Source organism: Sus scrofa, chromosome 4 (assembly GCF_000003025.6).
Source record: "Sus scrofa isolate TJ Tabasco breed Duroc chromosome 4, Sscrofa11.1, whole genome shotgun sequence".
Lineage (NCBI taxonomy): Eukaryota > Metazoa > Chordata > Mammalia > Artiodactyla > Suidae > Sus > Sus scrofa.
In genome coordinates, this window is record NC_010446.5 from 90,713,472 (window position 1) to 90,785,375 (window position 71,904).

At 43.8% G+C, this 71,904-nt stretch overlaps 2 protein-coding genes and 1 long non-coding RNA gene across 3 annotated transcripts; 2 read left to right on the top strand and 1 right to left on the bottom strand.

The window, feature by feature from the left end:
* Nucleotides 7,184-9,204, bottom strand: DUSP23 (dual specificity phosphatase 23). Its single transcript, XM_021089591.1, has 2 exons — nucleotides 8,156-9,204; nucleotides 7,184-7,622 (listed from the first exon to the last, which is right to left on the bottom strand). The coding sequence occupies exons 1-2, from the start codon at nucleotides 8,420-8,422 to the stop codon at nucleotides 7,437-7,439; spliced, it is 453 nt and encodes a 150-aa protein (XP_020945250.1). The 5' UTR covers nucleotides 8,423-9,204; the 3' UTR covers nucleotides 7,184-7,436.
* LOC110260311 lies at nucleotides 8,881-60,173 on the top strand. The gene is made up of 4 exons (XR_002343382.1): nucleotides 8,881-9,215; nucleotides 9,357-9,453; nucleotides 34,087-34,216; nucleotides 59,465-60,173. It is a non-coding gene; the product is annotated as an uncharacterized LOC110260311 (long non-coding RNA).
* CRP (C-reactive protein) lies at nucleotides 69,270-71,580 on the top strand. The gene is made up of 2 exons (XM_003355107.4): nucleotides 69,270-69,534; nucleotides 69,779-71,580. The coding sequence occupies exons 1-2, from the start codon at nucleotides 69,471-69,473 to the stop codon at nucleotides 70,390-70,392; spliced, it is 678 nt and encodes a 225-aa protein (XP_003355155.1). The 5' UTR covers nucleotides 69,270-69,470; the 3' UTR covers nucleotides 70,393-71,580.

Sequence of the window (71,904 nt, forward strand, 5' to 3'; positions counted from 1 at the left end):
CCACAGCAATGCAGGATCTGAGTCGTGTCTGCGACCTACACCACAAATCACGGCAATGCCGGATCTTTAACCCACTGAACAAGGCCAGGGATTGAACCTGCGTCCTCATGGATGCTAGTCAGATTTGTTTCTGCTGAGCCACAGCAGGAACTCCGGGCATGGGTATTTTTAATAACATCCAAGATGCGTGTGTCCTTTTAAGCTATCTGACCTTCACATCTCATTGAAGATCCAGCTTTTTGAATTTTACCAGATATGCGCCTCTTATCTCTTCAGTTGCTCCAGCATTGCTTAAGTATTTATGTATTGCACCTTTTTAAATTGTATGTATCCATCTCACGTGCATGCTGAGGGGTGTACATGTGTCATATATCCCCCACTAGATCATACATCCCCTAGATTTCTTCTTCTCTCCCTACTTGTGCATCTACGTGCAGATACGCAGGCAAGTGACAACATGTTGGGTGATCAGCTGCCACATGCTTATAGAGCATCCAGGTGCCAGACATTGTGATGGATGCTACAGGTATGGGCACGGTCCTCAGAATCTAGTAGGAAAGAGAGAAATGAAACAACTGAGTGAATCATTATAGGTGAGCGGAGGGCTACAAAGTAGAAGGACAGATGCTTTGGGAATATGTGTGAATAGATGTGATGTGGGGGGGTTGAGGGGGGGTGCTTTTGGAAATGATGCTAAACTGAGACCAGAAGTGGAGTTGGAATTTGGGAGCTAGGCAGGGTTGGGGAACCCATTAGCTCAGACAAAGGGAATAGTGCGTGCCCAGATTGTCATGCAAGAAAGCATAAAGCATCTGGCGGCAGGCAGGAAAGGGTTAATTCAGCTGGCAGTCTTGCCCCAACCTTATACATTCCTAAGGTCTTCAGGACTGCCCGCTTGACCACCTCCTGCAAGATGACCTCTGAGCTCTTGGAATATCTTACCTGATAAGAATGCTTTGTATACCTCAGATCTGGGCCAACCACATCAGCCCCACCTCTGTGGGGGCTGGAGATCAAGGAGCTGAGATCAGTCATGCCTGTGTTGCCTACATGATACATGACCGACCCCCCACCAAAAACCCTGGACACCAAGGCTCAGGTGAACCACCCTGGCTGGCAGTATTTCTTATGTGTGGTCACACATTGCTGCTGAGAGAAATAAGCGATTAAGAGCAATTCTGGGGAGTTCTCAATGTGGCACAGTGAAAAACCCGACTAGTACCCATGAGGATGCGGGTTTGATCCCTTGCCTTGCTCAGTGAGTGGGTTAATGATCCTGCGTTGCTGTGAACTGTGGTGTAGATTGAAGATACGGTTCGGTTCCCACATTGCTATGGCTGTGGCATAGGCCGGCAGCTGAAGGTCTGATTTGACCTCTAGCCTGGGAACTTCCATAAACCTGTACAAAAAAAAAAAAAAGCATACCTGGAACCCTGCCCTGGCTTCTTCTGGACTCTGCCCCACACGCCTTTCTCCTTTGCTGATAGCAATTTATATCTTTCACTAAGTAATCCACCATAGAAAGGATAACAGCTTTCCTTTGAGTCCTTCTAGCAGATCACCAAACCCAAGGATGGTCTTGGGGAGCCCCCACACAGGGAGAGCAGAGAGAACAAGGGCTATGAGGGAGCAGAATGCATGAGGTGAGGAAGGAGATGGAGAAAGAGTCTGGATTCCTCGGGGCCTTATAGGTCATGGTCAAGAATGACATGGTCCTGTCTGCGGGCTTAATTCCAATGTGATTATTTAACTCTATTCCATGGCCTTAGGCTGCATTGAGCCCTGACTAGACCTCACAAAAAGTTCCTATAGAAAAGATGCCAGTTGGAGTTCCCGTTGTGGCTCGGCAATTAACAAACCCGACTGGCAGCCATGAGGACACAGGTTTGATCCCTGGCCTTGCTCAGTGGGTTAAGGATCCAGTGCTACTCTGAGCTGTGGTGTAGGTTGCAGACGCGGCTTGGATCCCGTGTTGCTGTGGCTGTGGCATAAGCTGGCGGCTACAGCTCTGATTGGACCCTTAGCCTGGGAACCTCCATATGCCATAGGTGCTGCCCTAAAAAGAGAGAAAGACAAAAAAAGAGAAAGAGAACATGTCAGTCAGTGAATTTACTTGGGGTGGGGCTGGGGAGCCCAAGCACACATAAAACTCACTGGAGGAGATGTGCAGTGTCACTTATCCAGATGGCTGTACTCCTTAGTTCTCGTATGGTCTGCCTTGACATTGGAGCAGAGCTGCTATTCAATATATATTGATAAAGGAGTAACCGTGGTGTGTTTATTATAAAAGCTTGAGGGGAAAAAAAAAAAATCCCAGAACTGTTTTCCGTATTGAATCCCACATAATGAAAACTCAGAGGTGACATCACCAATCTGTTTCATGATTGCATATCCATGGTGACAGAGTAAATCAAGGGAAAAAGAGGGTGAGAGAGTGGTTGAAGCAATTGAAGCACTTTGTTGGCACAAAGGACTCCGTTATCAAGGTTGCAAATAAGTCATCAACTTCAGGCATGGACGTGCACCAAAGTGTTTCTTAAATTTCTGCTTGCTTGGTCAAGCGTGCTGCTTTCTCAAGAGTATGCCTTGAATCCATAATAGCCGGAGAAAAATTTTAAAGTAATGGAAGAAGTGCTTATGTAATGCATTTCCAAATCAACAGGGGACTATATTTTTGATGGTGCAGGAGGCTTGAGGCAGAAGCCCGTTCGGGGTGATGGCTGTGCTGGTGGCCCTGTGCCTCTGATGGCCTGAAGAGCCAAGGGCCTCGATTCTGAGGATGACAAAGTGCTGCTGTGTAATTTCTAATTATAGTGAAGTTTCTTCTCTCCATTCCCAAGAGAGAAGGTGGTTTATACTTCAACAAACCCAGGTTTGAACCCTGTTCTAGCTGTGTGACTTTGGGGGTGTTACTTCAGCCCTCTGGGCTGCAGTGTACTCACCTCTGCAGTGGTTGTTATAAGTGGTTGTTTATAGGGTTGTTTTGAAGACTCAGTGAGATAATGCCTATAAAGCACTTGGCATAGCGCCTGGCATGCACTAAGGGCTCAAACGACAACACAACCAGAAAGGATATGAAGGTTTTTACTAAATCCTCAGACAGAAAGACATTTTCGAGGGCTCGATGCTGGTACCTCGTGCCCCAAGACTCATGCTGGGCAAGGACATCCATGTGCTCTGAAGCGGATAAGAGTGGATGGGACAGAAGTGCCTAAGGAATCAGCCCTAGGGCTGCATTTTATTTTATCTTATTTATGTATTTAGGGCCACACCCATGGCATATGGAGGTTCCCAGGCTAGGGGTCGAATCAGAGCTGTAGCCACCAGCCTACACCACATCTACAACAACTCGGGATCCACCACAGCACATGGCAATGTGGGATCTTTAACCCACTGAGCAAGGCCAGGGATCAAACCTGTGTCCTCATGGATGCTAGTCAGATTCGTTTCCACTGAGCCATGACAGGAACTCCTCGGGCTGCATTTTAAACAGCACTCAGGTGCTGCTGGCCTCAGTGTCAGATGCAGGGCTGTTCTTTGGCTTCCTAAGAGGATAAAGAGAGTGAATGCTGGAGGCTGTGCTGCGAAGATGGCCCTTGGGGTCAAGCTCTGATCATGAAGACAGACGCCCCCTCACACACTCTGTGTAACTGGGACCAGGAGAAGGTCTTGGCAGGTGGGATGTCTGGTTGAAGGAGCAAGAACCTGGAGGTTTGATTCCAGCTCCTTGCTACAAGTGTGGGAAGCTCTTCACCTGCCAGCGTGAGGTTTGGGCAAGTTACTGGTCCCTAAACCTTGGTTCCTTCATCTACACAAAGGGGAAAATATCTGGTTTGCAGAGGGACTGCAGGGATAAATTGATACAGTGCAATGTGTGTGATACACCTGCTACATGGCAGGCACTTCATAAACGATGATGATTATAATGATATATGTAAGCAAAGTACAGTCATGACAAAATGTGAAATGCATTAGTGGTAATTGATATTGTTCTGTGATGAAGCAATCCTCTGAGATTAAATTAGTTTCTTTCTTAGGAAGAACAGCAAGATACAGACAGCAGCTTTGATAAGAAGCTTGGCAGATGAATGTGCTTCATTCTGGGAAACGGTTTATGGTTTGGATCGAATCCCTGCCCCTGGTGACATGTTCATCACTGCCCCAAGAAGACCTGATGCAGGGGATGGGGGTGTGTGTGCAGGGGATGGGGAATATAAGGGGGACCATCAGTGACAAGTCACCCTATAGAATGTCATGAGCGGCTGTAAGGGGTGGAGGGCAGCCGCAGTGGGTATGCAGGACGGAGGCCTCTCTTTGCAGCAGGGAGCTGTGTCTGGGACACGTGGTCTGGGAGGCTGTCATGGTACCTGGAGACCAGAGAGCTCACAGACCCCAGTCTGGGTGTGCTGCAGGGGAAGTGGACGTGGGGTAGGCCAGGGAGGAGCAGCCTCAGAGGTTTCCTCCTATCCTGACTCCAGTAGCTTCTGCATCAGAACAGTTTTCTGAGAGAGGAACCCGAGGTGACAGGTGCAGAACCCAAGTCCTATGGAGGGATGCATTCCACACAGAAAAGCCTCCACTCAGCAGGGAAGGCAGATCCCACGCCAGAGAATAAACGTGAATGACACTTTACCAACATCGGGGTGGCGAGACCGATAGTACAGCTACGCCCACCAGTGACTAGTTGAGAATAATGCCCTCCTGGGTATAGAGAGTTAAGGGTGTCTATCACCTCTTGGAAGCCCAGCCTGGGGAAGGGAGGGAACGGGGACGGGTGCCAGACAAGGCTTGAAAAGGTGACAGTGTTTGATGGTGTGCGATGGGCCCTCTCTGCCCACGGGAGAGTGCCCCACAGGAGAAATCCCCAAACATGTTCCACTTCGACTCCCAGAGGAAATGAGAGCCTGTGGCTGCATCTGGTGCCTGCTGGTCTGATGCAGCAATCCTCAGCGGGGCCTGATTTTGTCTTCCTAGGGGACACTGGGCAACGTCTGGAGACCCTTTCAGTTGTCATATTGAGGGAGGCATCCAGTGGACAGAAGTCAGGGATCCTGCTGACCACCTTACAGAGTAGCGCTGGGGTTGAGCAAGCTGGGTCTGATGTGACACAGAGGTTCCCTGTCAGTGGAGGTGGCTTGTTCCTCTCACTTGTCACCCCAGCATGGGGTAGAATGGGCTAGTCTGCAATCCCTCATTGGTGGCCAAATACTGAAGAGGGGGTGGTGGGGAGGCAGAAAATCGGGGGGTAGGAATGAGCCCAAAGGGAGCCTCAGGCTAACCTCCCAAGGTAGATGGAAGGATAAGGGCAGGGTTTTTCACTTCCAGTCAACTCTTATTTAAAAACTGATTTCCTTAAGCACATAATTATATGTTTATTTCCCTGAGGAACTCTTGAGGCAGAGACCAAAATTATGGGGATGGAGGCAGCACGCAGGGCTTTAATGGGGTTAGAAAAATGTTCTCTCTCCTTTGAAGGAGGCTTGGGAGGAAGGGAAGGGCAGAGGACATGGAGGGATGGAGCGAGATAGGAATGGAGGGGCAGAAAGCGTGAGGATTGGTTCTGTGACCCCAGCAGGCCGGCATCAGAGTAGAGACGTGAACTCTGGCGTGCAGCTTCATGCCTCATCCCTCTCTCCCCCAGTCCTGGCAATGGAAGGGAAAAGATCCTGGAAGATCCTGCCCCACCACCTTCTTGTACACACATGCAAACATAATCATATACGCCTTTGGAAGATGTTCTGATTTGCTTCAAGAAATAGAATGGTCCATGCTGCTGGGGGAGGAGCAGGTGGGTGAGCAGGGCAGAGACTCTGATGAGAGAAGGGCAAGGACCTTAGTACCTCTTCTCTTCTGTGATTTTTCATTCCTCTGTTTTAGCCTGAATGCCTGGAATGGTGGGTTCTTCTCTTTAAGAGATGTCCTCACTGGGGTAGGCTGGATGGGGACCAAGGGAATAGAATGAAGAACTGATTACTCAGATTTGATACACAGAGAAAAGGGGGTGGGCGGTGGCGAGGGTACCTTCCACCTTTCTCGCGCTCTTAGATTGGCAAGATTCCTTTCGTGTTAAGAGTGCATGGGGGTTGAGCTGGCTGGACAGCAGTTGGAAGGAAGATGCAGTGAGGAGCGGGTGGCCTGGGGCTTGTGGTGACCTAGGCTACAGAGGATGGGGTCTCCAGGGCAACCCTTGCCTCCTCCCTCCGTGTCTCCACTGGACCTGGAATGCATGTCTGTCACAGGGCTTATACAATGTGCTTGGACTGTTTTGTGACCGCCTCCTCTAGGAGGCTGTGACTTATGTCTCGCTTAGCTGGAGAACCTCAGGCTGAGCGAGACAGCCCGGTACTCAGGCACTCAGGTCACATGTCATGATGAATTCCGACCTTATCCAGCCTGGCCTGCATCGTAAAAAAACGGACAGGAATTCAGGTAGCAGTTATAGCAAAGAGAGTCCATTTGGCTAGTCTATCCCATTCGTCTTGTCTCTCAGAGCCCCGAGAGATAGATGTGTGTGTGTGATGTGGTCATGGTGATGGTGGAATGGCATCAGATGGGGAGGCAAAGCTAACATCTGAGAAACATGGCCAAGATTCGTAGCCCTGAACGTCTTCATTTAATCATCAACTATCCCCTGTGTATCTTCCCAGAGAGGCTGGGTCCTGGCACCGCTCAGCCTGTGGCTTGTGGCTGTGGGGCAGCACACTGTGCTGGAGGTCATAGGTGAGCCTGGAAGCCCACGGCTGGGGAGAGGCGCCCAGCCCCTGGAAGATGAAGATAGGGATTATCTGTGAGCAATGCATCCTCCTGGCCTTCTCTTAGAGGGTGAAAGGGATGGTGCATGTGGGGTATGTGGGCCTGGACTGAGGGGCTGGGTCCAGAGCGGTCCTTCTGGCCTGCAAGCATCAGAGACCAGAGTGCCAAGATCTGTTTCCTTTTCATTGACCAGCATTTGCCTACCTCCCAACCAAGAAACATCAAATATCATCAAAGAGCAGATGCACAAGAGTTTCAGCATCTTAAGAGACTGAAAATGTGTCTTCTTGTGCTGGCCCACTTTCCAGAAGTGTGACCGTCGGCCATTCTGAGCCTTTGTCACCTCATCCAAAGAACAGGGATGGCCCTTCTGCCTTTCCTGTCCCACAGGGCTATTGTGAGGCTCAAAAAAGTTGCTGTGTGGAAGCACTTTGTAAAGTGCTATGCCATGTGAGCTGGTTCTTTATTTATTCAAGGCAGCAGCAGAGGAATCCCCAACATCCATGCAGCTCCAGCCATCCCTCCTACCAGGACCTGCCTGCCGGGAAGGAAGAACAACTTTAGTCTCTTGACCCAGCTGGACACTGGAGGGATTAGCACTTTTAGTCCACGTGAATGTCTCTGGCCCCATCTAACGCACAGGTCAGGGCCATGGGGGCCCCGCAGAATGGAGCTGAGGTCCCTTATTTAGTTCGCTGGTAGAACTGGAAGACTGCCTTCTCCTGCTCGTAGGTCTCGATGGAGCCGGGTCGGAGGCGCCGGATCTCAGCGATGGCGTCTCCTGCAGCCAGGCGCCGCTCCTTGACCAGGTAACAGGCCAGCATGGTGCCAGTGCGGCCAAAGCCCAGGGCACAGTGCACTCCCACCGCCTGTGAAGGGGGAGCTGGAGGAAGTGGAGGCCGATGTCCTCCCACCACTTTCCTGCCCCTCACTTGTAAAATACAGCCAGGTTTTAAAGATGTGGGATAGCAAAGAATGAAAAATCTGGTTAAGAATTTATTTTATATTGATTACACGTTGAAATGATAATATTTCGGACTTAACTGGGTTAAATTATATGATCAAAATGAATTTCTTCTGCTTCTTGTTTAACTTTTTAAAAAATGCAGCTCCACTATATGTGGGCAGAACCTTACTCTGGAGACTGCTCACCCAGCTCCTGACTTCAACCCCCGTCTCTTCCAAGCCTGTCAACTCACGTTATGGGGTTCTTCGTTTTCTATACTCATCTCCTTTTCTCCATTTACCCCTCCCTCCTCCGCGTTTGTCTAGGTTGCACCTGTTTTCTGTCCCCGTCAGCCGGTCTTCCTCCAGTCTCTTTCCGCGACCTCCCCTGCTTTGCCCGTGTCCTCGCTGACCCCTCCCAGGCCCCTCCCTCCCTGCGCTGACCCCGCCCACTGACCTCTCCCCGGGCATTGGCCTCGTCCACGATCTGCACGAAGCGGTCAATCTGCTCTGGGCCTGGCGGGCAGAAGTCTGGAATGCGCAGTCGGTGCAGGGTGAGGCCGGGGCAGCTGTCGTGGTGCGGAGGCCCGCGTTCCGTCAGTGACACCAAGTGCCGTACACCCTGGTCCAGCAGGAACTGGTAGTGCGCGGGGAGCCGGGGCAGCGCCAGCCCCGCCAGCCGGCCGGGGAGCACCCACGAGAAGTTGGGGGGCTGCACGACCATGGCTAGGAGAGGGCACAAGACAGCTGATCATAGGGGGCGAGGCCGGCCGGTCCCGCTCCGCCCTCCCCCCCTTCCGGTCCGTGGGCCTGGTAACTCTCCGCCTACCAAACACTGGCGCCTCCTGGGACCACGTGGTCTCCAGGACTCGACCTAGGGTGCGCCCTGCTCCGCCGCGGGGGATTGGTGGAGCCACTTGAGGGGCGGGGCTAGGGCGCTGAACGCTGAGCTCGGAAGACTGAGAGGAGCGATCCGGTCTGGCCCCAAGCAGGACACCAGTTGATTGGCTGGATGATCAATAATGGGCGGGATTACTGCTGCGGTGCGCTTGGAGATTGGTGGACCATGCAAACAGCCAAGCAGGAAAACCTAGAGAGAATTCAGAATTGTTTGCTGTGGAGTAAGGAGCCCGGGGTCAGGCTCTGCTGCTCCCTGGCGGTGGAAGGGCGTTATTGCATCACTGACCAGCTTCCCTGCTGCCCAAGGGCCTGTCCTTGTCTTACTGTCTTCAAGATTGGATGCCCAAGGGTTTATGAGATGGCAAATCTACATCCGCTTTGGGGGGAGGAACCTCCTCTTCAGTGACTCTGACAAGTCGTTATTGGTGATTTTATGAACTCGTCTAGTAAGCGGGAATCTGTACAGGGAACTGTTCTCATTTTCCATTGCTGGAATTGGTTTTTAAAAATGAGAGTTGCAGCCATCTGGTACTCTGAAGTCTTACCCGGGATAGTAATTATTTAAAATAATAATAACAACATGAGAACCAATAAACTGAGCATTTACCGTGTGCCAGGTATTATTCTAAGTACTTTACATATTATTTAATTACATATTTAATTTGACATATATTACGACTTATTTAATTAACATATATTAACTTATTCATTTAGTCAATAATCTTTTGAGGTAGGTAAGCAAATTAACTCTCTTACAGATGAGAAAACTGAAGCTCTGGAGAAGTCCAGGAACTTGACCAGGAGATGACTAGTGGCGGATTTGAAACCGAGCAGCCTGGCTCCAGAATCAAAATGGTATTGTATTCTAAAGTTAAATGGAAGATTACTGCCTCTTTACATAACCCTCTTCAAACCCCTTAGCCGGGTTTCAGGATTTCTTAGTTTCTCTTCACAGCTCCTGATTTCCAGGTGCTCTGAATCACTCTTCCTTGGGGAAGCTTGAGTTTATCTGTCATTCATAAAAGGTGGAGAACTAGATGTGAACACAATGTCTTAGCTGTGATCCGACTGGTTCATATCCTCATTTGAACAATGTGCTCCTAGTGATGCAGACTAATTATAATTATGAAAATAGTTAACTTTTGTGAATTTATTTGCTTATGTACCAGGCCCTATGCCAGGTACTTTCTGGAAGACCCTCAGAGGGGAAGGTATTTTTGTATCCCTTTTGCACATGAGTCATCTAAGGCTCAGAGAAGTTGGTTACCTTGGCCAAGCACACATAGCTAGTGAGCCGCTGGACTGGTTGAGCCACGGTCTCTGTCATTCGAAGCCCCGGCTCCTTAGCCATGAAGATGGACTTCCCTCCCTCTGTCCCCACCTCCCCCTGAGACACACATTTGGTTCCAGCAAAATGAAAAGGAATTTTTCTTCCCCCAAAGGTTGAAGCCTGCTCTGACCCTGTGGAAAATGCACTTACCCTTTACCCAGACGACTCTGAAGCTTTACCGCACCTACTCTCCCCACGTTCCAGGAGCTGTCAAATCAACCCTTTCCTCCCCTTCCTGACAATCACAGCCCTGATTAAGTCCTTCCTGTCTGCACTCCCATTTCCTACACAACTCCCTGTGACTCTTTCTCGCCTATCCCAAGTTATTCCTTTCCCCTCTTCCTACTGTGCCTTTCAGCCTCCAGTTGTACCCCCAACCCCCTGCAACTTCTCTTAATCCCTCACTCGGGGGTTTCTGGTTGCATGGCCCCTGGAGACAAGACCCCAGCCCTTGCTCCTTTCAGGGTGACCCTTTCTCAGTTCCTTTGCCTGGCTCTCCTTTCTTGGCTCCCTCCACTGTCAGAGAAAAACCTCCACATCTCTCCCCACCCACTCTATGCCCTTTGCCGGCCTCCTTGAAACCCAGCTCACAGCCCATCCTCAGAGGGAAGATGTTTCTGGAGGAGACAGAGCTTCCCGGTGAGCCTTTGCAGGGGTCGAAGTCCATCCATCCACCCACCTGGGCTTCTTTTGTAGGAATTCCTCCCCTGTCTCTGCTGCTTGGCCTCTGGCTTCCAGTTTTGGTCCCAGGTCCCCGCCTTGGTCTGTGTCTCACTGACAAGGATACTATTGAGCTTCTGTCTTGGGCCCAGGAAACCTCACATTGAAAGAAAAACTCTGAGTTTCCATCGTGGCTCAGCGGAAACGAATCTGACCAGCATTCTTGAAGATGCTGGTTTGATTCCTGGCCTTGCTCAGTGGGTTAAGGATTCAGTGTTGCCATGGGCTGTGCGTGTAGGTTGTAGATGCAGCTTGGATCTGGTGTTGCTGTGGCTGTGGTGAAGGCCAGTGGCTACAGCTCCGATTCAGCCCCTAGCCTGGGAACCTCCATATGCCATGGATCTGGCCCTAAAAAGACCAAAAAAAAAAAAAAAAAAAAAGAAAGAAAGAAAGAAAGAAAGAAAGAAAAACTCCTTTCTGATGGCTTCCTGCCTAGGACCCCTGCAACTTAACAGTGTCACCTCTTCATTCGTGGCTCCCAGCCCCCTGCAATACTGAGCTTCCTTTCCTTTCTCTTCTGTAAAATGTTACCTGACCTTTAGGAAGATTTAGCCTTTCTGTATTCCCATTGCACCTTATATAAATACGCACTCCCAGGATAGCAGTTATTTTATTGGATTGGGGTTATTTGTATCAGAGCCAGGATGGCATCGTTTCATCTTTGAATTTCACATGTCTTATACAAAGCCTGATACATGGCACTCAAAAATGTTAAATAGGAGTTCCCTTGTGGTGCAGCAGGTTAAGGATCTGGTGTTGTCATTGCAGTGGCTTAGATCACTGCTATGGTACAGGTTTGATCCCTGGCCTGGGAACTTCCACATGCCATGGGTGCGACCAAAAAAAAATGTTAAATAGGAGTTCCTATTGTGGCTCAGTGGATTAAGAACCCAAAGTAGTGTCCATGAGGATGCAGGTTTGATCCCTGCCCTCGCTCAGTTGGTTAAGGATCTGTCGTTGCCATGAGTTGCAGCATAAGTCACAGATGTCGCTTGGATCTGCTATGGTATAGGCCGGCAACTGCAGCTCCTATTCGACCCATAGCCTGGGAACTTCCATGTGCTGCAGGGACAGCCCTAAAAAGAAAAGGAAAAAGTCAAATAAATGAAAAATAAATAAGTCGAATGCATAGGCAAGAGGGTTAAGGTACATTTCTGGGGGTGCAGGCCAGGCTCCAGGACTATGTGACAGTGTGTGTTTGTGTTTTTTTTTTTTTTTCACCTGCAAAATGAGTTTATTCAGGAATAGTAGAGAATTGCAATTCACAACAAGCAAACTGGCACACCATAGGCAAATCTGGAGAACGGAGGAGAGGGGCTTGCTTCTACGGAGGAAAGGAGGGAGTGAGGAGAGCTGTGATGGTTCTTCATTGGCTGCAGGTGGTGGACAGCTTGTTGGTGGGTCAAGAGGGAACCTTTCTTCCTGCTGGGGTGTTTGTCTTTTTAATTGCATGAGTTTGAGGACTGTTTGAGTGCTGTGTAGCACCTTCTTGAGGTGTGCTTTTCTTTCTTTCTTACTTTGGTCTTTTTAGGGCCACACCTGCGGCATGTGGAGGTTCCCAGGCTAGGGGTTGAATCGGAGCTGTTGCCACTGGCATACACCACAGCCACAGCAACACCAGATCCGAGCCACATCTGTGACCTACACCACAGCTCATGGTGACGCTGGATTCCTAACCCACTGAGTGAGGCCAGGGATTGAACCCGAGGCCTCTTGGATACTAGTTGGGTTCGTTAACCGCTGAGCCACAACAGGAACTCCTTAAGGTGTTATGTTTTACATGTCTGTGCTTTTAAGGAGAGAAAGAATGTGTCAGTACAATCCTGGCAAAGTCTAATTACTGTTTTGTAAAAGGGGATAAATACGTCTTGCTGTTTGCAGAGCTCTGCTCCGGTTTTTGTGTGTGTGTGTGGTCGATCGGGTGTGTATGTGAGTGTGTTGAGGGGGACGCTTTTCTGGAAAACAATCTGTTGACACTGATGTTGGGCTGACTAATAAGCTTCATTTCCCTGACTTCGGGGAATTTACAACATACTTGGGGGGATTTAGACTCACAAGTAATTGTTCTCCTAACATATGATAAAGTACTAAATTACTCATCAAAGACAATCAGATAATATATATTGAAAGTTCCCTGTGCGGTAAAAATAATAAGCACAAAAATGTCAGTAGGGGAAAGATAACCCTGGATTGGAACCACTAGAAAGTGAAGACGGGTTCCTTCCATTTTCTTCTCTGTCCCTTGTGAAATACTGGAAGTGGCTTTTTTTCAAAGTTCAACAGAACGGTATGAGGGCATGCTAGCTCCCCCTTCTCCAGCAGATAAGAAAGTTTTGACCTAGCTCTCTTTCATGTTGAGACCCCAGGTCCCTGGGGGCTCGATGTCAGTGGCAGTGAGAGGTGAAGCTGGAGTCAGAGAATTCCTTCTTCGAAGTAGGTCCCTGGGTCCCACCAGGCAGAGGATTGCTTGGGTTTGGGTTCCTGACTTGGACTGCAGTCAGGGCTCTCCGTGTCTTAAGTGTTCTGATTGTCTTTTGTCTTAACACATCTCATACCCGGGACCCAGAGATCTGGAAATTGGATTTAAGGAGGGATGGTGTGGTACCCAGCCTTGGAGATGCCCCCAGTGAACCATCTCCTGTCTTGTGTGATCCTTTTCCACACAGATGGGGCTGGTCTTGGTCATCAGTAGGATATTGTGAAAATGAGGATGACTTCTTAAGTCATAAAAGACATTATGGGTTTTGACTCGCTCTTTCATGGGAGAAGCCAGCCACCATGTTGTGAGGACACTCAAGGAGTCTTAGGAGAGATCCGTGTGGGGAAGAACTGAGGCTTATACAGTCATCGTGTAGGGAAACCAGCTATTTTGAAAGTGGATCTTCTGGCTCCCTCAAGATTTTAAATGACCGACATCTTGACAGTAACCTCATGGATTCCTTGAGCCAGAGTCACCCAGAAGCCTCTCTTGAATTCCTTACCCACAGAAACTGTGAGATAATAAATATTATTTTAAGCCATCGAATTTTGGGGTAATTTTTTATGCAGCAATAGGAACCCGATACAGATGGGAATATTCAGAAGGAAGGAAGAGAAGTAATTTCAAATAAACTTAAGAAATAAAATCAAGTTTGGGAGTTCCTGTTGTGGCCCAGCAGTAATGAACCCAATTAGTATACATGAGGACATGGGTTTGATCCCTGGGCTCGCTCAGTGGGTTAAAGATCCAGCATTGCTGTGAGCTGTGGTATAGGTTGCAGACACAGCTCAGATCTGGCATTGCTGGGTCTGTGGTGTAGGCCAGCAGCTGCAGCTGTCATTTGACCCCTGGCCTGGGGACTTCCATGTGCCATGGGTGTGGCCTAAAAATTGAGTTTGTGTTTCAAAGAAAGGTTATACTCTAAACAATTGCGGTCTAAGTGTGTGTGTGTATATGTGGGGATGGGTCTGCACTTGGAAACCCATGCCATGCAGAGGAACCAAGTAGAATAGTTTGGTTATGGGTTTTGTTTGTGTAAGGTATTGGAAATGTGGAGTTTTTTTTTGTTGTTGTTGTTGTTTGTCTTTTTGCCTTTTCTTGGGCCGCTCTGGCGGCATATAGAGGTTCCCAGGCTAGGGGTCTAATCGGAGCTATAGCCACTGGCCTACACCAGAGCCACAGCAATGCAGGATCCGAGCCAAGTCTGCAACCTACACCACAGCTCACAGCAACGCCGGATCCTTAACCCACTGAGCAAGGCCAGGGATCGAACCCACAACCTCATTGTTCCTACTCAGATTCGTTAACCACTGAACCACGACAGGAACTCCTTTTTTTTTTTCCATTTTTTATTATAGTTGATTTATAGTGTTCTGTCAATTTCTGCTGTACAGCAAAGTGACCCAGTTATACATTTATATACATTCTTGTTTTCACATTTCCTCCATCATGTTCCATGACAAGTGATTAGACATAGTTCCCTGCGCTAGACAGCAGGATCTCATTGCCTCTCCATTCCAAATGCAATAGTTTGCATCAGAGCTTTTATGTAGTATTCATATGTTTAGGGATGATATACAGATTATTTAATAACTGGCCATGGCATAGGGAGCAAGTGATCAGAATGGACCCTCTACCAATCAGCACCATTGCCTACAAATAGTGATGTCATCCTGCTGTCTGTTGGATGCATATCAGTTTTGAGTGTGGAGGCTTTGACGCAACTGAGGGTGTGGCCAGATTACCTTGGACATTTAATATAGTCTTTCCACAAGATGGCACTGATCGCTTTTCCTTGTTTCTCTCTCTCTCTTTTCTTTTGTATTTGTGATTTGTATACTATTATATAACATATCATGACTGATATCTCACAATTTACTAGTTGATTTCTTGAACTTCGGACCTTCTCTCATCTTCATGACACTTAATATTATATTTTTCCTCTAGAACATTCCAGGAGCACATTGAGATTTTATGTTGAGGCGTTAGGGGGTGGTGCCCTTATACCAGAAGCTCTGATCAGGGGACTTGGAGATGGTGTTGGGAGGCAGGCTTTGGTTTTTGCAAAGCTATTGAGCATAGGGAAGGGAGAGCAGAATCAGGGGAGAGGGAGCACTCAGGTAAGAGACACCTTGGTGATGAGAACAATTTGGGTGAACTCTCATTTCTGCCATTCCTGCTGCTCCAACCTTTTGCTTTGCTTTGGATCTGAAAGGAAGAAATTACTGAAAATCTTTGCATTGCAGTTTTCACAGCATAAATGGGAAAGCTGGAAAGAACTTCAGGGGTCTTCTGGTTTTACCTCTATTTCTAGGTGAGCAAACTTACCTCGTTGCATCACTCCAGTTGGTCCAGACTAGGACTGAATCCACACTATCGAATGTCACTGGATCACTAAACCATGGGACCTGAACCAAGTTACCTAAGATTTCTCAGACTATTTCAGATGTCTATGATGCTATTGATTACTGAGGATTATTGATAGGGTTAAATAAGCTAGGACTATGTAAAGTACCTAGCAAAGGGCTGGCACATAATGGGTGCTCATAAATGGAAGCTACTGCCATCCTAGGATGATTTAGAGCCCAGTGAGAAGGAATGGAGAAATTACAATTTATGTTGAATTATCTCTGATGTGAAGTGCTGTTACAGGATGCTGTGGTTGGTGGAATTCTAAGATGGCCCCAAATGACCTATATCCTTGGATCACAGATACCCCCCCCTCCCCACAGAGGTTACCTTATATGGCAGAAGGGGGCCGCTCAGCATTGTGGCCCCTAGGAGCTGAGAGCGATTTCCAGTTGACAGCTGCTGAGAAAGCAGGGGCTTCAGTCCTATAGCTGCAAGGAAGTGAATTCTACCAAATGAATAAGCTGGGGGGAGGGCCCAGGGCCTCAGATGAGAGTTGTAGCCTGGCTGGCATCTTAATTTCAGCCTGATGAGACAATGAGCAGAGGATCCAGCTAAGCTGCAACTGGACTTCTGACTACAGACCTGTGGGATCATAAATAGGTTTTTTTTTTTTTTTTGGATACCAAGTTTTTGGCAATTGATTATGCAGCAATAAAAAAAAAACTAATACAGCTGCCTTACTTAATTTTCTTATTTTTAATTTGCTGGTTGCAATACTAGATCTTTGAGGTTTCTCAAATGTGGTCTTAATTCTTGTCTCTTTCCCCTGTAAGTCTTCCAGTTTTCGTTTTCTTTTTTCTTTTAAATCTCTAGAAGTTCCCAGGCTAGGGTCTGAATTGGAGCTGCAGCTGCAGCCTATGTCACAGCCACAGCAATGTAGGATCTGAGCCACATCTGTGACCTACATTGCAGCTTGTGACCAACGTTGGATCCTTAATCCACTGAGTGAGGCCAGGGATCAAACCTGAATCCTCGGATACAAGTTGGGTTCTTAACCCACTGAGCCACGACAGGAACTCCTGAGCCTTCCAGTCTTTAAAACTCTAGATCACGTGGGTCCATTTTTCAGGAGAGATGCAACAAATGCAGCGAATCAATGGAGTGCAGGAATTGCCACTCTCTAGGTACCTCCCGAACCTCCAGGCTCATCCTCTGACCGCTTTTAAACTAGTGCTTCTCAAAGTGTGAACCACTTGGGAGCTTGTGAGAAATGCAGACTCTCAGGGCCCACCCCAGACCTATGGGATCCCCACACCTGTGCCTGAGAAGCCCTGTTGTAAGGCCAGTTTGCCTGGCAGCTCTGCTTTCCCTTCTGCCTGACAGTCATCGGTAGCACCTAGAACACTGCCTGGTCTCAAGACGTGGTCCTCGATATCTCCAGTCGTCTCCTCTCTTGAGCTAAGATGCTTTCGCTGACCAGGGCTGTGGGCAGAGGAGCCAATTAGCACAGGGAGAGGCTTCAAAGAGGCCTCACTAGGCTGGTTTTTTAAAAGCCCCAGTTAATTACAAATACCTCACAGTCCCTGGTTGGAACAATCTGTTGCTTTATCTACAGGTTAGGAAGGTATCCAAGAAAAATATACTTAGATGCACATTGTCACTTTCCTGTTTTTGTTCCAAGGAAGGGCTTTGGCTCCCAGATTTCCTTTCTGGAGGAATTCTTGAAACATCACTTTCCACTTTCTTCACCTTTAAAGTACATTCCAGGCATGGCTGAAATTGCCTGATTTATCATCCTTTCATTTAGGTGCACCAGCCTCCCTCCAGTGTGGGGAAAAGGGGAAGGAGCTATGGACCACCTCCTGTCACATCCTCTCAAGCTCCCAGCAGAACTTCTTCTCACCCACATCCCATCCTTCTGGAATCCCCTCCGTGGCCCTTTGGACTGGCCTCCACTACACCGGCCTCTACACATCTCTGCACTCTCTGTAGCTACGGTGACGTCCATAGCACACAGACCTTATTCCCTGGCTCATTAGTAATTCCTTATTGCCTTTAAGAAAAAAAAGTCCTGAGAGCTCTAGACTGGCATAAAAAGCCCTCCAGAATGAGGCGTCTTGCTTCTCTCTTCAGCCTCGTCCCACCTCATTCCTTTGCAACAATGTGTGTCCCCATCACACGACGGGATAGAGGACAGAACCCTCTCATGTGCCTTTGCACGTGCTGTTCCCTTTCCCTGTCCCATTCTTAGCTTTACCTTGTAGCAACTCCTGATCTTGCTTCAAGTTCAGTTTGGAGCACACCACTCTCTCTAGGAAGCCTTCCCTGTGCCCTTAAATTCATGGTGGTGGTGGTTGTGGTTTTCCTTTGGGCGTGGTTGCAGCATTTAGAAATTCCTGGGCCAGGGGTGGAACCCACGCCACAGCAGTGACCCAAAGCACAGCAGTAACAAGGCCAGATCCTCAACCCACTAGGCCACCAGGGAACTCGTACAATTCATGTTTTGTATCCTTCTTCTGAGCTTCTGTAGCATCTCTGTGAAAACACTTATTACATCATATATTGAAAACATTTTAAGGTACTTACTGCTTTATTATACAAATACCATTTTTATTATAAAAGCATTTATATACATATATATCTATACACACACAGGAAAAAAAACGATTACCTATTATCTATTTACATTAGTTAGTGTTCAAAGGGAAGAACTCTTGTGTTTTCCAAGTATGAAGAAAAGTGACACAAGAAGTTAGAGGTTTATACACCTGTTAGGTGGGCTGTGGTAGCAGAGGTCTCAGGTGATTTTAACCTGTGGCATCTAAGTGAGAGGCTCTCAGAGATCTTGCCTGGAAGCCATTCCACTCTAAAGCTCAAGAACTTCTGGAAAATTCTCTCCAATTATCTCAGTCTGTAGCACTAATGTGGGGAATCTCAAGAGAGTCGTCTGGATGCTGTTCAGAACCTGTCATCTGCTTATGCATTTGCCCATCCCTGGGAAAGAGTGGCCTCTTCTCTGTTTTGGGAAGAGTGTTCCTGGCCACTCCTTTGTGATTGCAGTGGTCTTTCTAATGAGGGGCATTAGATGCAAACTATTGCCTTTGGAGTGGATAAGCAATGGGATCATACTGTATAGCACTGGGAACTATGTCTGGTCACTTTTTTTTTTTTTTTTTTTTTTGTCTCTTGTCCTTTTAGGGCTGCACCCACGGCATACAGAGGTTCCCAGGCTAGGGGTCTAATCGAAGCTACAACTGCTGGCCTACACCATAGCCACCGCAATGCCAGATCTGAGCCTCATCTACGACCTACATCACAGCTCACAGCAACACCGGATCCTTAGCCCACTGAGGGAGGCCAGGGATTGACCTCATGGTTCCTAGTAGGATTCATTTCTGCTGTGCCACGACAGGAACTCCTGTCTGGTCACTTGTGATGGAGCATGATAATGTGAGAAAAAAAAAGAATGTATGCATGTATGTGTGACTGGGTTAACTTGCAGTGCAGTAGAAAATTGACAGAACACTGTAAACCACCTATAATGGAAAAAATAAAAATCATTATAAAAGAAAAAAAATTTAAAAATGAAGAATTCTGGTTTGGGATAGGCAAACCCAATATAGTAAAAAAAAAATAATAATAATAATGAGGGGCATTAATGCTAAGTTTACATCAATTACAGACAATTCACCTAAAGATAACCACATTTTGGTGCACCACCTTTCATATGTATTTGTGTGTGTGTGTGTGTGTGTGTGTGCGTGTGTATAAGTGAATAATATAGATATAAAACTCTCTCTTTACTGTGAGCTCTCTATCTTTATATCTATATACATTTCTCCCCTCTGGCTTCTTGAAGGTTTAATGAGCTTGCTTCTCTACTTTTTAGAGCTAGGATTCCCAGCTCTGGTTTGATGACACCCTGGAGTGTCTTCATTTATCTCAGGGGGTGCCTTGAAATTCACAAAACAAGATTAATTTAAATTCATTTTCATTTAAAAAAGTAAACAGACATTATATAGTAATTACAGGTAGACGTGTGTGTGTTGAAATCAAACTAATAAATGCTTGCCTTAGAGAGGAATCAAGAGGATGGGGGTGGGGCTTGGAAGAGACCAGAAAGGTGGTTTAGTTAGAATCTTTCAAACACATCCCCTCTAGTTACATCCAGGTTGGTAATTCCCCCAAATTAATCATGTTTCTCAAATTGGAAGTCAGGGCTGAGGGGGCAGAAAGCTCCCAGTATGGTCTGTATTCTGCGCCTACGACAGGGCCTGGCATATGATCGGTCTTCAGGAAACACATTCTGATAGACTGTGTGTTGCGGCAGGACATGGCATTGGTGGCTCATGAGAGTTCCAGCTCTGGGGGATTGGAGGTCATGTGCTATCTTCAGAGATAGTGGTCTGGGTACCAGTGCCATTCAAATTCCAGGAGAGTGTAGATACCCAGACAGTCAAAGAGAAAGGAACCTAGGCTGAGATTCCCTGGCCTTATATGATTGGCCAGAGGCTTCTATAATTGTCTTTCTGATAACAATTTGTGCGAATCATCAGAAAGATAGGTCAGCTAACATTGTAAGTGTATAAATGTCAGTGACTTGCTGCTGAAGGAACAGTTCCAAGGTCATAGATGCAGGAAGGAATTTTCAGTTCTGTATGAGACCAGTGTCTTTGAAGCAATAGAGCTGGTGGTGGGTTCAAATCCTGACTATGCCATTTAAAGTTATATAACCCTGCATAGACCACTTTAAACCTCAGTGCCCTCCTCTATAAAGTGGAGATCATCATAACACCTACCTCATAAGGCTGTAAGGCTCAAATACGTTAATCTGTGTAAAGTGCTTTGAACAATGCTTGGCACAGTGAGAGATCAATAAACTCTGGCTCTTGTTATCATCATCACCACAGTAGGCTCTACATATTTATCAGGATTAATTGGTAGTTGGTGTTTGCAATTAGACAGTAACTGGAATATGCTTTCCTCTCTGCCCTCAGCTTGGAGTGCATTAGTGACCCCATCTGGTCCCAGAGAATAGGTTCAAGAATTCCTCCTGTGGTCCCCTGGATTGGGATAGGAACATCATTTGCAGTGCTAGGACTTGAAACTTAGGCAGAAAGTTAATAGTATAATAAGCAAGCAAGCAAACAAAACAGAATAGAACAGAGAACTACCACATGCAAATAAAAGTCTCAGTGAATCCCCTTGTCACACTTTGATGGGATATTCTGCTTCATTGGGGAAAAATCGTGCAAATATATCTGGATTCTTAGAATCACAATTGGCAGCAAGGGAAGAATGTGTCTTTTAGCACAGAGTTTTATGGGCTATCAATCCTTGAAGGCAAGAAATCATTAATCAAGAGACAGTTTCAAAATGTGTTCGTCATTACCCACTACTATTGATGAAAAACCCCAACCTCTTCTGGAGAAAATGATTGATGGGAAGAGAACCTTTGAGGCTGTTAAAACATGTTCCTGATTCTCTTTATTTTAGTGAAAAACTAAATATACCTATATCCCCAGATGAGAAAGACAAATCAAGCCTCATGTCTGATCTTAGCAAAATTCAAATACTGAGTTTGAAATGCCAATAATTCTATTCAATTCCTTTTCTCTTGTGCAAATACCAAGCAATATACATTATATGATTATTCTGATGTTCAAACAGTTATTTAAGATCAGAAAACCTTCAAATTCATCTAGAATTTATTTCTAGGATTGCTCATGACCATAACAGAAACAAGATTAATGAGTTAGAGTTATTTATTTAAAATTTGTGATATTCTAAAAACCATCTTTGGCCAGAAATATATTTTATTCACAAGAATGTGGAAAAGTGGTGGGAAGGAAGGTTTTTGTTTGTTTGTTTTTTTACTTGTGAGCTTTGTTTTATAGTATTTGGTATCTCCAAGGCTATAGTAGTCTTAGCTTTTCTGGTCCTTATGTGTATAAAACTCTGTGCCTCTTCAATTCAGTTAAACAAATATATTCCAGGTATGCCTAGGTAAACAAAATATATTGGACTATACCCCAATATATCGAATGAAGATACAGAGAAAAGCATAAAATTTACATTTTAGTGCTGTGGGAGAGTGTTACATTGACAGCGCTAATGAATCACACATCACATTGACTTTGGACTTGGCCACGTGACTTGCTTTGGCCAATGGTCATCAACAAATATGATGGAGGCACAGGTGTGATAAGCACTTGCATATTGAGGCTTGTCCTCCTGGAACCCTGAGACCACCATGCAATGAACAAGTCCAGAATTAAATGCTGTGTGGTAGGACAGGCCAGTTGAGTCCAGTAACCAAGGGCAACCTTCTCCCCCATCTCTGCTTCCGGCTGAATGTAGCTGCATCAGTGACCCAAGACATGACTTGTAGGAGAATGACCCAGCTAACACATGGAATCATTGATAATCACTAACTTTTGGAATAGTTTGCTTCAAATATGGAAAACTGATATAAAAAATTGATACCCAGAAGCGGCACATTGCTGTAATAAAAACCTAAACCATGTAGCATTGGCTTTGGGAGTGAGTGGCTGGCAGAAGCTATAGAGACTGCAAGGAGATTGCTGGTGGATTCTGGAAGACCTAAGAGGAAACTGCTGCTAGAGGCTGATAAAGGGCAACCCGTAGTACGTAGTAATGACATAACTGGCATCACTGTCACTAAAAGTAACTTGGAAGATGAGAAATGTACTTAATGAAGTTGAGGGTTTTGCTCAAGATTTCCATTTAGAATGCTGAGGGGGTCAATTAACTTTTTAATAGTTATATATAATAGGACATGAGAAGAGAGAATTGAACTAAAGAAAGAACTCCATTTGTAAGCAGAATTTAAGGTATATATGGAAGGCCCACGATATGCTAAGCTGGAAGATAAAGCCCTTTCACCTTTCCTGTCCCTTCAGCTGTTTAAAAAAAAAAATCTCAAAGTAAGAAATGACCTCAGGATACAGATCAAATCAAGAGTGTGGCTTTAAGGCTTTGTGAAGACCACAGAAAGATTTTAAATGATATCTACCAGACTGTCTAAGCTAGACAAAAGGGTTTCTAAGACTCTTAACGGCATTTTTTTTTCCATAGCACCTTGACCTGCTGACCAAAGTAGACGTCTGTCTTTAAAATAATTATTAGTGTAGCTTTTTGTCTCATGAAATGGACTATAAAACCTTGTATGTGAAAAGCCCACAAAGTTTAGAGGGAAATTGGACCAGTTTAGACTAAGAGTGCAGGAAGCAAGCTGAGAAAGTTACTCAGCTGCAAACAAAGGCTATTTCTTATGGAAAAGGAAGACCATTTCAGAGGGCAAGCTAACCATGACCAGGGAATAGACCCAAACTCTATCAAAGAATCATTTCCCATGCTAAGAGCAGGAGGCTCTGAAGCATTGCTTGGCTGGATTTCAGAATCGCTATGGACCAGTGAGTGCTCTGTGGCTTCTTGTTCCTCCCCCTTATAAAGGGCAGTGCCTGCTGAGTGTTCCATTCTCACAATTGTGTGCTGGGTATTGTGGAGCAGATAAGTTGTTTGCTTTTTTTTAGCCTATCAGTCTCTGAATGATGAGAACCCACACCTGAGAAGCTGCACGAGGAACTGTACCTAAGGAGCTTCAACCACATCTGGGCCTGAGTCAGATCAGGAGATTTTGGACTTGTAGTTTGATGCCATGATTGGATAAGATCTTGGTGGTTTGGGGAGGGATGGTGCATTTTTCAAATAAGAGGTATGTGGGGCAGGGTGAAAAGACTATGGTACCTCATTATGGAAATAACTCTCAATAATTTATGCCTTGTGATATTCATGCCTCTGAGTAGCCCCACAATGACTCTATGCTTGCTTTGGTCAATGGGACATCAGCACATATAATACAAGTAAAAGTTTGAAAAGTGCTTTCTTTCACACTGAGCCTTGTCCTCTTGGAAGCTACCCTGAGATCAGCATTGCTATAAAGAAGTCTAACAAAAGAGCACATGGAGGGAGAGGCTCTGTCACTGCAAACTGTCCCAGTTTAACACTGTGCCCAGCTAACCTATCAGCTAAATGTGGTTTTATGAGTGGGTTCTGGCAAGACCAATGGAGAATGGCCCAAAAACTCACAAAATCATGAGATATAATAAATTGTTGTTTTAAGCCATTAACTTTGGGATGGTTTTTATGCAGCAGTAGATGACTGATGCAGGTGTCTGTTACTAAGCATTCGGTTATATCTAGTAAATTGTAGAATAGGAGTATGCTTTTCTTTGGGTTACATGGATTTCTAAAAGTCACCAATGCTCTCTCTTGACAGCTTTTGTATAATATGAAGAACTGATGATGGATTGAAGATTATGTGTTATACAGTTTTACAGCTGTATATAAAGATGCTGAAAAATGGATGAAGTCCTTGATAAATGCGTGACAGAATGGAATGAGCATAGGCTCTGAAACAGTGCAGTCTGGTGCGATTGTAGTTGTAAAACTTAATTTTGGGCAAGTTACCTAACCTCTCAGAGTCTTTGTTTCTGTACCTATGAAATAAGGATTATCCTGTCTATTTTATGAGATTACTGTTAGGATTATCTGAGATGATATGTATAAAAAATGCTATGTTGGAGTTCCTATTGTGGCTCAGGGAGTTAAGAACCCACCTAGTATCCATGAAGATGTAGGTTTCATTCCCAGCCTTGCTCAGTGGGTTAAGGATCTGGTGTTGCCATAAGCTGGGGCATAGGTCACAACTGTGGCTTGGATCCCACATTGCTATGGCTGTGGAGTAGGCTGGTAGCTGTGGCTCTGATTCAACCCCTAGCCTAGCCTGGGAACTTCCATATGCCCTAAGATGGAAAAAAAAATGCTATGCCATGCCTGGCACATGGTAGGTGTTCACAGTATGTTGATTTCTTTCTACTTGAGTTTTCCCTGTTCACCATGAAGCATTTTATTGTGGAATCCCCTGGGACCTTGACCTTGGGGATCATGGAACAGCAACTCCAGGATTGGGAAAACTGGGGAAATTGGGCCCATGATTGCAGGTTTAGGGATCTATAATCCAACTCCAGGGATAGGGGAGAATTTCTGAACCGATTTGTCTTCAGGATTCTTTCACATGTGCTTTCATTGATTTTTGCAACATGTCATGCACTGGCTCAGTCTTTGGAATAGTCTTCCTTTCTCATTTGTCCAAATAATCTGTCCTTAGTCCCATTTTCTTAGGGTCCTTCAGAAGTACTTCCTTGTCTTATAAATGGCTCCTGAAATATGAATTTCATCCAGAAGTAGAGTCAGTAGCATGTCTCTGATATAACCTAAGATATACAAAGGAAGGCACTGTTTTTGTGAGAAAATGATGATCTTCTGAGTCGAGAATGTTGTGAATGCAGGCAAAGGTGAGGTTTCATCCCTCAGATGATGTGGTCTCAAACAATGAAGATAAGGATGCAGTTGGGCACTACATTTAGGACATTTTCTAAAACAAGGTACCAGAGGAACTCTTGGCCAATTGGAAGGGCACCTGTTACCAATGAGTTGCCTATTTCAGTCTAGTACCCATTTGAGCTCTATTGGCCTCCAGGATGGTTTGTGGTAGCAAGAAATGGTTACTCTTGGTGCATTGGGGGAAAAAAAGATGAACTAATCTCAAAAGATAAAATGATAGGAGAAGAAAAAAGCAGAAGCTCTTCCAGGGCAGAGAATGAGAATATTCTTTAAGTGACTATTCCTCTAATCCCCTTTGAGAAGGGGATTCATCCATTACAAAGGTCCTCAAAATGTTTACAGGAGACTCAGGGGAGGGTGGGTATGTTATCAATAACCTATTTCTTCACATTTTTTTTTCTTGATCCACTTGTGATTTCCAGGTTGGTCTTGAGTTATAAGTCTTCAATTTCCTTTTGTTGGTTTTATTTTTGATTTCTTTATGTTGAGTAAATTTAATGCATCAGATACTGTGCTAGGTATTTAATACATATTTCTCTATTTAATCCTGACAACTACCCTACAATGGACATATTGTTTTTCCCCACTTTGTAAATGATTTGACTTGGAAAGATTTGCAAGCAGGATTTTGTTCATTCACTGCACCATGGTGGTGGTGGGGAGGGCAGCCTTAAGGCCTTTAACTCAAGAACAATTCCACTAATCTTTGGGGGAATGTCTCTTCACCGATTAGATTCTGGTTTTACTTCCTCATGTTGTACTTTGATTACTTCTCACCACCAGAATTGCTCAAGTTCTGCTCTAATTGGGAACTAATTTGTTTACTCTCATTAATTTTATCTGAGGGAAGCCTTCCTTCCCCTGCTTGTTAATAAGGACCATATTCCTCTATCAAATCATAGAGCCACAATAGTGCTGGTTTTGTCTTTCATAAATTATTGTTCTAGATTTTTTTTCTGACTCATATTTTCTATGAGGAACAGGTTGGACTTAGGTAAAATATCCCATCATGAACCATGCTATTATGTGTTGAAAGAATCTGTCAGGAATAGCTTTAAGATTGTTTATGGGAGTTCCAATTGTGGCTCAGTGTAAACAAACTCAACTAGTATCCATGAGGATTCGGGTTCGATCCCTGGCCCTGCTCAGGTTAAGGATCCAGCATTGCTGTGAGCTGTGGTGTAGGTCACAGATGCAGTTCAGATCTAGCATTGCTGTGGCTGTGGCTGTGGCTGTGGCCGGCAGCTGTGCTCTGATTCGACTCCTAGCCTAAAAAAAAAAAAAAAAAGATTGCTTATAAATGTAATTGATCTTGTGTTGGGTCTTTGTGCATAAAATCTTATTGAGCAATGTTATCAGTCAGGGTTTGTAAGGAAAGGGATGGCACAGACAAACTGAATAACTAAAGAGAAGTTAAGAAAGGGACTGAACTGTGTACAAAAGTATGAGCAAGGTTGAGGAAAACCTACAAGGTTTGATCTAGTACCTGGGGAGCATTGCAGCTCACAAGCCTGAATGATCAAAGGAAGTAAGGGTTTGCTGGAATTCCAGGAGTACAGCTCTCTGAAGAGGGCTGCTGACATAAGCTATAGCTTTTGTTTAGGAAATGAAGCCAATCCATGGTGGCCAGGCAGGGAGGGAACTGAGGGAACAGATAGCCCTACCTTTCTATCTTCTCATCCTCTCATCTCCTGCAAGTGCCTCCCATGGGCTCAACACCTTCAGGAGTTCGAGGGGAAGAGAGCTTGTTGCTACAGCCCATACAGTTCAGCCTCCTGGGGGCACAGAGCAGTGGGGAGAAGTATGGAGCAAGCCTGGAGATGGCTAAACAGAAGACATTCGACACAGCTGGGGTGCAAGATCTGGTCAGTAATATTTATGTTCAACTTGAGCTTTCCACCACAGTGAACATTCATGAGAATGGTCTCCTAACAGGTCAGATAATAATTTCACCCTGTAAAAAAATGGGACTGTGTTCTGCCTCTGCTGCCTCCGACCCTTCTTTTTAATTTGTTTCTTAATGATTTGAAACAATTTGTGCATGATCTAGTTGCATATACCCCTATTATGAAAAGTATAAAAAAAATATCTTCACTATGCTGGTGATATAATTTTGTTGTCACTAACCAGAAATGGCTCCTCTATCTTACTGGAAAACAGAGTGGCTTGAATTCAACTTTTCTAAATCCCAAATCATCATTTTTGGCAGATAGTATTTTCAATCTAATTGCCTTATATCTAATGATTATATATAGCCAGCCAACTTTTTCGGCTGCTTAAGGGTACATATTGCAACCATTTTCCTCTGGTGGTTTCACTAGAAAATTATACTACTTAAATGTAGATATTTCTCAGGTGCATTATTGACATTTGTTTCTGGGGCCCAGGAGATTAGTGAAATCTATTTTGAAAATGTTTTTATGTACCAAGTATAGCATCCATGCCTGCTTAGTAAATTGTGGTTGAATGAAAGAGAGGGAAGGAACTTTGTAGCTTTGACTTTTAGCTTTCTTTCCATGAACTCTTTTTAGGAAATGGTTTTTAGAAATGGTCTTGAAACTTTTAGTCTTGCCAGTAGGTCCCCCACTGAAAACTCCCACGTGGGTGGCCAGCTATTTGGGTCTTAGTTAGAAGCCTTCATTTACTTTAAAGGAAGTGCAGCTCTCTCTTGCCCGGGTGATGGTTAAGGTGTCTGGGACTCTCCTTCATTAGCAATGCAGATTTCATGCAGCTCATATGCTTGTCAAATGTTAACATTTGGACATTTCTGCTGCCCCATGCCTACCAAGGGCTTAATTAGTCGGATGAGAAATTCTGATGGACAGCTAAAGAATATAGAGTTCTTTCATTATTCTAGATCAACACTGTGCAATGGAACTTTCTGCAATGATGGAAATGTCCTACAGTTGTGCTGTACAATATAATAGTCATGAGCCATGTGTGGTTATTAAGCATTTGAAATGTGGCTGTTAAGGCTGAAGACTGGCATTTAAAAATTTGATTTAATTTCAATCTAAATAGATACTTATACCAGTGGCTACCATATTGGGCGGTGCAATTCTAGATACTCTAGATTTTTATCCCTGGGTTAAGTCAGGTTTTTTATCCCTTGTTTGGGTTTCAAAAGAATAGCACTTAAAATTCAAATTTCAAATAGAATTGCAAATTTCTATTGTGTCATTTATGGTAGTTTTTAAACATGTTTTTGTATTCTTGGACATCCTTGCATCAACACATGGAGATGAATTACCCTTCCCTCGAATGCAGGCTGGCCTTAGTGACTTGCGTCTGGCAAGTAGAATGTGGAAGAATTGATGCCCTGTGACTTTTGAGGCTAGTTCATGAAAGGCGATACAGCCTGACTGGCTCTCTTCCTCTCAGCCTGAGTTTCCATGTAAGGATTCTGGCTGTTCTCACACTACCCTCCGGGAAGTCACCTATAGAGACCACCTACAGATATCTAAGAGGACCAGCTGTTTTAGCCTCCAGCTTAGAGAATTGCTTATCTGACTCCAGTGAGTCCCCAGTAAGATAATAATAATAAATGATCTCTATGATTTTAAGTCACTATTTTGAGGTTGTTGAGCAGCAACAGATAACAGATAACAGATAACAAGAACAGTCTTGTAGGAAATAATACAAGAAAAAACAGTTCTCCTTCCTGGTACAGTCATTGCTGGGTTCTTTTGCGGACAAAGTCTACTACATTAGTTCTCATGGATATTAATATTAGGAAGCACTGTACTTTCTTGAGCAGCTAAAATCTTGTACTTTAATACCTTTTTGCTTTGGTTGCCAGGAAGCTCAAGGCTGAATTCATGCCCCACTTTTGTAACTAAATAGGACTATACTTTCCTTTGGCCTCATCTGACTATTCCTGTTATCTTTATTTTATTTATTTATTTATTTTTTTATTTTAAACCCAGTGCAGTACATACATTATCAAACCACTTTTTTTTTTTTTTTCCAAACCACTTTGAAAAAGGAGTGCAAGTCATGTTGGGCCTTTGCTGAACCAATGTGAGCTACAAGACTGTCCAGTAGGTTGGTAATGATGGCTGGGAGAGCCCTGGAATGGTATTACTCCCAAATGGCCTTATTTTATAGGAAGAAAATAAGGCTCTGAGAAGTAAAGAAACTGCTGAGGACTATAGAGCTAGTGAGTAGTAAAATCTCAGCCCAGGTGACTGCATCCTACCATCCATTCACCCATATGGCACCCATTGGTCAGATGTTGGTTCTCTATTCTAGGGATGGGATGGCGGTACAAAGATAAGACCTTGCCAAGGGACAGACTCTCAAGATTATGCCTGGTGGGGACAGTACATGTGTTTAAACATAAAGTAATACACACTTGACTCTTGAACAACTGGGGATTAGGAGTACTGACCCTCGGCACATTACAAATTCACTTATAATTTATAGTCAGCCCTCCATATACATGGTTTCTTCTGTCCATGGTTCCACATTCATGGATTAATTGACCATGGATCATGTAGTACTGTAGTATTCACTACTGAAAAAATTCCATGTACAAGTGGACCCATGCAGTTCAAACCCATGTTGTTCCAGGGTCAGCTGTACATCGTAAAAGACAAACAGATTACACGTTGGAAGTGTTCAGAGAATGAGAGATCACTTCCCAGTGGAGGATCATGGAAGGCTTCACAAAAGAGTGATACAGGAGTTCCCATCATGGCTCAGTGGAAACGAATCTGACTAGCATCCATGAGGATGCAGGTTCAATCCCTGGCCTTGCTCAGTGGGTTAAGGATCCAGCAATGCCATGAGCTGTGGTGTAGGTCACAGACGCAGCTTGGATCTGGTGTAGCTGTGGTTGTGGCATAGGCCAGCAGCTACAGCTCTCATCAGACCCTTAGCCTGGGGACCACCATATGCTGCAGGTGCGGCCCTAAAAAAGAGAAAAAAAAAAAAAAAAGAGTGGTACAGAGCTGGGCCTGGAAGGATGGATGTGATTCCCATGTGTAGACACTGGAAGAGAGGGTGGGGTGGAGGAAGGAGCAGGCTAGCAGCAGTGAGGTCAATGCTGGGAATTCTAGGCACTGTGGCATTTGGTGGGGAAGGTATTTTTAGAAGGCAGCTGTGACACATCTCAAGTTATACTGTATGAGTACTTGCTTACTCTGTCCAGAGGCATGCGATCTGCTCATGTGGATGGGATTGACTCAGGGAGAGAGACCACTGTGATTAAAGTTTCCACCGAGCTGACTGCTTAGAAAACTCAACACTGAGACTGTGTTCTGAGGTAGCTGCTTAAAACCTTTTAGCAGCAAATAGCTTTTAGACTTCAGTATCGAAGAGAAAGTACTGGAAGAGATTCTACAGCATTGCGCAGCCCTGCAGTCGGGGGCATTTCAGGACGCTTGCAAGAAATCCATCAGCATGCTCAGCATCTTCTTAGACTGCCTTAAATTTCCTGCAGCCTCCTGTGATCACAGGAGCCTGGTATTCCATGGACAGTAAGCCCAGCAAAGCCAAAGGGTGGACCTCTGTGGGGACAGATCTGTAGTTCTTTCCAGAGCTTGGTTGATTTGTTACAATTGGTAATAGGTTAATAGGTGCCTTTCCTGAAATTCCCCAGTTGCCTCTTTTTGTCTTTTCTTTTCTTCTTTCTTTCTTTCTCTCTCTCTCTTTTTTTTTTTTTTTTTTTTTTTTTTTGCTCTTTAGCATATGGAAGTTCCCTGGCTAGGGGTCGAATTGGAACTGAGCTGCTGGCCTATGCCACAGCCACAGCAACGCGGGATCCAAGCCCCATCTGCGACCTACACCACAGCTTATGGCAACACCGGGTCCTTAACCCACTGAGCAAGGCCAGGGATGGAACCTGTATCCTCATGGATACTCATCGGGTTTGTTACCACTGAACTACAACAGGAAATCCCGCAACTGTTTTTTGAAATAGGAAAACCCCAGGTTATGTAAGTAGGAAACTGCTAATGGTGTGAAAACTTTTCCGGACCATTAAAACAAAATCCTGCCACTTGCCTGTAAGTGAAAGTTAAAACAAACCTCTTTTCTTGTTTAAGAAAAAACCCAAGTCAATATCTGCTTACAGCAAAATTCAATGCTCTTCTGTTGGATTCTTCTGAGGATACAAAACCCCCAAAGTACAGCAGGCTGGGTGAATGACCTACAAGTGTCCTGACTCAAAATCCAACTTCTTGGGGTGCTTCCCTACAAAGCCTCTTCCAAAAGTGTTAATACACCAATAATCATAGATGCTGTGTTAACTTTGCTCAGAACTATATAGCCAATCAATCATTTCATATACAGTATCTCATCTCATCCTTGTAAAAACTCAGTGAGGTGACTGTTATTGTCTACTTTTGCAGGGAGAAAACTGAAGCCTAGATAACTTAGTTATCCTAAATCTCAGGGTGCATGAGTTATCAGTGGAAAGGTTGATATCTGGTCTTAGGAATCTAAGTCTGTCTGTGTCCATGTGAGAGGCAAGGTTGGGACCCATAAGTGAGAGGACGGATGCAGCGGTATGTTGGGCAAACCTCTGAGCATCTGAGGTTATGCTGTCCCCAGACAGGGGCAACTTTTGCCAGCCTTCTCTCTGCCTGGGAAGGTAATCAGTTAATGGCAGAGACTCCGCCCCCAAGTCTGGAGGTGGCCAAAATTATGATGCACTTCAAATTCCTCATTTTTCAGATGCAGACGTTGAGGTCCAGAGAAGTTCAATGTCTTGCAAAGACTGACACAGATAACTGGTGACACAGCTGGGATTGTTGCCCAGTTTTCTGGATCTTACAGCAATTTCTACTGCTTTCCCTGAACATTCTTCCTGTTCCACAATCTCTCCTTTTGAGTAGGTGGAAATGTGTTTACAATGAAAGGTGACTGGACCCTCCTTAGAGGAGTGAGCTAACATTAACAGTTGCTGCTATTCATCCAACACTGGTGATGTGCCAGGCTCTGTTCTAGGTCCTTTACTACATTCTTCTTCTTCTTCTTTTTTTTTTTTTTTTTGGTCTTTTTGCCTTTTCTAGGGCCGCTCCTGTGGCACATGGAGGTTTCCAGGCTAGGAGTGGAGTCGGAGCTGTGGCCACCAGCCTAAGCCAGAGCCACAGCAACGCGGGATCCAAGCTGCGTCTGCAACCTACACCACAGCTCATGGCAACGCCGGATCCTTAACCCACTGAGCAAGGCCAGGGATCGAACCCACAACCTCATGGTTCCTAGTTGGGTTTGTTAACCACTGCGCCACGACGGGAACTTCTTTTTTTTTAAGGGCTGCACCCCTGGCATATGGAAGTTCCCAGGCTAGGGGTCAAATCAGAGCCATAGAAGCCGCTGGCCTACGCCACAGCCATGCCAATGCCAGATCAGAGCCTCATCTGTGACCTACACCACAGCTCTTGGTGACGAAGGATCCTTAACCCACTGAGTGAGGCCAGGGATGGAGCCTGTGTCCCTGTGGATACTAGTCAGATTCATTTCCACTGAGCCACAAGGGGAATTCCCTCAGTACATTATTTTTAATCTTCGTGAGAACTCTGCAAAGTGTATGTTATTATCTCTCTGAGGAGACATAGACCAGCGTTGATGAGGGCTTTGCCAGGACAATACTGAGTTCCTTCCACTGTGTAGTGAATCCTCTGTAAGAATTTATGGAGACTAGGAAACAGACACATCTGAGCTTTTTATATGGTCAAGTATCATTTTCAGAAAATTATTAAAATTCAAATTGTGTTTATTCTGGAGTTCATGCTATGGCACAACAGGATTGACGGCGTCTTTGGAGTGCTAGGAAGCAGGTTGGTTCCCTTGCCTGGCACAGCAGGCTAAGGATCCAGCATTGCTGCAACTGCAGCTCAGATCTGATCCCTGGCTCGGAACTCCATATGCCACGGGACAGGCAAAAAGAAAAAAAAAATTGTATTTATTTCTAGAACAATATACAATTAAAAAAAGGGATAAGGGAGATGAATCAGTTAGCACTTTTAAACAGAGTCCTTAGAAGTCTTGATTAATAAGGTTTTTTTTTTTTTTGTGAAGGGAAACTAACAATGAAAAAAACCATAATTCAAGTCATATTGCTTAAGCAATTTTTTTAGAAGCTCTCTTCTTGGTGTTGGTTTTTTTTTTTTTTAACTTCTATTCATCTAGAGTGCTAGGGAGAGAGCTCTGGAGGTTCTTTTGTATTAATTAGTTCTCTCAAATTAGAATACCTTTAGGAGCACTAAGCATATTCATGATTGATACCCCAGTTAGAGTTACTTTGATACACCTGCTCTCCTCTTAGCATCTGTGATATGCTTTCCCAAAAATTTTTTTGAGAAGCATTTTTTTTAAACTTGGAAAATTTTGAGGAAATGGAGAGGTCTGCGTGCCATGCTTCCAAGGAAGTGTGTGGATACAGATGGGCAGCATGGAGTTGCTTGGTACTTGGGAATCAGCTGGGAAGGTCACAGAAAACGGGAAGATAGAACTGACAGGGAGTTGGGAAAGTGTCAATGTGAAGTTTCTCCATTTCCATTTTTTCCCCCTGATTCCCTAATGGCTATTCCTGGCCGGTAGGTCCCCAAATCCTGATACAGCATGGGTGGCTAATTACTGGCTTAAAGTGCTAACCTTCATCAGGCAGTGCACAGAGGTGTCATGATGTGGCTTTTAGCATGATTCCCAACACTCTACCTCTGTCATTTGATTCCATTCCTTTTTATTCTGCTTCCGCTTATACAACCCAGAGCATCATGGATTGCCCTCACAGAACTGGGGTAGCCACTGTGACTGCTGTCGGAACTCTTTGTTTTGGCTGCACCCGGGGTATGTGCTCTTAACTGCTGTCGGAACTCTTTGTTTTGGCTGCACCCGGGGTATGTGGAAGTTCCAAGGCCAGCGATCAAACCCAAGCCACAACACTGACAATGCTAGATCCTTAGCCTGCTGAGCCACAGGGAACTCTGAGCTGTCATAACTTTTTACTTGGTTTCTGGCCCTTTGACTTGTATTTCCTGACTCTAGTGCTGCTTGTGGGTTTCCTGATTCCTAACTGCTGGCTTGGTTTTTAACCTACATGCTTAATCTGGACTCCTGATAGGCGTCTAATTCCTGACTATTCATTTGGCTTGTGCCCTGTTTATTGGCTATTCCCATCCCCAGTCCCCTACCTGTGATTTTTAGATTTATTTTCTGTCTGTCTTCCCAGCTTGGCTCTGGAACATGATAATCCTCATCAGGACCAATCCTGATCCAATACAGTCCATCTCATTGAGCACCCAATTAAACAAGAGAACTGTGGAAAGAGTTGTCAATTTCATGCCATCATCCAGCATCTGGTAAGATTCTCAGGGTCTTATTGATCATGGGGTTGCTTTGACATAAGAGTTCAAAGAATGCCTGAACAGAAAAAAGCTTTTATAATCAACGGGCAATAATTGTTATTCCTTCCAGTTGCTGAGTTAGCTATGCCTTCATAAATTGTAACATAATGTTCCAAGTTTTATTGAGTTCCTGTGGTGTCCTGAAATTGGGGTCAGTCCACCTCTCCAAAGAAGACCAGGCATGTTCCTGTGATGCAGGATATTTGCTGGAGAGTTCATGGGTGATCATTTCTACTGCTTCTTCCTCATTCTAAGAGTGAACAAAAGTCACTTTCCCCACAGAGCCTAGATTTTTGCAGTAACATTACCTATGTGAAATCCCAACTTATCTCAATAGGAGATTATTAAAGAAGGAGAATTTCCCATCCAAGATAACTAGTCCAGATCAAGGTCCTTGGTTGGGAAGCAAAACTTAATATTTGATCCCAACAAAGCTCTGGAGTTTGTCTTGCAGATTTGCGGAGGGTATATAACCATGAATAATTTCTTGGTCAAATGAAACCAGGATGAATTCCTCACCATTTGCTGGGGCTATGTTGAAGCACCTGCCAATTCAGATAGGATGGGCTCTCCAATATCAATGCTTTTAGATCATTGTTCTTGAGAATTCACATTAAGCTGATTTCTAAAATTATACTTGACTCTGACAGATGAGTTGATGAGTCAATGTCCTCTTCCAGAGTTCATGATGATTCTAAGGGCATGTTATCAACCACATTTCTAACCAAAAATCTAGCAATTTTAGGTGTGGCTCCTAAAGTAGATGATGTCCTCAGGGTCACAGTGTACCCTGCACTTGTAGCTGCTTTTTGAGCTGTAGGGTTTGGTGGGGCTGGGACTGCTGACCTCAGGAAGGATTTGGGATGGTGCTTGGCAATCCCATGACACGTCAGTTGTTCTTTCCCATCATCCGTCTGGCATCGATTGGCTCAAAAACAGAGCACAATTCCCGGTTGATGTTGAAATTCTCTGTTGTCCTTTGAAATCCTAAGTAATGATTTCCTCCTATTGTGTAACTCAAGAAGTTTGATACAGTGTTATGTTTGGCACTTTGTTTCTGGACAGCTCTCTTTACAGAGGCCAACTATAGGTGTCCTCGAGTTGCTAGAGTGACAGTCAGTGCTGGATGATGCAACAGCGGCCGCAAGTCAAGAGTCTGTGTGGCAATAAAACACATCCTGTAGGAACAGAGGCAGAGATAAGCAGGGGCCATTCTAAGAGGGATGCAGCAACAACTCAAATATCTATCACTCAGACAATCAAGGTCATAGGGAGCAGAGTAGGAACACCAAGAAAACAGTCCCTGATAAACCAAGGCCATAATTGGAAGTGTTTCTGGCGATGTGAAGGAGGACTTTGGAGGCCTCCTGGGTGAGATAAGGCAAGCAATCAACATGTCAAGGTAATTTGTTAGCAGTTCTGGCTTTGGGTCGAGGTGTGTAAACCTGCCCACTGTGATGTATGAAGCCTGTTAACCCGAGGGGACTTGGCCATAGAAGGACAATAGCAGAGCAGATCCTGCTTGGAACTGACAAGAGGGGCCACCTGTACCTGTCAATGTAACATCTGTAACAATGTAACATCTGTCCCAGTGAAGGCAGACCCTGATTACAAACCACACACACACACACACACACACACACACACAGAGCAGTAACAAAACCAACTAGTGTCAGTGAGGATACAGGTTCAATCCCTGGTCTCGCCTAGTGAGTTAAAGATCTTGCATTGCTGTGAGCTATGGTGTGGGTTGTAGATGTGGCTGGGATCCCATGTTGCTGTGGCTGTGGTATAGGCTGGCAGCTGCCGCTCCAATTCACCCCCTAGCCTAGGAACCTCATATGCTGCAGGTGCAGCCTTAAAAAAGGAAAAAATAAAAGAAAACCAAAAAAACAAAAAAAACCCACTTATAAAGATAGAGAGGTTGCCATGCCCCCCCACCCCCACCCCATAGAGGACAGCAGGGTGTTTCCCATCTTTCCCTGATCTTACCGAGTTGTTCTTATGGATTGATGCTCCCAGAAAACTGCAAAGTGGGAGTTCCCTGGTGGCTCAGTAGGTTAAGGATTCAGCATTGTCATTGCTGTGGCTCTGGTTGCTATTGTAGCAAAGGTTCCATCCCTGCCTGAGAACCTCTGCGTGCCCCCAGCACGGCCAAAAAAAAAAAAAAAAAAAAAAAGCTGCAAAATGATTATAAAGGCTTTAGTGAAATTTTCTCAGTGTAGCCCAAACACTAATTATAACTGTCTCAACTCACACTAACTGTATATGCCCCTCACCACCTCACTGAGCCCACATAGATTATATACCGCTCACCACATGGTTAATCTCACACCCGACTCTACATTTCTCACTGATCCACTAAGCTCACACTAACCATACATACCCTTCACCATCTCAGCGATTCGACCCCTACCCTGCCCTGTGCCCGGATGAGCTTGCACAAGCCAGCTCACTGACATCACATGGATTATAGATTGTTGTGAAAGCACTTGCTTTCTGCCCGCTCAATACCTATTTTCCCATTTTTCCTGGAAATAAGCCCTGGCTTTATTCACGGTGATGCTGTAGGCAGCCAGGAGAGTACACTTCTCAGCCTCCCTTACAGTTATGTTGGGTTATGTCTCTAGGTCTGGCCCAAGAGACTTTAAACACAACTTGTTGGGTGGGATTCCTGGGATGGTTTCTTGAAAGGGGACAGAATGCTGGGGCATAATCTTTTGCCCATTGTATTTGGGTCTGTGTTCCTACAGCTGGATGTCATTCTTACCCACACAACCCCTCGCCATTCTTCTGAGTTCACGCTGACTATGCATATACTTACCGTCCCCCTTGGCCAGTGTGCATTTTGCATATTATCATTTGACCATGATGTTGCATAAGTGGAACAACTGTCTTCTTTTTTTTGTTAATGCCCAGATGAGTCTCTGCATTTTCCTTTCGAGTTATTAGTTGTATAAAGCAGAGTGGACCAGAATCTCTGCAGTACATAAATCCTTCTATAAATGTTAATGGGGAGAGGCTAAGCCAGTTCAGCACAGTTGTGCACAGAAACCAATAGTTGGGTGGTGCTGAGAGATTGGAGATTAACAGTGCATCTTCCTCTGGGTCAGCCCCACATCATGTCATAGCATTACTCCTGCATCACAGAGGATAGGGTGGTATCCTCGAGGGCAGACTTTACAATCTCCTAGTGTAAAGCTGAATCACACCTGCTACACTTACCAAAGGGTTACATTTGAAAAAAAAAATCTTATTAATTTCTTTACCTTGCCTTGTACCTTCACCCCAAATAATCAGAAGAAACAAAACTTGAAATACGGGAGTTCCCATTGTGGCTCAGCGGGTTAAGAACCCAACATAATATCAGAGAGGATGCAGGTTTGATCCTTGACCTGGCTCAGTGGGTTAAGAATTTGGCATTGCCACAAACTGTGGTGTAGGTCACAGATGTAGCTCGGATCTGGTTTTGCTGTGGCTGTGGCGTAGGTCTACAGCTGCAGCTCTGATTCAACACTTAGCCTGGGAACTTTCAAATGCTGCAAGTGCAGCTGTAAAGAGGAAAAAAACCCCAACCAACCAACCAAACAAAAAAACTCTTGAATTAAGATACTGTAACTGGAAAGCGGGCAGTGGAAAGATGGGCTTGAGGGCTTGAACCAGTGCTGCTTCCTAAAGGGAAACGATGTGAATGGTGCCCCCTGGAGGGTGCAGATCAGTGGCCCTGGTTCGTTCCCACCTCTACCATCTACCTCAGCTGCCATCAGAGTCCTTGGGGATTGGCTGTGGCGAAACCCTTGCTCTGGTTCTGTTCCTCCTCATTCTTTTGGCAGAAAGCCCCTCCCCAGGCTTTAGCTGGTGGAGCGGGGGCGGAAGTCCTCTAAGTAGATACATATTCAGGTAAATGATTTTTCTACCAAGGACTCCTCAGGCTGTGAAGAGTAAGAGGGAGGGGGTGTGAGTGAAATCTCTGGGTAGGACGTGGTTACCTTGGCATAAATATCACCTTTTCCTGTTCCAGAAGAAAACTAGGAAGCATGGCTTAAAACGTCAAAGCAATAGATTTAGAATGAAAGTGAAAAGAGATGATTTTATTATTTATTTATTTATGTTTGCTTTTCAGGGCTGCACTCACAGCATATGGAGGTTCCCAGGCTAGGGGTCTAATCCGAGCTACAGCTGCTAGTCCACACCACAGGCACAGCAACGCAGGATCCGAGCCATGTCTGCAAACTACACCACAGCTCATGGCAACACCAGATCCTCAGCCCACTGAACGAGGCCAGGGATTGAACCTACAACCTCATGGTTCCTAGTTGGATTTGTTTCCACTGCAGCACGATGGGAACTCCCAAAGAGGGATGATTTTAAACAAAGAGTTTTTGAGTGTCTGGACTCTACACTTCTGGGCCTCTGTTCTTAACTAGTTAGGTACCTGGAAGGACTAGAGAATGCCTCTACATGGCCCCTTTCATGAGACTTGATGGGCGGCTGTGATGGGCAGGTGGGGGCTTATGACTCTTTGGAAGCCTCAAGGTCATCCCTCAGATTTGGGGTTCAGGAGTAGTCACATGTCTGAGTCTTGGTCACCCCCTCATCTTGCTCTTTATAGATTCCACTAAGTCTGGACACACAAAGTCATTTCTTAAAGAAATAACCCGTGTTAAAATGAAGGAAAAAAAAAAAAAAGAGTTCTGCAAGTTAAGGACCCGGTGTTGTCACTGCTGAGGCTCGGGTTGATGCTATGGCAAGGGTTCGATTCCTGGCCTGAGAATTACTGCACGCTGCAAGCACAGGCAAAAAAAAAAAAAAAAAAAAAAGGACAAAGAAATAACCATGTTCATTTTTCCATGATGGATTTTCCATCTCCTTAACCTCAGGAGTCCTACTGTCTGCCCACCCTGCCCATCTCAGCCTCTGGAGATTCTTTTTATGTTAATGACACACAACAAAGAAGCTGTTGCTTCCAGCCTTCGTTCTTTCCAATCTGTCCCTTGTTGTTCCTGTTGATAGGGACAAATCATTTATCTCATTTGCACTTCTGTTTCCTCGTCTGTGAAATGAAGGCCCACACATGCCCTAAAGACAGGGAACTCACTTGAGACACAAGCGAATCAGTGGCCGAGTCCAGGCCTGCACCCAGGCCTCCTGATCCCCCTCGTCCGGTCTCCAGTGACAACAGTAACTCACGGCTTGTTGTGGAAATCAGATTAGGTGATGTGCTGAAAGGCATTTTATGCTCTGAGAAGTGACACGAAGATCTTTGTGATTATTGTTAGGGATTTATGCTCTCTCACAATCCCAGTGACAGAGTGAAGCCTTTGCTCTTAGAGAAAATGACTTTCCTTCACTGTTTTGTCTCTCCCACAAACCTCAGGGGAATGGCTTTTAAGCTTTTTAAAGAGTCAACTAACACTGGGGGGGTTTTAAACTACAGTTGATGAAGCTTCTGTTGGCTTTTTTCCAGTGTCTGAGTCTTCTCTGATCTCACTGTAAGCTGGAGTCTAGCTCTGTCGCCTGCCTCTAGGGACCCGGTAATAATATCATCCCTTTTAGGTACGCTGTGTGTGTGTCCCTTCCAAGAACCACAAGGATCCCTGGTCCTCTTTTATATCTGTGGGACTCAGAGCTGAGCTCAGATCTTGTTGAGGTCTGTAGGAATAAAAACTCTCTAGTGAGGAAGATCCTGAAGAAAGCACATTTTGAGGAGACAGAGACAAAGATCTGAGAGCAGAAACAGGGTCCCTTTGGTGGAGACTTTGTTAAGAACCAGTCTTTGGGAGTTCCCATTGTGGCTCAGTGGTTAACGAATCTAACTAAGAACCATGAGGTTGTGGGTTCAATCCCTGGCCTTGCTCAGTGGGTTAAGGATCCGGCGTTGCCGTGAGCTGTGGTGTAGGTCGCAGACAAGGCTTGGATCCTGCGTTGCTGTGGCTCTGGCGTAGCCCGGCGGCTACAGCTCTGATTAGACCCCTAGCCTGGGAACCTCCATATGCCACAGATGCGGCCCTAGAAAAGGAAAAAAGACAACAAAACAAAACAAAACAAAAAACAGTCTTTGGAGGGAAATAATGGAGGTGCAAACATGGAAGCACTGTTGTCCCTAAATGGAAACACTGTGGTGGGGGGAACTTTAGTCCCGCTGTGGTCCTGGGCCTCTCAGTGGGCGGGGTCCTTGCGAAGCCTGCTGGAGATGGCTCCTCCCACTTCAGCCTTAGGCGGCCACCCTGAGGGGCTGACTCCTTTCTCTTTCTTTCTATCTGACCCATGAACCCTTCAGAGCGTCTTAGTGAGTTCTTGAGAGGAATGAACTTCTTTAAGAGGGTTTGGTCACCAGAAGTCACCGAATTGTAGGATTTTAAAACCAAAAAGGTTGTAAACTTCGAGGTTCTCACGTTAGAGATGAGGACATTGAGGCCCAGAGAAGTTAAGGGATTCGTTCAAACGTTTGCAGCGCAGTAGCATCTGTTTTAGGATGATAAATGTAGGTTTCTTCATTTCTAATTAAATGCTCTCTTCTCCTGAATCTTTTGTAATCAGAAAGATGACACTCTTGATAAATAACAATAGGACGGTTAGGGCAGATTCAAGAATTAATTGGTTTATTTTCTGGCGGTAGGAGCTACTCTAAGAGAAAGTGGCTCAGAGTTAGTGTTAAGAAACCATCAGAGTCACAAAAATGCACGAATAAAGTGTAATGTCCCTGCCACACTTCCCAGTGCTCTTCATTTCTCGTTCTGTTAATAGTCCCAGTTCTAATGTCTTCTCTCTTAACAAATTAAAGAGCACAAGGAGGTATCAGTAGGAGCCTCTCTTTAAAAAATGAAACCAAAAACTATTACTTAAAAATTTTTTTTTCTTTTGTTTTTTTAGGGCCGCACCCATGGCATGTGGAAGTTCCCAGGCCTGGGGTTGAATTGGAACTGTAGCCAGTGGCCTACATCACAGCCACAGCAACACAGGATCCAAGCCGCGTCTGCCAACTACACCACAGCTCATGGCAATGCCAGATCCTTAACCCACTGAGCAAGGCCAGGGATCGAACCTGCCTCCTCATAGATACTAGTCAGGTTTGCTAACCACTGAGCCATGATGGGAACTCCCACTTTTTTTTTAATTTTATTAAAAAAAATTTTTTTATGGCCGCATCTGCAGCATATGGAAATTCCCAGGCCAGAGGTTGAATCGGAGCTGCAGCTTTGACCTACACCACAACCACAGCAATATTCGGTCCGAGCTGCATCTGTGACCTACTCTGCACCTCACAGCAGCGCTGGATCCCTAACCCACTGAGCCAGGCCAGGGATTGCATCCTCGGAGACAATATCAGGTCCTTAACCCACTGAGTCACAGCGGGAACTCCAAAAAACCATTAAGTTTTTGTTCACAAACATAGGATCTTATAAAAGCCTAGAAAGGAAGACAATAGGAAGGACACGTTTCCTTCATCCTGATCTCTGCTGACTGATTTTCCTTGCACCCAGGGAATGTGGGCTTGGGCTTATTTCCGGGGCTATGTGTAACCAAGAACTAGAAATGGAAAGCTTAGCAATGGTGTTCAGCAGTTTCCTTCTATTTTTAAATAAAACACATCTCTAAATATAATGTAAATACATTCAGCTACCATGTAAAGTTATAAAATAAAGAGTTCATGTTCTTACCCAGTGATGTGTTGGAGCTGACCCACACTAGCTCAGGAGAATGCACTGTTACTGAGGAATTATTGTGATCCTGTTATGAAATCACTGGTAGCTTGAAATCAGTCACGATGAAAATATTTACACCAGGGAGATCAGAAAATGCTATAAATCAGGGCTTTCTTTTCTTTCTTTCTTTTTTTTTTTTAAATCAGAGAGCTACTTTGCCAGTACAACAATATCTTTTCCACTATCCAGAAGTAATCTTTGTTAATTTTCTTATATAAAACATCCCCAGGAGTTCCTGTTGTGGCTTACTGGATTAAGAACCCAACATAGTGTCCATGAGGATGAGGGTTTGATCTCTGGCCTCGCTCAGTGGGTTAAGGTTCTGGCATTGCTGTAAGCTGTGGCAGAGGTTGCAGATGCGGCTCAGATCTGGTGGTGTTGTGGCTGTGGTGTAGGCTTGCAGCTGTAGCTCTGATTCAACTACTAGCCTGGGAACTTCCCTATGATGCAGGCGTGGCTGTAAAAGGAAAAAAAAGCAGTCCCCAAAATGACTCTTCATGTGCTAGCACATATGCATGTACAATTTTAATTTATTCATAGAAAGAGAGTAACATTTTACAACATTTTCCTGAGATTTTCCATATCAGCACATATAGATGTAACAACTCACTATTTTAAATTATAATATGATAGGCTGTTCTATGGCTGTACCATAGTCTCTTTAGCCAGTCTCTCCATGATGGGTGTCCATGTTTGGATTTCTCCAAAAGGAAACCCTGAGGTGTGGGGTTGGGTGCAGATGGTTCATTTGGCAGGTGAATGAGGAAGCACAAATGAGACATTGAGCAAAGTGGGACGGGGAAGTTGGTTTATTTAAATCAGAGATAAATAAAATCCTCACATTTGATTGCTTTATATGTCTCCTTTTAATCTATAGGCTCCGCATTTGTCACTTTTTCCTTTTGCAATTTATTTATTGATGGTACCAGGGCATTTTGCTTATTGGGTCCCCATGGCATAATTTAATATGCTCCTCTCGTGTACTGTATTTCCTATAAATTATTGTTGGATATAAAGGTAGAAATTTGTCCCAGCTTAATAATGATAATAAAATAATGATAGATACTCTAATTGTTAGGCTCCATTTATTTTCATTATCACTGTTTTTATCATAGGCTTTATATTAGAGAACAATTTTGGATTTATAGACAAATTGAGAAGATAGTACAAAGAATTCCCCATATACTCTCCCTCCTAATGATTTTTCCCTCTTATGAACTTTTTACTTTGGTATGGTACATTCGTTACAATTAATGAATCTATATTGACACATTATTATTATCTAAAGTTCACAATTTATTTAGATTTTTTTTTTCTTTTTCAGCCACACCTGTGGCACGTGGAAGTTCCCAGGGAAGGGATCGAATCTGAGCCACAGCTGTGACCTACACCATAGCTGTGACAACACCTGATCCTTAACCCATTGTGTCATAGTGGGAATTCCCACAGTTTATTCGGATTTTCAAATTTTTTACCTAATGTTCTTTTTCTGCTCCAAGATTGCTCCCAATCAATGCACCCTACATTTACTTGTCAAGTCTTTTTAGGCTCCCCTTGGCTGTGACCATGTCTTGTACCTTCCTGACTTTTGATGACCTTGACAGTTTTGAAGCATACTGAGCAGGTATATTGTAGGATGCTAATCTATTGGAGTTTGATGTTTTTCTTCTGATTAGACTGTGTTTATGGGTTTTGAGGAAGAGATCACAGAGGTAAAGTGCCATTTTCATCACATTCTATCAAGAGTACAACCTATGGGAGTTCTCGACGTGGCAGGCACAACGGAAACGAATCTGACTAGGAACCATGACGTTGCCAGTTCAATCCCTGGCCTCGCTCGGTGGGTTAAGGATCTGGTGTTGCTGTGAGCTGTCGTGTAGGTCATGGATGAGGCTTGAGTCTCCTGTTGCTATGGCTGTGGCGTAGGCTGGCAGCTGTAGCTCTGACTAGACCCCTAGCCTGGGAATCTCCATGTGCTGCAGATGTGGCCCTAAAAAGGCAAAAGGCAAAAGACAAAAAAAAAAAAAAAAAAAAAAAAGAGTACAAACTATGGATGTGATTTGTGGCTGTGATGTGGACTCTGACTGCCTGGCAGAGGTAGTGTTTGTCCACTGCAAAGTTACTCTCCCCTCCTGCCTCCATAGTTCCACACTTTTTGGAAGGAAGTCACTATATGCAGCTCATTCTTCAGGTGTGAGGAGTTGCATTCCTCCTCCTTGATGGTGGAGTGTCCATATAAAATTATTTGGAATTCTTCTGCATGAGGTCTTTGTTTCTTCTCCCCACATATTTTTTTTTTTTTGCTCATTTATTTATATCAGTATGGACTCATAGATATTCATATTATACTTTGGGCTATAATCTAATGCCACTTTATTTTCTTGGCCAAATTGTTGCAGGTTTGGCCAGTAGGAGCTCTTTCAGTTGGCTCCTGTGTCCCTTTGACATACCCCTATCATAGTGCGTTATTATTTATTTGTTGTGAGCAATTCCTTAGTTTCCGGGTTCCATTGGTTTTAAGGAATTGACACTCCATTTTCCTCAAGTTTTGAGTAGGGGAGTTAAGTGTCATGGCCGGAAGTGCATAAAGATGTGCTCTCCTTTTCCCAACCTAATGAAATGTGATGGCTAGTTTTGCTTGACCTTTGAACCACTGGGGTCAACACCCCACCCCCACCATGTCCCCCTTTAAAAGATTCTTCATTGGCAATTGTTTATTGAGACTTCCAGTCTTTGCCTTTCGTCTTCCTTTTCTAGCCAAGGCTAAAAATTTTAAACATGCATGGCATATATGTCTCTGTTTCTAGAACAATTTTGGTGCAGATGTAGGCCCAAGTTGGTCTGGGCTCTGTGGGTCCTTGTGTGTGTGGTGTGTGGGTGGCGTGTGGGGGTGATCTCAGTTCCTGCTCCACAACTGTGTGCAAAAGTCTTATCTTCTTTTCCTAAAGCCAAGACTTGGGCAACTGGGATAACCACATGCCCTTATTATCTTGCGCTCTGGCTTTTCTGCTCCTTTTTATCTTGTCTCTTGAGACTCTTTGCTTTTTTGTAGTTCAACTCTGTATTTTAATATATGTTTATTATCTTTTACCCAGAATTTCTAAATCTTTTATATTTAAATTTTGTTGTGTTTTGTTTTGCTTTTTAGGGCCACACCCATGGCATATGGAAGTTTCCAGGCTAGGGGTAGAATTAGAACTACAGCTGCTGGCCTACACCACAGCCACAGCAACCTGGGATCCAAGCTGCATCTGCGACCTACAGCATAGCTCACAGCAATGCCAGATCCTTAATCCACTGAGCAAGGCCAGGGATTGAATCCACATCCTCATAGATCATAGTTGGATGTGTTAACTGCTGAGCTACGAAGGGAACTCCTATAGTTAAATTTTTTAAGTCAATTATGTTGCCAGAAATGGAAGTCCTACCCTTTACTTACTCTTTTTAATTCACTTTTTTGATTTTGAGAAATTAAAACAATTAAGAACTATGTGGTATTATTTCAAATATAATCCTAACCTCTACCCAGAAATGGAAATTCTTTAATTTATCCCATGAATATTTATGTGCAAGACAATGTTCTAGGAACTTGAGATAAATCGGTGAAGAAAACAAAAATCCCTTTCCCCATGGAACTTACGTTCTAGTGAGAGATGCAAACAATGAATAATAAACATAATATACAATGATATTGCCAGATATGTAGAAGGGAATAGTGCTTTGGAAACAACAACACGGAAGAAAATCCAAAATAACTAGAGCAGGGCTAGGGAATCAAGAATGTAGGAAATTGGACTCTCTCTCTTTTTTTTTTCCTTTTTAAGTAAGGTAGTTCTAGTGAGCCCTACTGAAAAGATCTCATTTGAGTAAGGCTAGGAGGAGGTGAGGGTGTTGGCCAGGTAGATTTCTGGGGGAAGAGCATTTCAGACAGAGGGAACAGTTAATGCAAAGGCCTTAAGGTGGGAGTATGTCTGATGGGTTTGAGAAAAAGCAAGGCCTGTGTGGCTGGAACAGAGGGCATAGGGGGAGGAGCATGAGAGATGAGGTTCAGACAGAGGAGAGAGGGTAGGTGGTGGAGGGACTCATGGTCATTGGAAGAACTTCATTTTTTCTCTGGGTAACATGGGATCCATTGAAGGTGGTGCTTCCCCCACCCCTCAAATTGAAAGAGAGAACATTTGGGTTTCTGAGTCATTTAAGAGTAGGAAGCTCTGTTACCCCCAATTTTTTAATGTATCATTTCTACAAACAAGGACCTCTCCTCTATACAACCACCAAGCCCAAGAAACTAGTGTGGATACTGTAGTACTGTTCTATCTGCAGATGCTTCACATTCTACCGACTGTTTCAGATATATCTTTTTTATAGCCAGAGGATCCAGTCTAGATCACACACAGCTTTTTAGTTGTCACATCTCTTTAGCCTGAAAGAGTTCTTTGCACTTACTTGACTTTGGCGGCATCAGCAAGGCATTGGCACTTTTGCAGATGACAAGCCAATCACTTCGTAGACTGTCCCCCTGTTGGGTTTTGTTAGTTGTTCCCTCATGATTAGAATCAGGTTATTTGATGTAATGATATCATAGAGCAAGAGTTTTTTTTTTTTCCTTATTGCATGTAGTCATGGGTGCACAACTTGAACTTTTCTCATTACTCATACAGCTAAATTTGATCATTTAACTAACATGATGTCATCCAGGTTTCTCTTCTATAAAGTTGTTTATATTCTATATAATGAGTAAGTATTTGGGGGAGAGATCATTTAAGACAATGTAAATATCTTTTTCCTCATCAAATATTCACCGACTATTCTTGTTTTCCCAAAGAGTTTCTGTATCTGTGTGTTAATATTACCTGTAGCAATGATGAGCTGGTTTCAGCACCCCCGACTTTAAAAATGTACTCTGAGAAAGCTTGTTCACATAAATAGGTAGATGAGCTCAGAACAAGTTTTGCACTAGCTCATTGGCTTAATCCTTTGAACTCCTTCCAAGCTATATGCAAGTCACAAATTCTCTCTCATAAAAATTACATATAATGCTCTATCAGCTGATTAGATTATCCTTAAGTTTGTTTAAACAGAAACAATTTTTAAAAGCATACCTTTCAAAAGGATTTGCTTCTTTATTTTCAATTTCTCTAAATTACACAGAAAACTTGTTAAGATTTATTAATGACACTTCATTTTATATATTGCTTTTTTTAAAAAATTGAAGTATAGCTGATTTACAATTTTGTGTTAGTTTTAGGTGTAAAGTGATTCATATTCTTTTTCAAATTATTTTCAGATTCTTTTCCCTTGTAGGTTATTACAAAATATTAAGTACAGTTCCTGTGCTATATAGTAGGTCCCTGTTGGTTATTTATTTATTTATTTTTTGGTCTTTTTAGGGCCACACCTGCTGCATGTGAAAGTTCCCAGGCTAGGGGTTGAATTGGAGCTGCAGCTGCTGGCCACAGCCACAGCCACAGCAACATGGATCCAAACCCCATCCATAACCTACACAAAGCTCATGGAAATGCCGGATTCTTAACCCACTGAATGGGGCCAGGGATCAGACCTGCATCCTCATGGATACTACTTGGCTTTGCTAGCGCTGTGCCACAATAGGAGCTCCATATCTATTTTATATACGGTAGTGAGTATATATTAATCCCAAATTCCTAATTTTTCCCTCCCCCTTTCCCCTTTGGTAATCATAAGTTTGTTTGCTGTGTTTGTGGGTCTATGCCTATTTTGTCAATAAGTTCCTTTGTGTCATTTTTTTTTAGATTTCACATATAAACAATATTATATGGTATCATATGATATCTGTCTGGCTTACATCACTTAGTATGATAACCTCTAGGTCCACCTGAGTTGCTGCAAATGGCATTATTTCATTTTTTATGGCTAAGTAAATTCCATTGCATTATTTATATGTGTGTGTATACACACACACACACACACACACACACCACATCTTCTTTATCTATTCATCTGTTGATGAACATTTAAGTTGCTTCCATGTCTTGACTATTGTAAATAGTGCTGAAGTGAACATTGGGTGCATGTATTTTTTTGAACTATAGTTTTTTCTGGATATATGCCCAGGAGTGGGATTGTTGGTAACTCTATTTTTAGTTTTTTAAGGAACTTCCATGCTGTTCTCCATGGTGGCTGTACCAACTGACATTACCATCAACAGTGAACACGATATACTTAAAAGGATTTAGGAAAATTTGAATATTAATTTTAATATGCCATCCTTGATATAACATTTTGATAACATACATTTATGATGTAATTTGAGGGGGGTAAAAAATATTGGCTCTGGAAATTTAACTCTGTCAATATATGGAAATTACCCACCGTATAACCTAATGATGGTGGGCTACTAATTGCCATGCCAGGACAACAGGCGTAAATGACTGTCTTGGGCAAACTGAGACATATGTTTACGTTATATAGCAAACAGAGCCACTATCCATTGTCAAACCATTCAGCCAAATCAACTTCTTTTCTGTCAGAAGAAGTCTGACTTCATATTCAATCCAAATAAACATGCTATTATGTATCCCCATGACAACCAGCTCACTTCTAAATGCAGCAATTAGCTGGGGATAAGATGATCCCATTTCCTCACACAGCAATTTAACAAGATGCAAGTTTAACTCTCTTGATTTTATATTTACAATTTAAATAGCAACATCTAATACTCCCTGCAAGTCAGAACTCCATTTTTTTTTGCAACGAAAGCTTGTTTATCAATAAAATCATGTTCCCAAGCTAAAGCAAGTTTTAAAGCATGAATAAAAAAAGAAAACAATTTCTGGATAGTCACTGTAACAGTCAGGACCCATTACCTAACTTGCAGGGCCCAGTGCTGAGTGAAAATGTGGGGCCCCTTGTACAAATATTAAATATTTCAAGATGGGCACATCAGAGCCTTAAAGCCAGTGTTGGCTCTCATAAGATGAGGCCCTTCTAAGGTCAGGTCACATCCACCAAGCTGGCCCAGACAAGAGTTTTATTCATAGAGGTCCTTATATCCTGTTCCTAGTATAAGCTGGATCAGTGTGTGTACAAATTTCCAAATTTTAAAAATGCTATCACAGAAGCACTCTTTGCATAATTTTTCATCTCCATAAAAGTGGGCACAATTGGAGTTCCCATGCGGCTCAGCAGGTTAAGGATCTGGCATTGTCACTGCTGTGGCTCAGGTCACTGCTGTGGTATGGATTTGATCCCTAGCCCAGGAACTTCTGCATGTTACAGGTGGGGCCAAAAAAAGGGAGGACACAATGTATTAATCAGAAACACTTGCAGATTTTCCTACCTAAAAGGCATAGGAAATCTGTCTATCACAATCTTTTTGTGCATTTTTTAATGAATTTTTTGTGTGATTTTTAAAATAATTTTTATTTTTTCCATTATATATACAGTTGATTTACAGTATTCTGTCCATTTCTAATGTACAGCAAAGTGACTCAGTCATACATATATATATACATTCTTTTTCTCACATTATCCTCCATCATGTTCCATCACAAGTGACTGGACCTAGTTCCCAGTGCTATACAGCAGGCTCTCATTGCTTATTCCCTCCAAATGCGATAGTTTGCATCTACTAACCCCATGCTCCCAGTCCCTCCCACTCCTTCCCCCTCTCCCTTGGCAACCACAAGTCTGTTCTCCAAGTCTATGAGTTTGTTTCTTCTCTGTGGAAAGGTTCATTTTGTGCCATATATTAGATTCCAGATATCAGTGATATCATATGGTATTTGTCTTTCTCTCTCTGACTTACTTCACTTAGTATGAGGGTCTCTAGTTCCATCCTATCACAATCTTTACTGTAATCTGCTGAACCACTTCTCAGTGCCTCACTTTCCTCCTGTAAAATGGGGATGATGTTACCTACTCTGAATTGGAAGGACTAACTGGGTTGATGTGGGAATATGCTTAAAACAGTATATGGCATATAGTAGAACTGTAGCTGTTATGGAACAGAGCTCTAGAACTATTTGCTATTATTGTTGTTACTGTTATTATTCAGTAATTTAAGTTACAGTAATGTCGGAATATGGAACTGATTGAATGGCAGAGACAGACTTGCCATGTAAAACCTTTTTTACCTATCAGTGGCGCACCAGGTATTTTAATCTTGTCCACATTTATGTATGGTTTTCTGTTTTTCACTAGAGAAATAGTAACTTGGTGAGCAATGCTAATTTTAATGATGCTCTCCAAGCCAGCCCTGCTAACTGTGTCTAAATGTGAAGCTTAGTGATAAATTTTACCAGTGTCCTTAGCTTTCCTCACAGAGAATTAATTGATTTCATTTTAGAATCTGAACATTCTGTAAATAATTATTGCACACTGCATTAGAGATATTTTTCATACTATTGTTTGACAATTTTTTTCTTATGATGAAGATCGCAAAGTAGAATTGTTATTAGAAAGAAATACATGTTATACATAAGATTCAGTATGTTTAGTTTTGGTGTCTTGCTTTTAGATCAGCTTTGGTAGTTCTTTGAACGTTGGTTGAAAAATTTCTGTCATGTTTTTGTTAGAGATTTAGTCTCTTATAAAAACTCCCTAAGTGTTGATTTACTGTGTCCACGGAAATCCTTAAGTTTGCTTTCTGCAACACTGATTCCTCCTTTGCCACAGACGGGCAAATTTTTAAAAATTTAAATGCTATTCCATTGTGGCTCAGCAGGTTAAGAACTCGACATAGTGTCTGTGAGGCTACGGGTTTGATCCCTGACCTGGCTTAGTGGGTTAAGGATCCAGTGTTGCCTCAAGTGCAGGGTAGGTCGCAGATATAGCTCAGATCTAGTGTTGCTGAGGCTGTGGCGTAGGCGCGGCCATAAAAAGAAAAAATTTGGGAGTTGCTGTTGTGATGCAACAGAAATGAATCTGACTGATATCCATGAGAATGTGGTTTGACCCCTGGCCTTGCTCAGTGGGTTAAGGATCCAGCGTTGCCATGAGCTGTGGTATAGGTCACAGATGCAACTTGGATCCCACGTTGCTGTGGCTGTGGTGTAGGCCGGCACCTGCAGCTGTGATTTGACTCCTAGCCTGGGAACTTCCATATGCTATAGGTGCAGCCCTCAAAAGAAAAAAAAAATTTAAATACTATAGGGAGTTCTCGTGAGGCTCAGTGGGTTAAAGATCCTGCATTGTCACTACAGTGGCTTGGGTTGCTGCTGTGATGCAGGGTTGATCTCTGGCCCGGGAATTTCCATATGCCTCAGGCATAGCCAAAACCAAGATTCTAAATGCTATAAAATGTTGACTCCTTTTACTAGAAAGTGACAGTGCAATTCAAAATGGCAATCACATTTGTATAAAGCACATCTATATTAGTTTCCTAAGGCTGCCATGACAAAGTACCACAACCTGGATTGCTTCAAACAACAGAAAGTGACTGTCTCAGGGTTCTGGAGGCCAGAAATGTGAAATCAAGGTGTCAGCAGGGCCACACTGCTTCTGAAACCTGCAGGGTATCCTTGCTAACTTCCTAGCTCTTGGTGATTGGCCAGCAATCCTTAGTTCACAGCCCCATCCCTCCAATCTCTGTATTTTGTCACACTGCATCATCCTTTGTCTCTGTCTTCAGCAGCTGCCTTCTCATCAGGACACCATTCTTACTGCAGCCCCCCCGCCCCACATCAGCCTAATCTCATCTTATTGTAACTGATTATATCGGCAACAACCCTATTTCCACATGAAATCACCTTCGGAGGTACTGGTGTGTTAGAACTTTAGCATTTATCTTTTAGGGAGATGCAACTCAACCCATCACATCCAATTAAAAACTTTTTATAGCAAAAGGTGAAATTTCACTGCAGACTTTTAACGATATCAAATTATGCAGATTTGGGAGGAGTTCCTGTTGTGGCTCAGTGGAAACGAACCTGACCAGTATCCATGAGGATGTGGGTTTGATCCCTGGCCTAGCTCAGTGGGTTAAGGATCTGGCATTGCCATGAGCTGTGGTGTAGGTCGCAGACGTGGCTCAGATCCTGCGTTGCTGTGGCTGTGATGTAGGCCAGCAGCTGTAGCTCTGATTCAACCACTAGCCTGGGAATCTCCATATGCCAGATGCGGCCCTAAAATAAATAAATAAATAATAATAAGTTCTGCAAACATTGGAAAAGTTTGCATCACAAGGTTTTCCATTACAATTAAATATGTAAGCAAATTCAAATTTTATATGTCAATAACAATGTCCATTTTGTTTATGGATAATTATCTATTTTCAAGGAACACACATCTGTTTTCAAGGAACACACCTAACTACTTAGATTTGTATTTCCAAAGATTATTACAAAAGCCACTAAGAAATAAATTATGGAAAGAATCTTGTGATAGACTTCAAATCAGTAAGGTCCAGAATAAAATGGCATAGAGTGGATGTGATTATTCATTTTTATAATAAATTATATGCAATGTGACAAAATCATATATCAATTGTGCTTATTCTCATTACTTAATTTGTGATAATCCAATGTAGTGTGAAGCTAAAATTTAATGAAGCAATACCATAAAACACATGGTATTTCTTCTGCAAATATGTGTGAACACGTATCAAATTCTGGGGTTTTGCTTTTGGAGGTAAGTCAGTCAGAATCATGTATTAATATCTGAAATTGTTCCAATAACCTCATGAGACATCGTGACTAAACTTTGTTCCTGCATGTGAAGAAAGAGAAAGGTGTGTACTTTAATCAGCCTGGGTCTGTCATTTTTGATTGCAAAACAGGAGGTAGGAAAGGACAGCCTGTGAGATGCCTCACAAACAAATATGCGCTCAGAGGGCTCAGTTCCAGGAAAGACTAGTGAGGAAGTTGAGCCTGTGCAAATCAATTCCCTGGGAATGTCTTTGAGCATGCGAATAGCTGTGAGTCTTACTGCTTGGCAAAGCTTATGTCACATGTGGAACCTTAGCAGCAAAAGATCTGGGAAACGTAGCGTTCAGCTTTCCAGATAGGCTAGGCTAGGGAGGCAGGCTGGGATGTGGGTTTTGAGTGCACCCAACTAGTTTACAAAATTTACCACTATGGCTTTCGGTAGAAATTACCAACAGTGTTGCTCGGCACCTCACACTGAATGGACTTAACACTAAGTCTGTGTGTGTGAGTGTATCTGATATTTAGCACTGTCATCTAGAAGTCTCCTGGAAATTGGGGTAGCTGGCCCATAGGCGCATAGTCTTTTCCCTGTGAAGGGAGGTAAGGTGATTCTTGAGGCCTAGAGCCAGAGATGAAGTCACCCTATTAGTGAGTGCAGGACTAACTCATAAAACTCTGAAGAATGATGCCTGCAAAGGAAGAATCTGGAAAGCATCTAGACAATTTTTTTTCTACAAGTGCTTTATCAGATTTCATGCAGTGTCTCATATTAATTATTTCCTTATGTCTGTTTATTTTCATTACTCTTTATTGTAGCTAACAAAATCCAGACCAAAACCTAAAACGTAAAAGTCTGTAAATTTACATGGAAGAGGAACAGCAGATAAGTGGAATGGAAGTGTTGAGATACACCGATTCTGTAGCTCGTCAAGGGAGAAGCCCAGGAGACTTAAGTCTTTGAAGTTGTAAAAATAAGATAAAATAATCCTATAAGAGGAAAGGACAGAATACAGAAAATGGACCTGGTATGGCTAACAGGAACCCCACATGTATATATTTGTCTTTTTAGGGCTGCACCTGCAACAATTGGAAGTTCCCAGGCTAGGGGTTGAGTTGGAACTATAGGTGCTGGCCTAAACCACAGCTACAGCAACTTGGGATCCGAGCCACGTTTGTGACCTACACCACAGCTCACAGCAACGCCGGATCCTTAATCCACTGAGTGAAGCCAGGGATCAAACCTGTGTCCTCATGGATACTAGTCAGGATGGTTACCCATAAGCCACAATGGGAACTTCCACAGGGACCCCAAATAAAACAGACCTAGGCAGTCATGATAGCTCTTGGGTTCCTTCCATCGTGTATTCTGTTCTTAGAAAAACCACAGACAGACAACTCTAAGGACTTCTGATTCTGCTAAGCGTCCTACCTGGAAAAGCCCCAAGCAAGAGGCTCCAATGACAGCCAACCAGTGGAGACTTGCGGTCAGACTGGGAAGACTTATGGTCAGGCTGCAAGGGCTATCCAGTTGCCTTTGCAAGTCCCCCAACTGTGACTTCTGTGGCTTTTGCTTCTAAAAGTCTATAACCCCCTTCACCCCGCCCCAAGGATGTATTTTTGGTCACAGCTGAAGCCTGCATAGCCCCAGTTTGCAAACAGTACACCTTGTTTTTTGCTTGAAGACAACCCTGACTCTTCTGGGTCTTATTTTTGACTTAGGGCATCAAAGAACAAAGTGAAATGGGCTGAATCCACAGAGGCTGTGAGGGGCATGTCGGGGCAGTTAGGGCCTTAGGGTCCTCAATTATAAAAGAAGAGCATTGGATAAGATGGTTACACAACAAGGGCACTTTCAAGTTTGCTGTTCATCAGTGAGTATTCCCAAGGAGACCTCATCATCCCTGCTCCTGGCTCCTGGCCTAGAATGTGGATGGGGTGCCTGCACTTCCAGGTCCTCCCAGTAGGACAGGGGAAGGGCCATAACCCTGGAAGAGTGAGGAACAGCAGGCTATGTGGTTTCAGACAGGTCGCTGGATGTCTCTGAGTTATTTAGCTGGGTAAACTCTGAAGTTCTTTCTAGCTTTGATGTACAGTCATGTTTTCCCCTGAGATGGGCTGTCTGTTCAGGTTGCTTCCTAGAGTCCTAGGCATGGAGAATTGGGGCACAGGATGGGAACTCATGCCCCGATACAGAGACAGAGACGTCCTTTGGTCCCACGCCAAATACTTTTCATCTCTCTTGACTTTGAATCTGTACTACCTGGAATTGGAGCTCTGTGGTCACAAGAACCTCCAACATGTAAGACGTCCCTATTGGGGAATTGTTTTCCTTCCATTCCTGATAAAGCTTTGAATCTTGTGCCCACGATACGGTTGTGAAACCTTCCTTGCCTTCGTGGCCGTTCCCGTCCCAGTCTCTGCAGGGTCCTGTGTCCAGGCTGTCCCTGTCACAGCCCTGGCTGAAGGGGGGCGTGTCTATGCCATAAAATGGAGGTGAAGACTTATTCCTTCTGGCTCAGTTTTTACCTCTCCGGGGCCTCCAAGAAGGGCCACGTGGGTAGAGTGTAGCAGGGCCTGGGAAGACACAACTGGCTTTTTCTAATTACCCATGTTTCCAGTCATTTTCTCACAGTTGCAATGCCAACAATGCAACCCTCATCGATATCCCTTCTCTGGAATGAAATTGCTACCTTAAGCCCCTGGAGGCTTGACTCTTGGCCCCAAGGGGGCGAGTCCAGGAAATCATTTACATCCCAGCACTGACGGCCCCAGCGCTGGGGGGTATAAAACCCAGAAAGAAGTAGGTCTTGAGACAGTGGCGTCTCAGTCGTTGAGGCCAGGGGCATCCTCTTCATAGACGTGTCCTTAAGACCCCGTGGCACAGCGAGCACACATGATGAAGCAGCTGCTGTGTTTCCTGCTGCTCACCAACCCTCAGTGTTCTTTGCCCAGGAAGGTAGCGTTTGGCGCAGGCTGTGCCTGTGGCCCTGCCTGAGGGATCTGAGGGTGCTCAAGGCAGACCCAGGGAACTCTCAGCACAGGGGAGGGCCTGGGGTGTGTGGTGTCCTAATTTTATGGAGAAGTGAGAGAGAGGTCTTTGCGCTCCAAGTTGTGGAACTTCTTTCTGTCTATCTCCCTTTCTCGCTCGTAGACACAGATAGGGAAGACTTTGTGGTCTCCACGGTGTCACATGAATCCTTTGCTGCACTGAAGGGGCAGCCAGAGGAGCCACCAAGACCTGGCGTACAGTGTGTGTCAGAGTCTGTACTAACCTCACCCACGATATCGTCTCTGGCCCTATGACATCCTGGTGTAAGAAAATGAGGTCTTTCTCTTTACAGAAAAGATTTAAGGTAGAGTGGGGGTTTGTGGGAGGTTTTGATATCTTTTCCCGAAGTCCATAGAGCTCTCCTCATCCAAAGCACCCCTGTGTGGCTGGGATTCTGCCCCAGGGACTACAGAGCTCTGGGTGGATGGGACTCTGGTGGTGAGGAGGAGTCTGGAGAAGGAAGGGGTTCTCCATGGGGACAGAGGCAAGCATTGTTCTGGGGCAGGAGCAGGAGGATGCCTTGGGTGATAACTTTGATAAGAATCCGTCTTTGGTGAGAGAGTTCCTGTTGTGGCTCAGCGGTAACGAACCTGACTCGTATCCATGAGGAAGCAGGTTCGATCCTGTGGATCTGCTCAGTGGGTTAAGGATCTGGTGTTACTGCAAGCTCTGGTGTAGACTGGCAGCTGCAGCTCCAACTTGACCTGTAGCCTGGGACCTTCCATATGCTTCTGGTGTGGCTCTAAAAAAACAAGCAAAAGAAGAATCCGTCTTTGGGGGGAGACATTGGAGATGTGACCAATTGTCACCAGTTGACATTAGCAGTGTCTATCATGGGGGGACTCTCAGTCCTGATGTCCTGCCTTTGGAGGACCCCAGTGTCTGAGGTGCATGGTGAGGGGTTCACCAAGTCCCAGGTGTGGCCCTGAGGACCTTTCTGTTCCTCTCAGCCATCCGGGTCTGAAGGGCAAACCTTGGAGTGTAAACCTCTCTCCGCGAGTGTCAGACTCTCCAGGGCTTGTTTGTTGCCTGTACTGGCACCTTGCCTCAGCTCTGCTCGGACCCCTTTCCCCCCTCTTCAGTGCGCCATTGCCTGAAGGGCATGTCTAAGGGTCAGTGGGCAGCCTATTGAAGCAGTTATCATTGGGAGTCACAACCGAGGGATTTTTTGAGCTTAAAGTACCTTGGAGGCCACATGGAATCATGGTTTTCATACTTTCTTTTTTGTAAACTTGATGCCAAATAAGTCTTTTTTTTTGGTCTTTTTTTGCCTTTTTCCAGGGCCACTTACGTGGCATATGGAGGTTCCCAGGCTAGGGGTTGGATCGGAGCTGTAGCCACTGGCCCACGCCAGGGCCACAGCAACACGGGATCTGAGCTGCGTCTGTGACCTACACCACAGCTCACGGCAACGCCTGATCCCCAACCCACTGAGCAAGGCCAGGGATCGAACCCGCAACCTCATGGTTCCTAGTCGGATTCGTTAACCACTGCACCATGATGGGAACTCCCTAAATAAGTCTTTATGGGAGTTCATGTTGTGGCTCAGCGAAAACGAACCCAACTAGTAGCCATGAGGATGCAGGTTCGGTCCCTGGCCTCGCTCAGTAGGTCAAGGATCTGGTGTTGCTGTGAGCTGTGGTGTAGGTCGAAGACACGGCTCAGATCCTACACTGCTGTGGCTGTGGTATAGGCCGACAGCTGCAGCTCCAATTCGATCCCTAGCCTGGGAACCTCCATATGCCTCGGACACAGTCCTAAAAAGGAGAAAACATATATATATATACATATATATTTTTTAAAGGAGTTCCCTTTGTGGCGCAGTGGAAACGAATCTGACTAGCAACCATGAGGTGGCAGGTTCAATCCTGGCCTTGCTTAGTGGGTTAAGGATCCGGCATTGCCTTGAGTTGTGGTGTAGGTCGCAGACATGGCTCGGACCTGGCATTGCTGTGGCTGTGGTGTAGGCTGGCAGCTGTAGCTCTGATTTGACCCCTGGTCTGGGAACCTCCATATGCCACGGATGCAGCCCTAAAAAGCAAAAAAAAAGAAAAGACAGCCACTAAGTAGTTCTGACCGAGCACATGGCCAGGTGGACTGAGGAAGAGTATTTTATTCTGCATTCCTCCGGTTTGCTGTACTCCCTTGTTTCAGTGATACTTTGTGATAGCTGCTATTATTTGGTGGTGGAAAATAGCAACTGGCTGAGAAAAAAAAAAAACAAAAAACAGTGATGCAACATCTATATCACACTGCTATCATTCCCCTGCTTATCAGTCCCACCTGTATTTGTTCATGTCACAAAGCACAAGCTGTAGCTGAACAGAATGTACTAAAGACCAGTGGTACTGCTGCTGGAATTTCTGTATAAAGGGGCCATAGGAGTGGTGGTCTAGTTGGAAGGGAGTCTTAGGGGGTACTATATCAAAGCTATATTTGAATAGCAAGCATGTTTTATTATTACTATTTTTTACTTAAATCACATTGTCCCCTCCCGAGTTGGCTCTGGCTTTGTTAATTACATAAGACAATGATGCAGCAGAAAGAAGCCTGTTTAGAAATGAGCTGGAGCATGAAGTAATTTCTTTTTCTTTCTTTCTTTCTTTTTTTTGCCTTTTCTAGGACTGCTCCCGCAGCATGTGGAGGTTCTCAGGCTAGGGGTCTAATCGGAGCTGTAGCCGCCAACTTACACCACAGCCACAGCAACACCAGATCCAAGCCACGTCTGCGACCTACACCACAGCTCACAGCAACACTGGATCCTTAATCCACTGATGGAGGCCAGGGATGGAACCTGCAACCCCATAGTTCCTAGTCAGATTCGTTTCCACTGTGCCATGATGGGAACTCTGCAAACTATTATATTTAGAATGGATGGACAATAAGGTCCTACTGTATAGTGCAGGGAACTATAACTGATCTCCTGGACAGACCATGATTGGAAAAAAAAGAGTGTATATATATGTACGACGGGGTCATTTTACTGTACAGTAGAAATTGGTACAACGCTGTAAATCACCTATAATTAAAAAGTAATAAAATACTAAAAAAATAGGTGATTAATAAGTATCTACTGTATAGCACACACAGGAAAATCTACTCAATAGTTTGTAATAATCTATGTGGGAAAAAAGAATGGATATATGTATATGTATAACTGATTCACGTTGCTGTATACCTGAAACAAATATAACATTGTAAGTCAACTATACCCAAATACAAAATTTTTAATGAAAAAAATAGTCTCATTTCTTTGGATTTTTAACTCAAGGATGAGGCCATTTGAGTTTGGACTTTCCTTACAAGATAATTTAATTTTTGGATTTTAATCTCTCCCTGGAAATCTAATAATGAAGAGATTTCATATTTAGATTTGGGGCATTATGGGTTGTGGGGGTTGATTACTGAAATGAATTAAGGTTGTCATTTAATTTCATTGCAGAACTTTTGATGGCACTCTATTTGGACAATATGACTAGAAATCATTTGAATTGGGAACAGCAGGGAGGTACTTTTAGATTTGGTTGTTGCATAGCCTCATAGTTAATTCATTCATCTGTTCTTCTGATCCACTCCACAGCTTCTGGAGCAAAATCTGCACTGACCATCAGCAGGCTAGGAGAATTTTCAGGTGGGGATAGTTACATCTCTGGTTAGTCACAGGTCTATGTGTTGAACCATATGGATTAAAAGAACAGGAAACAGGTATTTGGGTTTGAAATATTTGCTCCCCATTCCTGAAGTTTCCTTCCAGGTATGATGGAAGCAGCAGCATTAAAGAAATGTCCCTGGCCTCACTCTCCTTATTTTCACTCCTCTCTAGGGAAGAAGTCAGTTGTGTTCTGCTGTTGCCTAAAAAAGCCTCTTCACACCTCTCCCCAACTCTGCTTTCAGTGACACCACATTGGGAGTTTGAAATCAGCCCTAGTGGGAACATTTACAGCATAGAAACCAGAAAATACTCCAAATCAGGGCTTTTTGTTCCAGATAGCTGGTTTTCTAGCAGTATTATTATCATCTACTCTGGAAGGAATGACTTATCCTATTGATGACTTTGGGATAAGCAACTGAGCATGGGTATGTCAGTCCTTTTCTCTCCCCTCCCTCTGTGTGTGTGTGTCGGGGGGTGGGGTAGGGGGCGTACAGATATGGCTGTCTGCAGATAGCACATGTTTGGGTCTTCTGTCAGCTATTTGGTGACTTTGATAGTAAATACTCTGCACCAATGAGGAGATCTGTCTGGTCTAGCACCACCAGGGACCGGGAGAGTCAAGTTGTGTATGTCTAGGGATCAGTATTAAGTCACTGTCGCCAAGCCAGACCCCAGCTCCTTTCAGTTTTAAAGTCAAAGTTTTGAATTCTGTCTGACTTCTTAATTTCTCTCAATCGGTTCGAAACTCAGACAGAAAGGAGCATAGAATTTATAAGCACCTTTACACCTCAACACAACATTTTCTCGAGTTTTTTTTTTTTTAATTTTTAACTTTTTTTTTTGTCTTTTGTCATTTTTTAGGGCTGCACCCATGGCCTATGGAGTTTCCCAGGTTTGGTTGGGGTCGAATCAGAGCTGCAGCTGCCTGCCTACCCCACAACCACAGCAATGATGGATCTGAGGCGCCTCTGCAACCTACATCACAGCTCATGGCAATACCGGATCCTTAACCCACTGAGCAAGGCCAGGGATCGAACCCGCGTTGTCATGGATACTAGTCGGGTTCATTAACCACTGAGCCGTGATGGGAACTCTGGTTGTTTTTAACTTTAAAATATTCGAGTTTTTGTCTAAATTATGTTTTTATTTTGAGAAATGATCCTACCAAGAATTGGAAATTTGTGTCAGAATTTTAAAAACTGAAACAATTTAAGGAAAGCTTTATCCTCTGTCCAGAAGCAAGCACAGTAATGAAATTATTTTACATATTTTTTCAATGAGTAGAACTTTTAAAAAGATTCTTTTCTTTTTGAAATAATTTTAGATTTATAGATAAGTTGCAAAAATAATTCAGTGAGTTCTTATATGCCCTGTACTCAATTTCCTCTATTTTTTTTACTTCTTGCATTATCACAGTACATTTGTCAAAACTAAAAAAAAAAAACCCAGCATGGGTCCATTACTCTTAACTCCAGTCTTCCTCTGTATTTCCCTAGTTTTTATACTAATGTCCTGTTTCTGTTCAAGGATTCCATTCAGGACATCACACTACCTGTAATCATTATGTCTCTTGTGACAATTTCTCAGTCTTTCCTTGTGTTTCACAACCTGGACATTTTTGAGGAGTACTGGTCAGGTATTTTGTAGAAAGTCCCCCATTTTGAGCTTATCTGATGTTTCTTTCATTAGAGTGGAGTTGTGGGTTCTCTAGGATAAGTTATTTATTTAAAAAACACTTTATAATCACAATAGATATTTAGATATTTATGGACACTGTATAATATTATTTTGAGTTTTAAAAGCTGAGTCAGAGATCACATTTAAATAGCTTTTATTTTTTTACTTGCTCCCTTATCCGAGTCATAATTCTCTGCCTTTCCAATTTGTATAGATTTTTGGTGTGGTCTCCTTTTCAAGACAGTAGAGTTGTAGCCTCTCTTGCTTCTGAGGTCTGCCTGCCTTGTGGCTGAAGTTGGTACAGGAGTGGGGGGTGCTTGCTGTAGGCTTCCTGATGGGAGGGGCTGGTGCCTGCCCACTGGTAGTTGGAGCTGATTCTTACCCTCTGGTGGGTGGGGCTTTGTCTCTGGGTGAGATTAGAGGTGGCTGTGTGCCTGGGTGCAGTGGGGTGGGGTGTTCTTAAGGCAGCCTGTTTGCTGATGGATGGGGCTATTCCCACCTGGATTATTGTTTGGCCCTGGGGCTTCTCAGTCCTGATGGGTGGGGCCAGATTTTTCCAAAATGACCATGTCTGGAGGAGTTCATGCTGATGATTTTTCCCAAGACCTTTGCCTCCAATGAGCCAAAGTCACCCCCTGTTTTCCCGGGAGAGCCTCTAAGAACCACAGTCAGGTCTGATCCAGATTCCTATGGAGTCTCTGCTTTGCCTTGGGACCCAGTGCACATGAAAGCCTTTGAGCACCTTTCAAGAATGGAGTCTCTGTTTCCCCCAGTCCAGATGGAGTTCCTGCACACAAGTCCCTCTGGCCCTCAACACCAAATGCTCTGGAGGCTCCTTCTCCCAATGCCAGAGCCCCAGGTGTGGGGACCTGACGTGAGGCTCAGAACTCTCACTCCTGTGGGTGAGCCTCTGTGGTGCAGTTATTTTCCAGTCAGTGGGACGCTATGGGGCTGCTTATATCGCATAATCACCCCCCCACCGTCTTGATGTGGCCTCCTCTTTGTCTTCTGTAATAGGATATCTTTTTTGATAGTTTGCAATCTATTTCGTTGAAGGTTGTTCAGCAGTTGGTTGTAATTTTGTTGCTTTTATGAGAGAGGGTGAGCTCCAGTTCTTCTACTCTGCCATCTTAATCCCATCTCCAGTTTTTGTTTGTTTGTTTGTTTTAATTTTTTTAGGCCACATGTATGGCAAGCAGAATTTCCCAGGCCAGGGATCAAACCCTTGTCCCAGCGATGAGCTACTGTAGCGACAGTGCTGGATCCTTAATCTGCTAAGCCACATGGGAACTCCTTAAGTAGTTTTTATAACTTGCCCTTTTTTTTTTTTTAGGGCCACACCTGTGGCATGTGGATGTTCTCAGGCTAGGGGTTGAATTCGAGCTACAGCTGCCGGCCTACACCACAGACACAGCAACATCAGATCTGAGCCGCATCTGTGACCTACACCACCGCTCATGGCAACGCCATATCTTTAACCCACTGAGTGAGGCCAAGGATCAAACCCACAACCTCATGGTTCCTAGTTGGATTCACTTCTGCTACGCCACGACAGGAACTCCTGTAACTTGCCTTTTTAATTCAACTTTGTTTCAAGATCCATCCTTTTTTAAATGAAGGCTTTTTTTTTTTTTTTTGCTATAATGTGATATGTGTATTTCTGAAAACCCTTATATTCTGCATAATTGTGCACTAAAAATAGCAGGGCTTGTGGGATAATTAGACCCATAGATAATTAGGGACAGACCACTCAAAACCTATGCACAACACACCAGAGCACTAACAAGAACAGTAACAATCCCTATCAAATTATTAGCACGGTAAAGGCTGAATTTTCAGACACTTGGTGAAAGTGTCACCAGCCTCACAGTTAGTGACACTTTTGCAGCTTTCAGCCTTTAGCCTAGGACTCATATGACCTCCTTTGAGATGTATGTTTTTGAGGGCAATCACCTCCAATAGACGTTGGTTTCATCAAAATTTAAACTCTGATTCATAGTGTAGCTTCACACATCAAAAAAATTTTTTTAAGGAAAGAAGGGAAATATCTTGGCAGCTTCTTCCTCAGCATTTGCAGCACCGCAATATAATTGAATGCTGTGGAATACACAGCAGTTTTTAAAGCCACTAAACCATCTACTGCATGCACTAATGGCATTGGCACTTAGGCAGAATTTTCAGCCTTTTCATTATTATCTCCATATCTTACTAAGGATTTTCTTTGATTGTGAGAAAGTGTGGTCTTTATTGCTTCACTACATTAACCTATTAGGGAAGATGGCATATGGATGAATATAACTTCTATATTATTCTGACCTTGTTCTTTTATTTACCAGTGAAATACAGTATCTAATTTGCAGCTAGACACTTGTATTTGTTTCAGAGCAGGGTGTATATGTATTTATTTCATTCTTTTAAACTGAAGTATCCCATTTCTTCATATGAATATGCATTTCCCAACTGGTGGACATTTGGATTCCTTTTATTTTTTTCTCCAGTTACAAACAATCCTGCAAAAAATTTCCTTGCACATGTCTCTGAGGAAGTTTTTATAGCTTATATTCCTAGTGGAATTATGGGGTCATAGGATATGGACATATTTAATGCCATATGCAGTAACATGGGGAGTACTAGCACCATAATGATATTGGGTCAATTGATGTGTATAATTTTGCTACTGATTTATTTGTTTGTATGTATTTTAATACTATTTTACAATTTTTAAAATAAAAGAGTTGCATATGTTCATCAAGCTTACTTCTGGTGTTGTGTGGGTTTTATTGCTCTTGTGACTGGGATCTTTTAGATGTCATAGTTTCTAATTGATTTCTGCTGTGGGAAACCTTTTTTATATGTTTATGGTTTTCTTCCATCAACGCAAATGTTGAACTTCTATTGATTCTAATGGTTAGTTTTTCCAGGATTTTAAAAATAAACAACCACATGTGTAAATTGTACATCTTCTTTTCTGTTCATTGGATCATTTTTTTTTCCTTATCTTACTTCACTGGCTAGGACAGTGCAGTAGGTTGATAGTAAGCAACTTGCTATGTCTCTGATTCTAAAGGGAAGTTTCTAACATTTCATTTTTAGTGTGACATTTGCTCTAGGTTGTCAGTAGCTGCTCTTTTTACTCTTACTTAGGACGGATAAATTGAAAATTTTCTAAATGTTTCTGGTATCTGTTCAAGTGATCTTAGGATGTTCCTGTTTAAGTCTGTCAAGGTGGTATAAATTCTATTGATAGCTTGTTCCAATTTCACCATCCTTGAATTTCTGAAGAAAACCTTTGCGAGGTAATGTTAATTATTTTACCGTGTTCAGGATGACTCCTGCAGCTGGCTACCCAGAAAAGGTGCTGGCCTACCGTAAATCCCCATGGAAACCGCTGAGGCAACCAATCGTTGTCAATTGTCAGGCTTAAACACATGCTCCTCCCTCCATGCCAGGGGCAGTCTCACCATGAATGTAAATATGGCTCATCCTTTCGAAGCTTGCAGAGTTGTTTAGGTGCAACTACAAGGTTTAGACCGCAGCCCCCAACCCCACCAGGGGAAAACTGCCCACTCCAGCCACGAATGCAAAGTTGTCACGCCATTGCTTCACTGACTCTTACCACACCAGGGGAGAAGCTGGCATTTCTTTAATCACACAGCTTCATAAACCAAGGGTAGGGGTCCCTCTCTAGAGTTTGATGTTTTGCCCTGCTACTCTCTGAGCACACTCCTAGAATGTGATGGTTTATGGCGGGGACACAGCTATGACTGTGAGTGTCCCCTGTAAATGCTGTTTCAGCACTGGGAATATTTGCCATTTGCTCCTGTTTGCTTAACAACTCTACTTAGTCGTGATGTTCAAAACATTTTTATATAGTTTAATTTGACTCACATAAACTTTATGTAGGATTTCTGCATCTACGTTCATGAATGAGATTAATCTCTCAATTTCTTGTACTTTTTTTTTTGCCTTTTTTTTTTTTTTTTTTTTTTGTCTTTTTAGGGCTGCATCCATTATATATGGAAGTTCCCAGGCTAGGGAGCAAATAGGAGCTGTAAGTGCTGTCCTAGACCACAACCACAGCAACGCCAGATCTGAGCTGTGTCTGTGGCCTACGCCACTGCTTATGGTAACATGGGATCCTTAACCCACTGAGCGAGGTCAGGAATTGAACCTGCATCCTCATGAATACTAGTCAGATTCATTTCCACTAAGCCACAATGGGCACTCCATGTTGTACTGTTTTTATTTGGGTGGTCACATTAATTTGTTAAAATAAGTCAGACAGCTTTCTCTCTTTTTTAAAAATTCTCTTTTCTTCATAGTTTTCTCTTTGTTCTTTCAACATCCATTGATTCTTAATCCTTTCTAGGATATATATAAATATATACACACACACACACCACACACACATACCATCTAGAGATTTTTCCAATTTTTCTCCTTTTCCTGATTATTAAGCTACTTAAAATTATGAGACATGAATCTTGTCTATACACTCTGCTTGGTATTTTGTGGCTCTTTCAATCTGACCATGTTTGTCATTCATTCTGGGAAAATTTCTATTATTTCTTTGATTATTTTCTACCTCTAATCCCAAAGTTTTCTTCCTCTGAAATCCATGTTTTGAGTATCATAGTTTTTCATATTTTTGCTTTTTAGGGCCACACCCTCAGCATATGGAGGTTCCCAGGCTAGGGATTGAGTCGGAGCTATAGCTGCCAACCTGCACCACAGACACAGCAGCACCAGATCCGAGCCACGTCTGTGAACTTCACCACAGCTCACGGCAATGCTGGATCCTTAACCCACTGAAAGAGGGCCAGGAATCAAACCCGAAACCTCATGGTTACTGGTCGGATTCTTTTCTGCGTGCCACAACAGGAACTCTGAGTATTGTGGTTTTGAGTCCCTAGATTTCTTTCTTTCTTCCTTCCTTTCTTTCTCCCTTCTTTCCTTCCTTTCTTCCTCCCTCGTGCTCTCTCGCTTTTTCTTTCTTTCTTTTTTTGAACCTTCTTAAATTAAAGTGTAGTCGATTTACAATGTTATGCCACTTTCTGCTGTACAGCAAAGTGAGCCAGTCATACATATATATACCTTCTTTTTCTCATATTATCTTCCATCATAGTCTATTCCAAGAGACTGGGTATAGTTCCCTGTGCTCTACAGCAGGACCTCATTGCTTATCCTTTCTAAATGTAACAGTTTGCATCTACTAACCCCAAACTCCCAGTCCATCCTGCACCCTCTCCTTCCCCCTTGGCAGCCACATGTCTATTCTCCATGTCTGTGAGTCTCTGCTTTGTAGATAAGTTCATTGGTGCCATGCTTTAGACTCCACATATAAGTGATATTATATGGTATTTGTCTCTCTTTCTGGCAAGTCAGACTTTTACTTCCATGTTCAAGAAGGCTCCCGAGCCTCTCACTGACATTGAAAGACCTTAGGCCCAAATGTCTATAGCTTATTTCATTAAGAAGTTTTTATAATAGTGACAACAGTGAGGGACAACAATCCTTTACAAATACAAGTGTAATTATTTTGCTGGCAAAGCAGAACAGCAATACTAATAGTGATTAGGAAGTCGGAAATACCACGCAGAGAAGCCACACTAATGAATCTGTTAATGTAGAGAGTAAATAAAAGAAGGAATTGGTACATCTGCGGAGTAAGGATATCTCAGAATTTTGCCTTGCAAACCAATAAAATGTTGGGACCGAAAAGACATGGATTCTCTAAAATGGATTGTCATGAATAGGGAGGTTCAAGCAAGCTTTTGGAGTTTGGGAATGAAACAGTAGAAAGTGAAATTTGTGGTCACTATTGCTCATATTATTCTCTTCGCCTTAAAACTCCTACTCCAGTTTTTGTGGCTCAGCTTAAATGCAACTCCTTCCATAAAAACCCATGCTTCCTTGGGGTAGAGGATTCCTGTGGCAAGGATACCAGTGGATGTTTCATTTCAGGGCAAGTGATAATTGGTTTGGACAGACAATGCCTTGGATTTGGGGCAGTGTCCGGGAGGTGTTGCGATTTGTCAAAAGTCATGCAAATGTAAGTGTCATAAAACCAAGTAAAATAAGTAAAAAGAAAGTTTTTGGGCTAATAGACTTCAGAAGAACTGAGGTGGAACTGGTGTCAGATGAGACTGGATTCACTGACTCAAACAATGTTCTTGGAGGCTCTGCCATCTCTCAGCTCCACTTGAGAATCAAGGCTGGAGAGAGGTGGAAGGCAGGACCACTTGTTTTAGGCATAGGGCTTTAAAATTATTTCACTTTTTAAAAAAGCTCTGTGCAGCTGTTCAAGAGGAAGTTGTGAACCATATTGAGTTTTGTTGCTGAGAAACTGAACCAAAAATCAATGATCGAATTTGACACGAGAAAGGTTTTTGTTTACATTGGTTTCACCGGAGTGGCAGAGGCCAGAGTCTGGTTTGCTTGGACTGAGGAGAGAACGGGAGATGGGAAAATGGATATTGTCAGTACACATAACGCTTTCCAGAAGTTTTGCTGTAAATGAGGGCAGAACAAAAATGGACCATAGCAGAAGGAGATGAGGAGTCTTAGGATCCCTCCCTCCTTTCACTCTTTCCCCCCTTCTTTCCTCCCTTTTTCTTCTCATTAAAGATTAAACATATTCTAGTGTATTTGTTTGCTGGGGGGAATAATTGAATAAAGATGAGGTATTTAATGATCTAGAAGATAGAATACCTGCAGGAGCAAAATTCCCTGAGTGATCAAGAACGTCTGGGATCCTTTGCAGAAGTGCAAGGGTTGGCCCTAGATATACACAGGGACCATTCATCCCCTGTTATGGGAAGGAGGCAGAATATGTGAGTAAAGTGCAGAAAGATTGGTACACTTGGAGTGGGAGGATGTGTAAGGTTATCAGCTAGCCTTTATAATAGGAAGATCAAATTAATGTTCGAGTAGGTGGTCTAGAGCCGTTATAGCGGTTCCAGAACCAATTATCCAGGCTCCATCTATCTGCCAGCTTCAGCGTGCATCTTACCCACGGTGGTCAAAGGTGATATTCTAGCTCCTATCATCATGCCTCACACCAGGCAAAGGGAAGGGAGAAGTGGAAGGTAGAGCAGATGCCTTCACTTTAAAGGGCACAACCTGGAAATCATCCCTCTTACTTCTGTTCATATCTCACTGGCCAGAACATACTCACATTCTCATTCCCAGCTGCAAGGGAGGCTGGGAAATTCATTGGCTAGGTGACCATGTGCCCAACCACCAATGCCACTCTTACTGTAGGAGAAGTGGAGAATGGACACTGGGGAGCTAGAAGCCCCTGCTACAAAAGGTATGGTCATTCTTCTCTGATGACTTCTATTTCTCAATAAAGAAAAAGTGAATGCTGGGAGTTCCCATCGTGGCTCAGTGGAAACAAATCTGACTAGTATCTGTGAGGATGTAGGTTCAATCCCTGGCCTCACTCAGTGGGTTAAGGATCCAGTGTTTCTGTGAGCTGTGGTGTAGGTTGCAGGTGCAGCTCAGATCCCGATTTGCTGTGGCTGTGGCTGTGGCCAGTGGCTGCAGCTCTGATTTGGTCCCTAGCCTGGGAACCTCCGAGGGTGTGGCCCTCAAAAGACAAAAAAATAAAATAAAAAAAATTTTGAATGCTGAGTATAAGAATGGATGAGATTTGGGGGTAAGAAGAGAGGAGGAGAAAAATAATCATCCTGAAGGGTGATTTCAGTAGGGAACGGTACTAAGATTGCCAGGCATCATGGAGAAACTACTTGAATTTTGTGAATAAAGGAAATGGCAGGGTCAGATCATCCTGACACCTCCCTAAACCCTGACATATTGAGAAAATATGAAGACACATTGGCATATGGTATATTTGTGATCAAGCACATGTTTCACTGCACCAGAGATTTCTTAAAAATTAAATTCAATGCGCTAAGAAAAATTTGTCCTTGGCTCAGAAAATGGCATGTTTGTTTTCAGCATTTCCCAATCTGTCAACTAGAGGCCTCTGTAAAGGGTGAGCCATGATGGTCAGCTCCAGAGGCTCTTCGCTTTCTTCCAGAAAACCCAATGACCCAATGACTTGGGCTGAAGAAGGTGCTAGAGTTGCAGCTATCATGTGCAATCAGATGGCTATTCTTCTACTAAGATAAGATTTTCCATTATTTCACAGGATAGACAGCCAAAGTGGAGTCCTTGGAGAGCTTCTTCATTTCTCCTGTCACAGAGGTGACTCAGTAGTCACAGGAGTTTGTAATAAATAACCCACATCGATTTCTCTGTTCTGGAACTATGTTGCTTCCCTTCCTCCCAGAGCCCTGACACTGCGAGAAGCAGAATTGGAAGTCATTTACATAGTGGCACAGACGCTTCTACTGCCTTGGGTATAAATCCAGGCAGGATGGGGCAAGTCTTGAGAGGAGGGATCTAGGACTTCTAGTCCCTGAGCTTTCAACCAAAGGCATCTTCTCCAAGGGGGTGAATCCATATTCTGTTACCACTGGCAGCAGAGAGTGACATGGAGAAGCAGTTGTGGTGTTTCCTGGTCTTGATCAGCTTCTCCAATGCTTTTGGCCAGTCAGGTAGGGGCTACCTGGGGCTATGCCAGCGATTTGATCTGAACGATGAAGGTGAAGTCAGAGGAACATCCAGCCTAGACGAGTGTGTGTGTGTGTGTGTGTGTGTGTGTGTGTGTGTGTGTGTGTGTGTGCGCGCGCATAACTGAGGAACAATCAGTCTATTTCTCAAGCCCAAATTCTATATGTAAGGAATAGATCTTTGTGATTTGAGAAATTTCTCCTCTCTCTTCTGTTTTCCATCTCACAGACTTGCATAAGAAGGCCTTTGTGTTTCCCCAAGAGTCGGATAATTCCTACGTGTCCCTGAAAGCGCAGTTAAAGAAGCCACTCAAGGCCTTTACCGTGTGTCTCCATATCTACTCAGAACTGGCCTCAACCCGTGGGTACAGCGTTTTCTCTTATGCCACCAAAAAACAACCTAACGAGATCCTCATATTTTGGTCTAAGGGCAGAGGATATATTCTTGGAGTGCGTGGGACTGAGGTATTATTCAAGAGTCCTGAAAACACCGCAGCTCCGACACACATCTGTGCCAGCTGGGAGTCCGCCTCTGGGATTGCAGAGTTCTGGGTGGACGGGAAGCCCAAGGTGAGGAAGAGCCTGGAGAAGGGAGCCTCCGTGGAGGCAGAGGCAAGCATTATCCTGGGGCAGGAGCAGGACACATTCGCTGGGGAGTATGAGAAGAACCAGTGTTTGGTGGGGGACATTGGAGATGTGAACATGTGGGACTATGTGTTGTCACCAGAGGAGATTAGCACTGTCTATGCTGGTGGGACCTTCAGTCCTAATGTCCTTAACTGGCGGGCGCTGAGTTATGAAATGAGTGGCGAGGTGTATGTCAAGCCCCAGCTGTGGCCCTGAGGCCATGCCGCTGTGGTCCTGGAGGTGTTTCCTGACAGTTGCACTCTGTGGTTCTAGACTGGCCCCAGCCCCTGTACACACACTGCAAGCCAGCTCTGTGAACACAGGCTCTCACATCCCTGCTCTACCCTCCTCAGTGCCAGAGAGGGCATTCAAGTGTCTGGCTTGGGAGGCTGTGAACTACATTGAGAAGTTTTGGTTTTGGTTTTTGGTTTTTACAGCAGGATCAGAATTGCAGGTGTGTTTGGTTCTGTTATTGCTATTTTTTTTTTAAGTTGAAAAAATCTTAGAGACAATACCTTTCCTTCATGTAGATGAGAAAATTGGGACCCAGAAAGGAGAACTGATTTTTTTTTTTTTTAAAGTCACAAGGAGAATCTTTCTCTGAGTTGAGAAAGGTGTGCTGTCTTCTACCTAATTTCCTACCCAAGACTTCCTAGAAAGTAGGAGGGACTTGCCCTTCCATCTCAGAGTTATGACATTGGGCCAGGTCTTTGGAAATGGGAACTCCTAAAAAAGACAAAAGACAAAAAGGAAAAAAAAAAAAAAGAAATGGGAAACCTAGCAATACTGTACATTCTTCCCATTTCTCAAAGTACCCCAGAAAGGCAATCAGAATGGCCCTAGTAGAGAAGACCTATCTATTTCCCTAGACAAAGTGGAGCATTTAGATGTAGCTACCGTAATTATTAGTGCCAAGGTCTTACAGAGCCATGTTTTTTGTTTGCTCACAGTGATTTCTTAATTTTGTGGTTCTTTCGGGAAACTCTTCTCAAACTCCACCTTTTCCCCAACATACCCAGGCCACAGAGTGGCTGTGACCCACGCTATCCTAATAGAGTAGCCCCAATCCTATTTGGAGATTGGGGGGGATGATTGTATGTTCCTGGAAGGACCAATTTTAGTCTTCCCAGGATTGTTTTATGAACTTTGGGAGTGAGACATCTTCCTGCTGGAATTCCAAGCTATGAGGGTATTAGCCTGAGATCTCCAAAAGCCATCTCATTTAAACATGGAGAAGGAATATGAGGAAAGAAGCCAAGCTGGGACCAGCAGAGCCAAAGGACTGACAGCACAGACAGGCAGCTTTGACTGCCCCATTTGAATTTCTGAGTCACCCTTGCCCAGAACCAGATCTGTATCTGGACGTCCCAACTTACTGAACTAATAAAGCCCTCGTTTACATTAGTGAGTTTCAGCTGTTCTTTAATGGTTGCATTTGAAGCGGTGACCAACTTTTCTAATGATCCTCTGAAACCAAGTCCCTGTGAGTTCAGACCTGCTGTTACCTGTCCTGCAATAACATACCTATTGGCACTCTAACCTCTCCTAGAATCTCCTATAGGGATTCTCTCTGATGAGCATAGCTTCTCTTTTGTGATAGCTGATCATTGATGTGAGGTCAAATGTGGGGGTTTAAAAAGCTCACTCTAGGGAGTAAGAGGTACACATTATTATGTTCAAAATAAGCTGCAAGGATATATTGTACAACATGGGGAGTATAGCCAATAT

Bases quoted from the DNA above. Each gene is read 5' to 3' on its own strand.
- DUSP23 (XM_021089591.1), bottom strand. From the start codon at position 8,422: ATGGTCGTGCAGCCCCCCAACTTCTCGTGGGTGCTCCCCGGCCGGCTG. The intron at 7,623-8,155 runs GTCAGTGGGCGG...CCCCCTTCACAG, and splicing joins AGGCCAATGCCCGGGGAGAG to GCGGTGGGAGTGCACTGTGC.
- CRP (XM_003355107.4), top strand. From the start codon at position 69,471: ATGGAGAAGCAGTTGTGGTGTTTCCTGGTCTTGATCAGCTTCTCCAAT. The intron at 69,535-69,778 runs GTAGGGGCTACC...TCCATCTCACAG, and splicing joins CAATGCTTTTGGCCAGTCAG to ACTTGCATAAGAAGGCCTTT.